The sequence below is a fragment of the Vicia villosa genome, unplaced genomic scaffold (genome assembly GCF_029867415.1).
Source record: "Vicia villosa cultivar HV-30 ecotype Madison, WI unplaced genomic scaffold, Vvil1.0 ctg.002868F_1_1, whole genome shotgun sequence".
Classification (NCBI taxonomy): domain Eukaryota; kingdom Viridiplantae; phylum Streptophyta; class Magnoliopsida; order Fabales; family Fabaceae; genus Vicia; species Vicia villosa.
In genome coordinates, this window is record NW_026706050.1 from 151,678 (window position 1) to 223,766 (window position 72,089).

Here is a 72,089-nt window from a genome sequence, read left to right on the forward strand (position 1 = left end):
ACCATTGTCTACCAGCACATGAGACAAAGTGGTGCCGTTACATTAGATAGAGATGTGCAGGGCTTTATTGTGATTTTTCCTATCAGGGGTTAAATCAGCATTAGAGAAACCGAGACCGTTATCCACTATTAGACTGGCAACACAATTTTCAAATTGGTCGACTGAAATCTCTTGTGGTACATGTGTAGCTTTCAAGAACTTCATCAGGGCCTTGGCATGAGCTTCTGAATACTTTAGCAGAGACAGCATTGAAATCTTTGAAATCTTTGAATACTTTTGCAGATGATTTTCAATATTTCCTCCATTTCTTGCCTCAAAGGATCTTCAACAGTGACTTCCACAGGTACTTGAACGGGTTCAACTAGTGGCTCTTTGCCTCGAGTGTTGATATTTTGATTAGGAACTGGAACCTGGACTGGATTAGCAACAACATTTGGAGAAATTTCTGGTGAAAAGATCCTTCCACTTCTTGTAATCTTACTAGTCCCCACAATATTATCAACAGCTGGATTAGTAAAATTCACGACCTCTTCAGTCAAGGTGTCTTGTTTAACTCCATGGATATAAACATTAGTGCCATAACTCCACGGGACAGCTTTATCTGAGGAATATGGAAATGGAGCCGGATTGGTAATGATTACAGATGCTACTCTGGGTGTAGCAGAAATCTTGAAGGGAGCCTTGGTAGGGATTTTCAATGGCATGTTAGAAACCACTGAGACGTCCTCTATCTTCATCCCATTTGAAAAAACTTCGCACAAATTGTCTATAGAAGGAAGTTTCTCAAACATAATGATACGACGATCCATCCACTTTTGAATTCCTCCTTTCAGATTTTCACAACCATTGGGTAAGTGTGCGCAATAAAAGCAATCAGGGTCACAACCTGGAAATAAACCAGCTTGTATTATCTTTCTTTTGACTTCAAGGAGCGGAGTTGACAGTTCTCTCACATCATAGATATAAACAGTGTCCATGATAGCATTAACAGTCTTGTCGTGTTTTGGCATAGGTGCAGTGATGACATTTGGAGTCTCTGGAGGATCGAATTCAATTTCCCCAGCATCTATCATGTCTTAGATTTTGTTTTTCAGGGCCCAATAGTGTGATCTGCGTCATGTCCAGGACAGTTGGAATGGTATGTACATGTTGCGTCGGGGCGATAGCTAGGAGAGGAAGTGTTGACATTCTTCGGAGGATCTTTCAATGTAAACAGATTTGCTTTTAACAAGTGTTGCAATGCTTGAGAGATTGGCATATTGATTCTGGTGAAGTTTCTTCTTGGTGCATCTGGTCGACGCGTATACTTTGGCGGTTGATCTTTTTGAGGTGTAGATGCAGAGATCAGAACAGCCCCTACAGATTGGTGATGCTCACTTTTGTGACTTTTCTGACCGTGTACTGTATTGACTTCATTTCTCCCACTGATGGGCCTCTTTTTAGTACCAGAGGAAGAGCCTACTTGAATTTTTCCACTTTGAATGCCGCTTTCGACACGCTCTCCAGTTAATATCAGGTCAGTGAAACCTGACGACGAGCTTCCCAGCAGATGACTGTAGAAAGGGCCAGTTAAAGTGCCCATGAACATGTCGACCAGCTCGCGATCAGATAAGGGTGGTTGAACCCTTCCAGCTAGATCTCTCCATTTTTGTGCGTACTCTTTGAAACTTTCTTTTGGTGCCATAGTCATGCCTCGTAGTTGAGTACGGGTTGGTGCAAGGTCAGCGTTGTATTGATACTGTTTGTAGAAAGCAGCAGCCAGATCTTCCCAGGTGTGAACTTTTGCACTCTCCAGTTGGTAGTACCACTCGAGTTGTGTACCCAACAGACTTTCCTGGAAGAAATGAATCCACAATTTGTTATCTGCCGTATGAGGTAGTATCTTTCTCACATAGGACCTTAGATGTAGTTTTGGGCAAGAGACTCCATCATACTTTGCAAAGACAGGAACTTTGAACTTTGGAGGGATAATAATATCTGAGACGAGTCCAAGATCATTGAAGTCTAAACCAGGTATTTTTTGTATCTCCATAGCTTTCATGCGTTCTTCCAACTGCTGGTATTTGCTATAACCCTGTTCGTCTTCGGAGTGATAATCTTCTTCATCAGGAGAGAGAGAGAGAGAGAGAGAGAGAGAGAGAGAGAGAGAGAGAGAGAGAGAGAGAGAGTTTGGCAGAACCCTAGTTGCTGTGGTTGTCTTCTTGATGACCTTCACCAACTACTTCAGGGATTGGCACTTTTCTGGGCATCCTGGTTGGGACTCTGACTTTCCTCACGAGGTGGCTTAAACCTAGAGATCCTTTGGGCTTCTTTTTCTTCTTGATCATCAGGGCTTTCAGTTCTTGTTGCCCCTTTGCTAGCTCCAGAATTGCTATCTGAACTTGGGCGTTCTGTGCCTCGAGATTCTTGATGCTTGTTTCAGAATCCATCCCTTCTAACTGAAATAAACAGCGAGGAGATGAAAAACCTGTTATGTGAACCTGTTATGCAATGTTTATGAATGAGATGTATATGCAATGTTTTCAAGGATCTTAGAATTTAAATTTGTTTAAACAAAAGAGAAACAAACATTTATTAGTCAAACAATTTATTTCTTTTTTCTTTTCTTTTGTCTCTCTTTTTTTTTTGCCTCTTTCGGGCTTACAAGATAAAGCAAAAATAAAGAAAATAAAGGATCCTTCAAGCCTCCCATGGACGCTTTCTCTTTGCACCCAGGAACGTGTTGACCTGCTGTTCTTCATGGAGTTGTCTGGTGAGCTCCAACACTTTCCTTTCATAGTCTTGACAGTGTGCTTTGAAGGTGTCCCTTTCTCCTTTTAGTTGAAGCCAAGATTTATGCAGCTCTTCCAGGTCAGTCGGCATGTCCGGATGTAAAATAACTCGAGGCTCCTCCCCTTCGACTTCTGGCTCAATGGTCACAGGTAGGATAGCGGGATATGGCATGATGAACTTCTGAGCACGAGCACGCACCCACTTGAGGTAAGGCTCCATGGGAATAGAATGCCATTGTCCTAAAGTCTTGCTTTCTACTTTGTAGACACTGCCCCAAGCATGTATAAACCTTCGTCGATATCTTTGGGAATCATCTTCGTAGTCGAACACAATGCCATGAATAATCATGTCATGAGGACCATTTCTTCGTGCATAGCCAAATTGGCGCAAAGCTAAAGAGGGGTTGTAAGTGATGCCTCCCCTAATGCAAAGGAGTGGCACATTAGGGTACTCCCCACAATGGTCAATGAGAGTGATATTTTTTTGAAAGAAGTTGTTCCACCGGATATCGAAATGAGACAAAGACATAATCCTGCGAGACCATTGCATCCTTTGCTCGTTTCTCAACACTGATCAGGGAAGGTGTAATGTAAACCATCTAGCCAGTAGTGGTACACAACACATAAGAGTTCCTCGCTTTTTCATGGTACAAGTGTGTAAAGAATGTAGAATGTCTCCCAGTAAAGTAGGTACCGAATTGCGAGTTAAGAAAATGTTGATAATGTGCACACTTATGAACTGGTCGGGATAAGGGAATAAAACCAACCCATAAATCATAAGAGCCACAACTTCCTCAAAAGCTTGGTAACTCCTATCTTTTAATAGTGATCGAGCCTTTCCCATTAAGAATTTAGCAAGCAAACCCTTGACTCCACTCTTTGTTTCCCAGTTGGACTCGATTTCTGACTTTCGTAAATGTAAGGCAGCAGCAATGATTTCAGGCTTTGGAATCTTTTCTAAACCAGTGAAAGGTAATTGATCTCGAACAGGTAACCCAATCAGTTCAGAGAACTCTTCCAAAGTGGGTACTAGCTGGTAATCAGGAAATGTAAAACAATGATGTTTGGTATCAAAGAATTGGAACAGGACTCGTATCATGTCTTCTTCAAATTTTGAGGTAACCAAATGGAGTAGGTGACCGTGCTTTTCGGTGAATTGAGCATTTCTGGGAAATTCTGATATTAAGTCCTTAAGTTCAGATGGTACTGTTGAGATGTTGATGCGGATATAATCTCTGGTAGCGGGAGCCATTACCTGCAACAACAGAACAAAAGTAAACTCTTCGATCCTTGAAATGATTAGTGAGAAAATGATATGTTTATGATGCTTATGATGTCATGATGTCAAACTTGTGGCAAACACAAACAAATCACACAATAGCATTAGGTTTAAAGGCTTGCATGAGGTTCATATGTGATACCCTCCCCACTGAAGTTGAGTTGGTTTAAACCTGTCTTAAAATGGTATTCGGGTTCTATGATCCTTGGAGACAACATCTCAATACGGCACTCGGACAGCCGATCAAAACATTCCTCGAGGATAACCAACTTTGATCAATTTCAAAGCCAGTCACTTAATAGGCCACAAGTCAAGTTCAACTAAAGGTTCTAAGACAAATTAGTGCTTAATGACATTTCGGAAGCCTAACATACTCCTTGATCGTTTTCAAGGGATATCAGTACAGACCAAAGTGTCGCACTAATGGTGACTACCAAATCAACTGTATCGGCACATGCCGTACAGTTTCCTTGGTCTATTGTCACATACTTAAGGTATCTCGAGATTCGGGTTAGAATCTTTCACACAAGTAAATCCAATACCCAAACAAACCTTTGAAAAATAGAGCAAACAAGACAAGCAATTGAAAACATTGAAGTGATCTAAACTCTAAGGTAACCCCTTTTGAAAACCTAATTATTTTCTCTTCTTCCCCAGCAGAGTCGTCAGTTCTGTCGTCCTCGGTTTTTTTCGTGGGATACGAACTGACTCTTCTTTTATTTTTGAGTTTGTGAAAATCAGAGAGTCGCCACTGACTTTTATTTTATCCAATTAAGGAAAGGTTTATAAAAGAAACAGAAAAAGACCTTAAAGAGATTTTGGGTTCGGGGGTAGGTTATACAAAGGGAAGGTGTTAGCACCCATTTGTATCCATGGTTATCCATGGGCTCTTAATTGCTTAGCTCACTTGTTCGAATCGTTTGTCTTGCTTTGAAATGCTTGTATGTGGTTTTAAATACGTTTGTAAAGAATTAACTTTGTAATGATCCTTGTATGGATGTATACAAAGTGTTTTATCTTTCGAAAGATATTTTGATGGTTTGAAAAAAAGATTTTTAACTTCGTAATGATCCTTGCTTGGATATATACAAAGTGTTATCTTTTTGAAAGTTTTTTGTTTTAGAAAAACAGTGCTATGTGAAACATTTGTTGTTTTGTTTGATTTGAGCAAGCAATTAGGAGATCTACCCTAAGTTCATAAGATCCTTTCCTATTTTCTTTTAGAAAACTTTCCTTGACTGGATACAGAAGAAGAATTTTGAATCGTATTTGAAACAGTAGAGTTGATTTTGAAAAGAGTAACAGAGGGATTACCCTAAGAGGTGCAAGTGTGATTGTGTTTTATTTTCAGATATTTTTGTCTTTGAAATTAGTGATCTAGCGCTTCAGTTATTATTCTTATCATACACGCAATTTTATATGTACAGGAATTAAAGTAAGGGAATGTAAAATGCGGAAAATAAATCTACGCTATTACATCGATTGTGCGAGAAATGTAAACTACGCTATTTACATAAATTTGACAACCTATAAACTTATCTATGAATTTAAATTACAATAAGATAAAAGGAAAATATTTTTGGATTTTTGGATGGTTGATTTTAATTAAAATTAATGTATAATTAATGTAATTAAAAGGTTAGGAATTAGAAATAAAATTTAAACCTAAAAAATTAAGTCTAAAATATGTCCAAATTGTGTGTCAATTAATTTTAAAATAAAAATTAATTTTTTGGGATTTTTTGAAATTGCTTTGGAGATTATTAAATTAATTATCATATAATTACACAAATAATTATACACATAAATTAAACTTAAAGAGAAAAACATTCTAAATATGTACAAAATTAGTTTATAATATATAAACTTAATTTAATAAAAAGAAATTTTTTTTTTGATTTTTTTTGATAGGTTAATGATTAATTAAAGCAATATTTAAAATAATTACTAATTAATTAAACCAAATAAATTATTTTTTGAAGAAAAATAAAATATTTTTGTGTCATAAAATAAATTAAAGTTTTATTAACCTAAAATTGAAATTAAAATAATTTTCTGATTTTTAAAACTATTTTCAAATAATTTTAGAAGTTATATTAAAAAAAGAATTAAAAATATTAAAGGAAAGATCCTGTGTGGTGACTTATGGTAGACCATGGTGGTCTGCGCATGCTGGTGCGTTGGATGAAAGTGCTGGAAAATCTGATGGTTCAGATGGAGGGTGCATGGTGCACGTGGATAGAGATACAACATTGGATCAGTCAGCTTTTCAAAAGTCCAAAGTGGGACCCACGCAGGCTGACCAACGAATGAGAGGAATGGGATATGCCACGCGTGCTGGTCAAATTTTCAACTCCACTATTCATCTTCTTCAAACTCTTACCTGCGGAATTAGCTGCAGTTTTACCTGCGGATTTTTCTTCAGATTTCCATGCTTTTGAAAACCTGCAAAAACAGCCATGAGCCAAAACAAGGGCCACCCAGGTTGACTTAAAATGATCTCCTGAACATGATGGTGGTGTTGGTTTTGGCTAAAAACGCATGGAACATGGCATACGAAAGTTCACATATTTGAAAACTCATTAATGGTATATGAGAATTCTTACGTGGAAACTTACATATAAGGGTTTAAACCTCTCCCAAACCATCTTGGTAACTTGTTAGAAGTATTAGTTTACATTAAAACATGTTAAATTATGAGATATGAAAATCAAAGAAAGTGAATGAAAATGATGAATATGGAACATGTGATCCAGGGGTTTTCAACCATAGTCATGCATGCTTACCTATCCTATTAGGTCCCAAGAGATGATTAGAATGATTAGTTTGTATTGATAATGGTTGGAAACTAGAAAACGAAAATTACAAAGTTTTGAGATTTGTTTGAGAATTTTGTGAATTTCTTAGCTATTCTTTTGATGGATTTTCGTGTGTGTCTCCTACTGAAGTGTGCTAAGCAATATATAAGTAATAGAGTGCTGCAAACTTAAGCTAACAAGCTCTTCTTCCATACTTGAGTGCCTTTGAATCTTTGAATATTTTATGAATAAAAAGTTTGAATTTCTTGGCCATGGCTCCAATTTTCTTCCCCCTCTTGCTATAGGCCTGCTATACACCTCTATGCTGCAGAGTTTGGATCAATTTTGATGGCTCATGCTAAGGACAAAAGCCTTTAATCATTATCTTGAACCATTTCTCTTTTAATTTAACTTTAAATGGAATAAAATTAAATTAAAAAAGAAATAAAAATTCCATGGGCCTTAAGTTGGTCTTGGGAGCCCTTTAATATCATTAGAAACATGTTCTGATCATGAATACTTGGCCTCTTTTGGAAAAAAACATTTTTGATCAATGTTGGTTTCATGCATTTTCCCAAAAAATAGCCAACTTCAACAAGGCATAACTCCCTCAATTTTGATCATATGAAGGAGTTCTTGTACTTTTTAGAAACCTCAAGATGTCCTCTACAAGCTACTTTGGAAACTTTTTTGCATTTGGAGAAGTTATCTTGATGTTATGGGCTTTGACAAAAAACCACTTTTTGTTGACTTTGAAAATGTCCTGTAATGTCCTGGCTCATATTTTCCAAATGGTAAATCCAATGACCATGGGATCAATTTCATTTGAAATATAATTGAATTTACTTCAAAGCAAGCTTTGGTTGGAATTTTTTGAATGAACGATGAGAGAGTTATGGCCGGTCAAAGTTCAGTTGACTTTTTAGGAGAAAACCCTAATTTTGAAACTTAGGGTTTTGGTGATTTCTGGACTTTTCTTGATGAATTATGATCAACCATTGATCAAATGATGAATCTTTTGACAAAATATGGATGTTGACAAAAAATTTCATTTTTGACTGTCTGTTGACTTTTCGGTCAAACTAGTTGTCTGTTGACTGTTTGAGCTCCTGACTGTGCGTCCGAGCGAACCGAAGTTTGAAAATTTGTCTGGTGGTACTTTGAGACATATGGAGATCCATGAAATCCATTTGAGGTCTCAAAAAACTTGTTCTCCTGAAAAAAACAAAAACCCTAATTAGGGACTGTTTGTGTAGGAGACAGTTAAGCGTACCTGATTTTTGTGCAGTGTTGAGTCTCTGCTGATCATGTGATTATCAGAAGACTTCTAGAACAAAAATCTTGGAATTTTGAAATGTGAAAGATTGATTTGCATGATGATACAAAACACGGAGAATCGTGCTGTCAGCGGGTTTGACTGTTAACTGGCTGTCCGGGCATTAACGTAACAGTTAAAGTGAAAACTCAATACTTAAAGTTAAAGTTAATTTTTCTTTTTGTTTTTGTTGTGTTAATGGTGAAAATTTATTTACATGAGTTGTTAGAAAAACACAAACATAATAAATAAATAAAATATATCGTACGCGAACGAAATTACCGATAATAATCTTGAAAAAGATTTAATGCACAGAAAAATAAATATTTAACTAGCAATAAACACACATAATACTATCTTGATAATTAAACGACGGTACGACAGACAATGCAATTTTTAATACTGACAGTACAAATATTACATAATAATATTGCGAACAGTACGACAAATATAATGAACGGTACATTATTTGAAAGTGAAAGATACGCAAACTTTAAGTATGACGATTAAAAACCCATGCTATAAATAACAATATATAGATGCACGGGAGTGTAAACATCCCAGGTCCGCATTTTTCAGGACTATGCGGACAGAAAAAAGACATGATCCCCACCAAAACAGTGATGACCATAAGAAAAAACGTGTCCATCCACTTTGCCATTTTTGCCGGGGAAGAAGAGAAAATAATTATGAGATAGAAATTTGGGAAATGAGTGAAATTTGATGTGAGAATTTATGAAAAAAATGAGGGGTATTTATAGAGTGAAAAGAAGGATGGAGACGTTGGGGAATGAAGTGATACCGTACAAAAAAGGAAAATTTGAATGATAGTAGGTTTTGAAAGAAAGTGTATGGTAGGGTTTGAAAAGAAAGATGTATGGAATAAAGTTAGGATTTGATTTGAAAGAAAGAGATTTGAAAAGAAAGGAAAAGATTTGAAAACAATAGTATAGTACAAAAAAAAATTAGTGGAAAACAAAAAACTAATAATAATTTAATTGTTACCAGTACAGTCTGAATCCCCGGACTTTGCGCCTGCAAAATTTAATTCAATACCAATTGCGTCAGTATTATTTATCTGAAAATAAATCTCAAATAAACAGCGTGTGTGAAGTGATAAACAGTATTTGGCGTTTGTGTAAGAAAAAATTCAACAGCGAACCAAAATACCGTATAAAAATATTCTAAAAAACTGAGTATTCATAAAAATCAGGATATTTATGAAATAAAATCCAAGATTATATGAAACTCCCAATTTTTAGACAGAAGTCTGTTGCCTTCTCTCTGAAAAAGATGTGGGCAAATTTTGGGGTATAACAGGAACCAAGGAAGATTGAAGAACGGAAACTGTGGGTTGATGTTCTTGCTGAAAATCGTAATCCAACAAAAGGTCTCTCGATGCAATATGTAGCACCAACTGTAACAAGCGAAGGAATTGAAATCGAGATTGAAGAAGATGAAATTGCTTCTGAAGTAAAATACTGGGAAACAACGTTAATCATGTATGCGATGGGTGAAGAATTAAGCATGAACATGGTGAAAAACTTTATGGAGAAGACTTGGAATTTTGTTAAGCTTCCAGATATGTTCTACCATGATGAAGGATACTTCATTCTTCGCTTCAAATCTCATGCGGATATGGATGCTGTGCTCATGAGAGGGCCATACACACTTAGAAAATCTCATTGATGCTGAAGGAATGGAAGGCAGACTTCAACCTAAAAAGAGATATGCTGAGAACTCTTCCACTTTGGGTAAAACTTCCAAAATTTCCTCTTCATCTATGGGGAGCGAAGAGTTTGAGTAAGATTGGAAGTGCAATTAGAGTTCCTCTTGTAACTGATGAATGCACCGCTAATAAATTGAGGGTATCTTATGCTCGAATCTTGATTGAAGTTGATGTTACCATGGAGGTGGTGAAAGAGATAGCAATCAAGGATTGTGAAGGGAGGAAATTGATGCAACCAGTTGAATACGAATGGAAACCTCTCTACTATGAGAGATGTCGATGCATAGGGCATAAGTGCAAAGATTATGTGAAGATACAGTGGAAGCCTAAAGCCAAACCCCCAGATACAATTGCAAGTAATTATGATCAAGTCAAAAATGTTGAAGTGGATCACAGGAAACAAGAGAAAGAGCTTGAGATTGCAAGTAAGCCTGAGGACAATGCTTGGATAACAGTTAGCTCCACTATCAACGATAAAGGTAAAAATGTTCTAACTGAAAATAAACCTGAGATTAGCTGTATGAATGGATTCGAGGCACTGGGGGTTTTGAATGACCTCACAGTGACCTTAGATAGGGGACCATGCTAGTTTCATGGAATGTTAGGGGACTTAACAAATCAGGCAAAATAAAAGAGATTAGTTCCCGTCTCAAATCTATAAAGCCTGATATTTTGATCTTGAATGAAACTAGAGTTAAGGCTACTAAAGCTAGTAAGATTAGAGATAGGCTCAATCTATATGATAATTACCTGGATAACTACCAAAATCATGAGAATGGTAGAATCTGGATCTCTTGAAATGATAGGAATATAGATATTAAATATGTTCATAGTTCTGACCAGTATATTTATTGTGGAGTCTTTGACTTGATGGGTGATTTCAAATTCTGGCTGACTGCTATATATGGTAAAAATCATATAGAGCAAAGGAAGAGATTATGGAAGGATGTCATAAAGATGATACCTAATGCTCCAGACCCTTGGTGCCTAGTAGGTGATTATAATAATGTTGCTAGTGCCCAGGATAGGATTGGAGGCAGAATGGTCATGGAATCTGAATATAGTGACTTGCAGGACATGATGTTAAAAGCTGGGCTCAGTGAGATGGATAGCTGTGGTGACTACTTCACCCGGTGTAATAGACATACTTTGGATCCTATTCATTCTATGATTGATAGACTCATTGGTAATGTGGATTAGTTCAACAAGTATAGTGACTTAACTCTGAAAATCTTACCCCCAAGTGTTTCTGACCATGCCCTGTTGCTGTTGATAGATAACAATCAGATCAAAAGAACTAGCAGATTTAAGTTTTATAATTGTATCACTGAGTTACCAGGGTATGGGGAGGTTGTTAGTAATAGCTGGAATAAACCTCTGGAAGAGAGTCCTATTGGAGCAGGCTAGGAAAGACTTAGAACAAGCCCAGATTAAACTCAGTCTGAACAATATGGATGGTAGTAGGATCAGTAAGGTGAAGAATTATACTGAGGAAGTGATTAAACTTCATGACCTTGAGGAACAAATGCTGATTCAGAGATCTAAAATAGACTGGCTTAGATTAAGTGATGAAAATAACACTTATTTTCATGCTTCTATAAAGGCCAAGCACAATAGTAAGAGTATGAATATGCTGAAGAAAGCAGATGGTAGTATGGTGTCTGAGCAGTCAAGTATTGTGAAAGAATTCATGCAATTCTATGAACATCTGATGGGTTCCAAGGAGGATAATTTGAAGCATGTGGATATAGAGGCCATGAGGAGAGGTAAGCAAGTAAGCCCTAGTCAAAGAGAGTACCTCACAAGTATTGTCACTGAGAAAGAGATTTGGGATGCTTTGGAGACCTTAAAGCTCCAGGTATTGATGGTTATGGCTCAAAATTTTTCAAGGCTAGCTGGAACACTGTCAAGAATGATGTGATAGCAGCAGTCCAAGAATTTTTTGTCAAAGGAAAATTGTACAAAGCATTCAATAGCACTGTTGTTACCCTGATTCCTAAGCATGATCATGCTAATGAAGTGAAAGATTTTAGACCTATTGCTGGATGTACAACATTCTTTAAGATCATCTCCAAAGTCCTGACTAACAGATTAGGTAATGTGCTGCCAGATATCATACATCAGAGCCAGGATGCATTTATGAAAGGGCAAGTGATACAGAACCATATCTTATTAGGTTTTGAGCTTATGAGAGGCTATAATAGAAAAGGTGGAACCCCTAGATGTATGCTTCAGATTGATCTTCAAAAAGCATATGACATGGTGGACTAGTCATCTTTAAAAACTATTCTGAATGAGATTGACTTGCCTAGTAAATTCATAAAATGGATCATGCTGGGCACTACTACAGTCAGCTATAGATTTAATGTAAATGGTGAATATTCTGAGATTTTGAAAGCAAGGAGAGGAATAAGACAGAGAGATCCAATCTCCCCTCTTTTATTTGTTATTATGATGGAGTATATGAATAGAGTGATGTCCAAGATGACCAATAATTCAGGATTTAACTTTCATAGCAAATGTGCAAAACTGAATTTAACCCATCTAACATTTGCTGATAATATACTGTTGTTTAGCAGTGGGGATAACAAATCTATTGAGGTGTTCCTTGAAGCTTTCACTTCCTTTTCTAACTCTATTGGTCTCATTGTAAATCCAAAGAAATGCAAGGCATTTTTGGAGGTATGGATAATGATACCAAGACAAAGGTGATGCAGGCTACTGGCTATGTGGAGGGTCACCTTCCAATCAGGTATTTAGGCATTCCATTATCTAGTAAAAGGCTGAATATGAGTCACTATCTGCCCTTGATTGGCAGAAAGTGTGTAGACCTATTAAGCATGGAGGTTTGAATATCCTGGATTTGAAAACTTGGAATAATGTTGCTCTCCTCAAATGCCTATGGAATATTTGTATGGAAGGTGATAGCTTATGGGTAAAATGGATACATACCTACTATTTAAAGAGTAGAGATGTTATGAATGATAACCAAAGTAAGAGCTACACTTGGATCCTTAAGAATATCATGGCCAAAAAAGAAGAGATAGGGAGTATTGTGAATGTCTGGAACAACATGATTGCCCAAGGAAAAATCAAAATGATGCAGGTTTATGAAGCCTTGAAGAAGAACAGCAGTACCGTTGACTGGTACCATATGATGACTCATAATTTTGCTAGACCTAGAGCTAAAGTAATTTTGTGGCTGGTTTGTCAAGACAGATTGCCTACAAAGACACGACTGAAACGATTTGGATTATTGTAGCACTCCTATTGCGAACTTTGTAAGGAGGCAGACGAAGATCATGACCATTTGATGTTTAATTGCAAGGAAATAAGCATTATATGGTCTTCTGTTCTTAACTGGTTGGATATACAGGAGGATAGTAAAGTGGATTTCAATTGGATAAAGAGGAAAACAAAAGGCAAAGGCTGGAAAATGGGAATATTAAAGGCAGTCATTACTGAAGTATGCTATGGCATATGGATATATAGAAATTCAAAGATTTTTGGAAATGTGGGGATAGCTAGAGATATTCATTTTGTAACTAGGAACATCATAGATTCTATTGTCTATAGAGGGTGGATAAAACCCAAATATAGAATCCATATAGTTAATAATCTCATGTAATTAGGCTCAATTTATATGGCTTATAGCTCTGCTTGTAATTGTTTCTTGAAATAAATAAAATCTTTTATTTCAAAAAAAAAAACTTTTGCCTTAAATATAAAACTGAGGAAAAGACATTTTGAGATGTTTTTCTCAACAACAGATGATCCCTATTTATACAATTTTGAATTTATTCTGAACCACACAAAATTGTCGGTGCAATCACAACCGTAAAAACTGTCGTTAAATCTTGATCGTTGAAAATTTTATATTACAAAACTATCGAAAATTTTACATTTGAACTAAATTTCCGATAAAATATTGCGAATTTGGAGTGCCAGGTATAATTAAGGGGGTGGCAAGTTAAATTTTCCAAGAAAATGTCAAGTTTCCTATTGGGCCTTAATTTTATTATTTGAGCCCAATGGATCTGTTTGTAAGACAAAAAACGCAAACACGAAATCGAATGTGATTCTGAGTCTCCACTGGTGTGAGTGAGTTGCGTGAGTCTTCATCGTTGATTGTGCTTCCTGGATTTCTAAAGTCTCCAATTTTTCTATTGATTTCTGCTCAAAGGTGAAAAAGCTTGTTTTTTTATGCATGTATATGTTCCAATTCTCCATTTTTTTTTCCTTTAACTGTGCTTTTTAGTCGATTCTGCTGCGTGATAGAACTGCGATTTCAATTTTTTGTTGGGGTTTTTCAGCTTTACTCTAATGTAGAATTTTACCAGTTTCTGAAACCCTACTTGAATTTCAATCTCTAGGTTCATATTATTGCCCTTTGTTTGATTGATTATTTGGCTTATACTTATGGGTTGGGATTACCTTTTTTTTTCTTTACTTTGAATAATGTTGATAGTTTTTTCTGACAGCTTCTTTGATAGCTAGATGGTAACTTCTTTGTCTTAAATGGTTATCCATTATGTTTGCTTCGATTTAGTAAAAAACGAACACTATAGCGACGTAGCATAACCTAGCAGCCCCAATACACTATATATGCCACACTTGGTTAAACACCTACACCGAAATTGAGTTGTGAAACTTAGTGTGTGTTTGGTTCTGTGGTGACGAGAATTGATTCTAAGTGAATTGGTTTTGTATAATTGATTCGGGTTAAAATAGAGTTGAATGTGTAGTGATTTATGTTTGAATACATTTATGTAACACTAAGTGACTTAAACAACAAATTTTAGTGTAAAAATCACGTTTAAACTCAAAAGTTACAAAGCCTAGCTTTAGTTAGAATCAACTCTAGAAGCAAAATCAATTCTACTTTTGAGAAAACAAACATCTCAAAATCAATTTTACCCCTCTAGAATTGCTTTTGTCTTCCAAAATGGAAACCAAACATGAATTTTCTTGAAGCTGATGAATCAATTTCTTAACGAGTCTATGAATTTGTTTTCTTGAGTTATTATCTCTGGATATCAGAAGGTCGATGTCAATTTCTTTTGCTAGGTGTGGAAATGGAACAAGGATAAGAGTAAAAACTAAAGAACATGTTTAACGCTAGGGATATTTTATGCTCTCAATTAAACTAACCAACTGACTCTATAATGAAAACTGATCCGCTAACAATCTCCCTTGTACCCTGATGTTTGATAGGCACCATCATAACCAACTTGTGATGGAAGAGTAGTCAATAGCAGCCAATAGTGTCGGTATCCCGCTATAGCTGAGCGGAGGCCGATCGCTATAGGAAGAGGTGCAGAACACTATAGTGGCCGCTATAGGGTAAATCAGTGTTGTTAATATCGGATCGCGGAATATATCGGATCACCAAAAACCCGATATGAGAAATATCGGATATCGTAACGGGCAAATAGCGGAAACCATAAAGGCGGTTAAAATAAATATTTATACATAAAATAAAACATGAAACACATATAAAAGCTACTAACATAAACAATTATTAAAAAAGTTTTGATGTTTCACCACCACTTTCCATACTATAACAAATGTATAAAAACAGAGGGTTTAAGGACTTGAAAACAGAGAACCCAATGGAATGGAATGAAAAGAAACTAGTTTGAGAAATCTAGAAGAAATGAAACCAAAAAACAAAATTGAGAAGAAAACAGAAAAGAAATAAGAATTACTTGGACGAGATGAATGACCAGGAAGAATGAATGTGAAGAAAGAAAATAGTGTAGAGAAATTTATGGTGATGGACTATGACTCCAATTAGTCCTATATATAATCACACCAATTAATATACCTCTTCACATTCACTTCTATTTTCGAGACTACCAAGATCATGTTAATATCCATACAAGTCTCCACTTTATTACTCCCTCCGTCTCACAATAGGTGTCCTCTTTGCAATTTTGAGACGGAGGGAGTATTACTTTACCTCTTCACATTTTCACTTGATTAGTCTGCATCTCTTCACCTCTTCACACTTCACAGCCTACTTACTAATTATTACTGGCCACGTCTCCACCTCTTCGTAGCCTACGTTTTCCTTCCACCTCTTCACATTCAATATTTCAATTATTTTTTAATATAACTTATTACAAAAATGATCAGAAAAATATAAATTCTGATATGAACTTCAAAACCGGTATACCGGTATACTAAAAAACGGCCGAAATGCGGAGCGTCGCGAAATTGAAGCGGAATATCGGATATCGTATCGGATAGGCAAATTCCGATATGAAAAACCGGTATATCGGCGATATAACCGATATTTAACAACACTGGGGTAAATAGTGGGATAGCAGAGCAGAGCAGTTCCTGGCCTGGAGTGGTTTTTCACTAGCTATCCTTTTCCCCTCTATAAAACCGAAACTACCCCCTTAAGTTTACAATGTTTTAAGGGTAAGTTTGGGTTTTACAATTAAATTTGAGTTGAGACTGAACCTTAACCTTCCTTCACAGTCGTTTATGCATTTCAAGAGTCATATGTGTTTTGATTTATGAATATTTTGAGTTGATTTATTTATTTAATTTTACATTAAAGATATGTTTATAATTATTACATGTAATTTGTCCAAAAAATGATCAAATAGAGCGGTCATCCTGCTATGCGCTATCCCGCTATCCCACTATTTGGGTCAGCCGCTCCGCGCCCTATCCGGGAGTGACTACTTTGGATGGAAACATAGAATAGTAAGTAGTATGAGTTGGCACAGAAGATGATAAAATTGTAGTGTGCAATTCTGTCGGAGCCTATTAGTTTCTATTTGCCACGACTTCTACACTGCAATCTTTGTAATATAATAATAGTTGACTTTTTTGGTTGAAATGATGAAGAGTTGTTGGAACAATGGGAAAAGACGCAAAGGCAGGAGGGAAGGGTAAGGGAAAGCAGGCAGCAAGTGGAAGTGATGAGAATGCTTCCAAGGGAAAAGGAAAAGGTGGGAAAGCTGCAGATGGGCTTGGTACTTGCACCTATGTCAAAGGTAGAAAATTTTCCTATTCTCAAGCGCCATTGTGACCTTATATGATCAGTTTCTTTCATTGTACTTGACTTGAAAATTGAAATGATATTTATATCTGGACTTTTCCTTAACATAGCAAGGCACGTCTTATGTGAGAAACAAGGTAAGATTAATGAAGCCTACAAGAAGCTGCAGGATGGTTGGCTTAGCAATGGAGATAAGGTTCCTCCGGCAGAGTTTGCAAAGGTATATACACAACCCTTACGGTAGGAAATCACGGTCTCCTTTTGGAGAGAAAAAATGCATGTCAGTTTGTTGGATGGAATGATAAATAAGAATCAAAGTTAATCTTGAGATAGAAATATTTTTGTCTTTTCAATTATTTATGACTGATAATAATTCATCGGCCTCACAGGTAGCCCAAGAATATTCTGAATGTCCATCAGGAAAGAAGGGTGGAGACCTTGGTTGGTTTCCACGAGGAAAGATGGCTGGCCCGTTTCAGGAAGTTGCCTTCAACACACCTGTTGGAGCTACTAGTGCTCCTTTCAAATCAACGTATTGCGTTTGCACCTATTCATTTGTTAATCATATTACTACTCGTGTCCTTTCTCTTCTCTCCTTAGCTAGGCCTTTTCAATTGATTTATTCAAGTTTATCTATTGACATAAGCACTTGCAAAACTGATAAGGAGAACTTATAGAAACGCTTATGAAGTTGTTTTTTTATATTCTCCAGGATAACTTATAAAAACAACTTACGACCTATTAAAATAGTTTAACCCCCTATTTTAACTTTTGCTGTAGAAAAAATAACTTATTTGTATGATCAACATTTATGTTAGAAGCGCTTAATTAAGTGGGATGATCTAAATAGAATTCTAATAACATTTGGTTGGACGATAATGCAGGCATGGCTATCATATTATCTTATCTGAAGGAAGAAAGAACTGATTACCAAATAAGAATGAAGCTGAGTTTCAACGGCATTGGAGCACTTAATGTTGTTTGGTTTAAATGATCGGATGTTGCTTGCTTTCCTTCTGTGATTGTGGTTGGTAATGTAAACCAATAATGTAAACCAACACCTTACCATATGTATACTGATATTGCTCTCCTATGTGAATGTGGATGGTTTAATTGCATCTCTCGTATCTCGTTATTATTGCTTTAGTTCTGTTCAATATTCCATGCAGGCAAAGAAAATTTCTTCCACCTAAAGTGGGTGCATTTTAATTCTGGTCCCTCTAAAACTTTTTCTTTGGATTTTCCTTAAGAACTTGAAATGTTGGTCTCTATTGCGTTGATACATAGTCATCTCAAATGGCACGCAAGATATATATGATGTATCATTTTGAGACCTAATACGAATTCTATTGAGCTGCATTACAATGTGTGTATTGAATCAAAGACTAATTTCAAGTTTTAGAGGGTCGAAAACAATTATTTTATAGAAGCCAAAACCCAACAATTTTAAATTGTGAAAAAACAAAGGGGATTTCTCATCCCAGTTAAATGGGGCGCACCCTTAATAATCCGAAAATGTCTCTGGGTGAATTTTGAGATGCATCTCTGAACGCATCAAATTTTAATTTTTGAGAAAAAAAAGTAGTTTGCAGATGCATCTTCGAATTTCCCTAGGGTAAATTTGGAGATGCCTGTCCATAATCATATTTGTTAAAGTTAAAATCATTTCTATCACCCATTAGACATTTCGGAGATGTTTATTCTAGGGGATTTAGAGATGCCTCTCCTGCACTTTCCAGAAAATCGCAGAGTTGTCAAGCTCGAGTATCGTTGACTCTCATTTGACAGCGAAGGAAATGTCCATTTCAGCAACATTGAAATGAAGGCGGATGAAAATATAAAGGTTATGTGGATTATAATGGTATAATAGTGGGAAGAGGATTTCCCAAAACAAAAGACAGATTTTTTAGACCAAAAGAAATGTTTGAATTGCAGTTTGTTTTTTAATTAAATATGATGAGAGGAGTGTGAATGAGTGCATAAATTTGTCCTAACAACCAACCGTTTTTTATTAAGTTAGTCTTTTATGTTTGTATCAACCTATTAACCACACTATTACCAACAAAAAAAACCTAATGTGTAGGTTGACATGGACGTGTTTTGAATTTAATAGTGTATAACGTTGGTTTTTTAAAGACGGATTTCGAAATTAGGGTTCTCATGTGTGTGAGAGAGATTGGAAAGAAATTTGGGGGAATTCGAAGAGAAAACGCTTTAGAATTTGTAATTGTTGACTCTATTCATGGGGTGGGGGTTTCTCAATCTAGGATTAACTTTTACATTTCGTAGTCGCAAATTCGAATCCATGCTCACAAATCAATGGGCCAACATTTTGTAACAGTCAGCATGGAAAAAAACCGCCACCAGAATCTCCACCACCAGAAGTTTCGAAACTGCTGAGAATTTGTGTTTGGGAAGTTGTTATTGCTTTTCTGTTTATCGTTGTCTGGTTTTTTGTTTTATGTGTGTGTTGTTCTTTTGTTTAGCCTATTGTAAGTGTGTCTTCAAGGTGTTTGATGAAAGGCTCCAAAGAGGTTTCTCTTCCTTTCAACAAATGTTTCTTTCAAAGATGGTGAATTTTATCAATCTTGTGAACCCATCTATATATATATATATATATATATATATATATATATATATATATATATATATATATATATATATATAAACAGGTATGATTTCGGGTTTCGGGTGCGGATTTCACACTACCCAAACCCGAATCCGAAATATCGGGTGGCACCCGAACCCAAATCCAGTCAGTTTGGGTTTTCAACTGTTGACTCGGGTTCGGGTACGGGTGGGCCCGGCGGATTTAGGTCTACTTGCCATCTGTACTCCCACATCGGAAGTTGGTAAACAATAGAGAGAGAGTTTTATTATAAATACCAATCTAAACCAATCTATATAAGTGTAATACAACCGAGTGCAGGGGGCACGTTTTCCTATTATCAATGGCCAGTATAAAATATTTTGATCAGTAGAGTACATTATATTACTAGTTGAATTTTTAGAGGCCCTAATAAACTTGAGGCTCTGTGCTGTGGTTCACGTTCCACAGGGTCCTGGTCATGACACTCAATATTATACAATATTATAGACTAAATATTGTTAAAATAATATATTTAATATAAAAGAATAATTTCGAAATTTCTTGTGGTTAGTTTTTGAAGCTTTTATTGTTAATTTAGTTTAATATAATAAACAAATAAATCATATTTACGATCTCTGCTTGAATCTTGAAGATCCGCAGGGACGGGGATGGGAGACAAAATCCCCCATAGTAGAGATCTGAAGCGGGGATGAAAAATAGATTCGAGAGCGGAGATTGTGATGAGAATATATCGCCCCCACCCAATTGACATTCCTAAACTCAACCACATTTCATAATTATACTTGGTAGTATGCTATGAAAAATATATTATAATTAGTAGTACTATACATTTGGTCTTTAGTATACATTTGGTCTTTAGTCTAAAGTGAATGCATAACAATGTGAATGAGAGATCATTATTGCTTACACTTTTAAAATAAGCGCACAAAAGCTTATATGGTATTTAGTGTATTGAGCCTCTCTCTTTTCAAAGTGTACTTTATATGATATAATTAATATCAAATAAGGCAGCCCACACAACATTAATGCTTAGCAAATGAAAAATGAAAAAAATTAGTGGTTTTCAATATAAGGTGTATGCATGAATCTGACATGCCATACATTAGGCATATACAAAAACATACTAATGAACATATTAATAGCAAAATTAAGTTAAAAATTTACAATCTAGTGACCAATATACAAAAGAATGTCAACTTATTTGTTTCCTTGAAGATCATTTCTTGACAGAGTTGGTTCAAAGAAACCATAGTGTTCTTCTTTGTATAAGGAATTTCCCTATGACATATTGTCCTTGAGACAAATTACTGCATCTTAATTAGATTTTCTGACCTCTATTCCTAAGAACTATTGGAATTTGCTAAAACCCTCTACAAACTTGAAATATAGAACATTTATAATAGAAAATCTGATATAGATAAGTTTTTAAGAAGTTGCATCATGAGTCTAGGTGCAAAAAACAAGTCCGGCAAGAAACTATCAACTGTCAGTATGCAAAATATTAATCGTGCATTGCATTTTAGTACAATTCTACCATACAAAACTATTTTAAGACAGTCTTCTGCACTTCATGCTACTGCTGACTGTGTTAGATGAAGTATTCCTAACATTTAGAGGAGAGTATGCCACTATGTAACTGCAACCAGCAATATCAAAATGAAAGAAAGCTAACTATGTATACCATATGTAACTGCGACCAGCAATAACAAAATGAAACAAAGCTAACTCTGCATACCATTGCACTCAATAAACAGAAAATTTGTGATGGCAATTATGTCTTATGATTTCTATAGAGAACTATAAAAAATTTGAAATCAACTACCAAAACTTATCATACAACTAAATAACTAAGGGTATTCAATTCATAAATTCAATAACTAGCTAACCTTAATTGTCTACAATTTTAAGACCCCAACTCATATCCTCACAATGTCTTACATGTGGAACAATTGCACCTGTATCAGTTCCTCTCTTAGCCTTACAATCATAGAAAGGAGGAGCATGAAAACACGGCTCCATCGACATTGCACGTCGACAAGGAGGATCAGGAGCTGTTTCATTCTCAGGTTTGTATAGTATCCAAGGTTTCAAACCTCCAAGCCCCTGCGCCACATAGCCGAAAGTAGACCAGGAGCTAGTCACCAACACATCGGTTAAACTCAATAAATACATTTCCGCCCAAGCTTTTTGGTTGTGTATTTGCTTCTCAGTTTGCTGATATCCCTCATGGCTTGGTTGGTATACGCTGATAACTTCTCCAGTCAGCGTTGGATATTCCCAATACATGTCTCTTATTTTTTCGAAATAGCCAGAGCTTAAGGATGTCATTAGTATTGCTTTCGACTTCGATCTTCCTAATGAACCAGTAATATCATGCTTCTTGTCAACATCAGGCAAGAGATTTTCCTTCATAGTACAAGCTAGGATTTGATCCAATACATATTGAAATGGACCGGGTCTAGTGTCGAAAACCCTGATCTGGATGCCGACTCTTTCATCAACATTAGCTAAATAAGATTCATAGTATCTAGTAACAAAACCCCAAACTTTGTTTGTAGGGTGGAACAAATACCTGCCTAAGAAATGAAAAACTTTCTCCTTGTTTGGAAAGAGATCACTGAGCTCCCGATCAAAAGACGACATCAAGAATAGCGACGGAATAAAGTAATTATCCGTTTTCATTATCAACCAAGGTACTTTCTGTAGAAACTTTTGTTCTTCATCGCAGAAGAAAAGCTTATCCTCCTCACTGTAATCATGTACCAGATGAAGGTAGACAGAAGAAGGAACTTTTGAATTTGTGACTGATTTATCTTTCAGCATTTTTCCATGACATTGATCAGATTTCTGATTTAAATCGTGAAACTGACTGTTGAGAGGGAAATCAGGAGGGAGAAACCATGAAACATCTGGAATCGGTTCGCAAAAGAGATCAGTCATATCAACTCCAGGATCAACCAAAAGAACACGGTTTGTGAGGAGAGCATAAAGAAATGCAGAAGCCAAGGTCAATATCCGGTTCCCTAAACCACTAAATGAAATCCATACCACGTATTTACAATCCGGGGACTCGCTTAAATGACCTGAACTGAGATCTTTCACCGTTTTATTGTAGGATTCAGTATAAGGTCCACATTTTTTGTGGAGAGCTTCATACTTTCTTAACCTGGAGATGAGGTAAGAGGAGGGATTCCCTGATAGTCCTTTAATTGAATGATATCTGCTGAGACATGATCCATCATCAAATCCATCTGCTAGAAGTCCACCTAGTAGTTTATCTTTTATAAACTTAACAGAATCAGAGGCATCACTGTTCAAACCTAAGAACCAAAGAATATGAAATTCCATCACATATTAGACCAAAAAATATACAAATTAACAAAATCAGTTGTTCACAAACAGAAAGTAAAAATTAAAAGCAAAATGTAAAGAGGTTACTAAAGCTTATTTGGACTTTCTATGACATAAACACTTGAGTAAGAGTTTGGAGGAGTTTAAAAACTATCTTATTACATATCCATAAGCTATTTTTCCGCTTATTTCAACAATTTATTCAGGATAACTTACGAAAACAACTTACAACTTATATGAAAATTGTTAAATCACATTCCAACTTTGACGATAAAATAGCTAGCATATAAGCGGTTATACAACAAAGTACTAACTATTACCCAAGTGTACTAAAAATGCTAGCAAGGACGAGAACCAAATGCCAAAATTGAAAACCTCATGGAAAACCTAAACTAGCAATTTGTTCTAAGTTTCCCCTTTTATATAGCTTGTTGTTATAATCAATAGAATACCTAATGTCCAGTCTTGTCTGTAATGTCCATCAGCTTATGCAATGCAAATATATTATGCGAAAGAAAACTAATATATAACCGATAATCAACATCTTAATTAATTAGAAATACTAACCTAACATGTAAACCAATAGTAACCGAAAATCAACATCTTAATTAAACTAAATCACAAAATAAGATCTAATAGAAAGGTGCATTACGTGAAGTAAGAGTAAATCAGAGGAAAAGAAAATAAGAACCTTGATGTTGAAAAGCACTAGTAGATGTTGTGGATGGAGAATGTGGAAGAATGAAGGAGAGAGAGAAGAGGGAGAGAGTAATGAGAGCGAGAGAAGCGAATAAGGGGATGGAAGTGGCAACGGAGCATTTTCTGTTGGAGATTGAAGGAGAACGAGTGTGCGAATCCGGTACAAGTTCTTCGCCGTCGTGATTCCTACTAAGGATTCTCTTCATGTTGATTGTGGGATGATGAATTGCTTCTTGCATTTGATTATTGAACCAAACAGAGTCTTACTGCGGCAGTATCGTCATCACTGCATCTGATGATGATGATGATGATGATGGATTCCTTGAATTTAGATCCGTGGATTGATGGGGAAGACGCATATCACGGCACACACTTGTAAAATAATAGGAAAATTTTAGTGAATAGTAAATACTACATGTTCTTTTAATTAGGAAATTTTAATGTTGGTTAATTAATTTTTACCTTTATTAAAAGATTCAAATCATCACCTTCTATCCAATTAAATCATTCTTTTATTTGAAGAAAAAATAATAACATGATAAATTTATGACTTTTTATTTGATGACAGTGTAAACTATTTTACATTGTCAATGCACTACTTTTTGACTTATATATATATATATATATATATATATATATATATATATATATATATATATATATATATATATATATATATATATATATATATATATATATTATGTGTGAATTTTTAATATACCAATAAAAAATTATATAATTTTGTTCAGTGTGAAAACATTTCAAGTAAAATAGAATAAAAATATTGTTCAATATATCAATCATTAAACACTTTGAAGTACTAAAATTTGTTTAGTAGTATTATTTTGTCCAGTAATTCCTATTTTACAAATTAAATTTAATATAATGCTGAAAATTTTCAAACATACATTTCGAATTTTTCAAATAATAAAATACACATCAAAATATCAGTCCACTAATCAAAAAATTAATACTTTAAATGATCGAAAATCCAATATTTCAACAGGATGTGTTGATGTGCATAAGATATATCCTTATATGCACGGTGCATAAATACTCAAATATTGTTTATATTACTCAAAATAATATACAGAATACACAAAATAGTATAAATATTACTTAGAACAATGAATATATTACTCAAAATAGTTAAAATTCGATATTATTCATAATGGTATAAATATTACTCAGAATAGTGTACTCATTACTCACAATTAATAATTACTCATAATTAATAGATGTGTACAAATAATGCATATATTATTAATTAATAGATGTGTACAAATAATGCATATATTATTCATGGATTATGATATTATTACTCGTTTTTAATTAAAATGTTACTCGAAACAATTTAAATATTACTCGTACGAGACTTATGCACATCAATCTGACCCCAATATTTCATCTTTTGAAATCAGAAAAAACTCAAATTCAAACCGTATTAAATGAGGTTTTACCCATTAAACTTGGGCGAGTTTGGGTAAGTACCCGCATGTTCAAATTTTGTTGCTAATGCCTTTAGAGATCTTAAGTTATTATTCATGATTGACGCTGCCTCATGCAAAAATGTATGAGTTGTTTTGGCAATCCTAGAAGTGTGGTGTAGCTGGAAATGTGTTCGTTTATGATTCAAGGAAAGTATGGGTTTATTTTACAAGAAAATTCAATGGAGTGACAAAGCTAAGTATAGTAAAAATAAATATGCTATTCTGCATTTTTTTAATATTGACAACTAGAACAACACTTGAATATAAACCATTGATAAATTTTTTTTTAAAATAAAGCCATTACAATTTAGATAACTATATTTGTCAGGTTAAAACTTGATCTTTTCTTATCCTTATCATGGAAGAATAGTTTGCAGCTTACTTCTCTTTACAATATCAGTTTAGCAGTTTAGGGGAGGGCATAATTTGGTTTGGCATGCGAAACAAATCTTCCAAATCGAACTGGTTTAATTTTCTGTGAAATAGTTTAATTTTCAGAGATGAACTTGTTTAATACAAGTTCAGTATTGATTCTTAACTGGTGTAATACAAGTTCAATATTGATCAAATGCTCAAGAACATCAAATATTATCATTTGAAGTTATAAATTGACCAACAACCTTTCCCGCTTCGATTGAGCTGTAGCCAGGAGTTCTTGACTGTTTAACCTGATTCCTAACAGTAATCTTTTCGTTCCACATATCTCTGTCCGCATAAATATTTGACATAGCAACACTATCACCAACATAGCCAGGATCCAACTTAAGTAGCTTATGCCGAACTTCTGTGGCTAGTTCCAAATCACCATGGAGGCCACATGCCCCAAGCAAGGTTCGCCAAGTAACCGCATTCGGATCTACCGGCATCTTCATAATGAAGTCGTAAGCATCTCTCAGGTGCCCGCCACGGCATAAGAGATCCACCATGCAGCCAAAGTGAGGCTCTCTTGGTTGTATACCATACTCTTCTGTCATACTTCTGAAATGTCGTTTTCCTTCCTCAACCAATCCTGCATGGCTGCAAGCCATTAAAACTCCAATGAACGTTACATCGTTCGGAGATACAATAAAATTAGATGAACTCGATTTTGTCATGTCCCTCTTTGTGTTCATTTGGGAGAAAAGCTCAAGAGCTTTATGTGCTTGGCCATGTAGTGCATGCCCTACTATCATAGAAGTCCAAGTTGTGACATCTTTGTTTTGTGTGCTATCAAACAACTTCCTTGCATTTACAATGTCACCACATTTAGCATACATGTTTATGAGAGCATTACTCAAACATAAATCTGTCTTCAGCCCTTGTTTACGTCGAACGAAATCATGAATCCATTCACCCATTTCAAGTCCCCCAGTATCAGCACAAGCCGAGAGAGCAACTGTCACAACTACTTGATCCGGTTCCACGTTGTTCGACAACATCAGTCTAAACAGTTCCAAACCTTTGTTGGGTTGGTGATTTCCAACATAAGCAGAAATCAATGATGTCCAACAAATAATATTCTTTGAGGGTATTCCCTCAAACACTTGGTGTGCATCAAATAAGTTTCCTCCTTCAGCATACACTTTCAAAAGGGATGTTTGGAGTTGAATTATGGATTCATATCCAAATTTTATGATGAGGGCATGCAATTGTTTTCCTTGGATAGAGGAATGTTTCTTATTGATAGACGCTTTAAGGGCATATAGGCAAGAAAAACTATCAATGGAGTTGAAAGTGGATGATTTTTTTCTTAAGAAGGTTCTGAAGAGTAGAAGCACCTTAGTATGGTTGTTGCATTCCAAGGTATTTCTTAAGGGTTTGGTTTGGTTTTGGTTGTTTAAGGTTATTATTGTGAGGCTGAGCTTTGCTATGATACATGAAAATGGGAGCATAAACCAATTTGCTCTCACTTCTTTGAAGCAAATAGTTAAAACGTTTCAAGTGTGTCATGAATGTCACAAATTCAAGTTCAACAACGTTACTATGTGGTTATTGGTTAATTAGCACCTCAATACATTGACATGGGTTAGGATTGGGGACAATCTATACCAAAGCATTCCATTGACTCTAAGTGGAACTGGAACCCACTACAATTGAAAAAGTGCAATCTTTTTTCCTTCTAAGAATAAATCAATAAATTGAAGTTAAATTAATCATATGCAGTGTAACTTCTAAACATGAGTCTAAAAATAAAAATAAAAAAGGTTTTGAGAGGGGCCATGAATTTACTTTACTTTCATGAAACTATTTCGTTGTGAAAAATGATAGCTAGGAGAGGCACTCGAAGTGCTATGGGACACAACACAAAAGCCATATTTGAGTTATTAGTAGAACCTAACCCAAGTGTGTGGTTTTTACACAGCATTGACTCCTGCCACATTTTGTAGATTCAATGCGTTGGGACACAAGAAAGTGAACTTAGTGGTAGTTCCGAACAAACACACAGTCGATATCTTAGGATGTTGGGGATCTGGGAAGGAATTAAATTTTCACATACATGAAAGGTGAGAGTTAATCTTCAAATCATTAATTGATTGTTTTGAGTCATGTCTGCATTTTCATGAACCATGCCACTTTGGGTATTCATTGCACAAAGGTTCATATTTTGGAGCTTCTAAATAACATGTCTTAAAACTGTGCATATTGAAAGTCAATACTTATTTATAAATTGTTTACAGAAAAATAAAGCCAATAAGCTGGTTGTTTATACAAATCAATCATAAAGGATTCACATGAGAGATCACTTTGAGTTTACTTAAGTATGGGTTTAGTTCAAAGAAGAATGTGATTTTGTGGAGGTGTTCTCAATAATATTAATAACTCTTCTGCATATGTAAGCTCTTTTGTGTCTTCGCTTCTCAAGTTTTTGACAAGATAGCCTCAACAATCCAATGGCAGTATAATTTTCCCACGTCTCAAGCTGAAAAGTAGAACACCACATCCCCTTTAATCATTAATATGCTATGTATGATTGTTTTGTAGTGATGCTATGTGCATGACCATGGATTTATAAAACAAACTGTCCATGACTGCAATTGTGGCCCAAGTAATGAATCATCTAAGTTTTTTTATGTCTCTGCAATTGCAAACGTGGGCCATCAGTCGTGTTGGACTGCAACCTTCTTCAATATATCCAAAATCGCGATGTAGACATATAAAATCTTGGGCATGATCAAAATAGCTTTTTTATGTGCTACTAAATGCCTGATTTCCAAATATGCAAGACACAAGCCAAGGAATAACTGGAGTGAAAATTCACTAGTGAACTAAGAAATTCAGTGATATATCAAGCACCAGCAGCATTCGTGATTTTACCAACTTGATCAGATTCATTTGTCATTGTATTATAACTCAAGCAGCCTCCTTAGTTACCTTGATGTTAAAGGGGTCCAACTTGCATCCACTCAAAGGAATCAAAATATACACTGAAAGCCTTATTCCATTAATTGCTCAGAACACATTAGAGCTGGTTTTAAATCTCAATTCTCTATATCCTGTAGACAACGCACGACATATGGAAGTATTTCTCAGAACACCCATCTTCAACATGTCTGCATGCAACATCATTGCATCAACCATGTGCTTGAATCGAAAATGTGCCTCCAACATGATAACATAAAGAACCATGTCTGGTTTGAAACCACTGCATCTCATTTCTTTGAAAAACTTGGTGGCTTTAAAAATATGCCCATCTTTGCATAAACCTTTAATTAAAACAGCATACATAACATCATTCGGAGAACACACTCCGCTACGATCCACTTTACGTCCAGGACAACCAACTCCAGTTTTCTCCAAGAAAAATCTGATTGCAGCGTAAGTCCTTCCATCATTCAAAAGGCCGTTAATCAAAGAAGTAATTGTGACCACATTTGGCGTTAGTCCTGCGTTCAGCATCTCCTTATGCAATTCGAAAGCTACCTTGTTGTTCCCATCCTTGCAATGTCCATCAATCAAAGTCGTATAAGTCACCACATCAGGCACAAGACCTTTGATAACCATTTCAGTATATAACCCCATAGCAGCTTTTATGTTACCATTCTTGCAAAACCCGTCAATCATTGTAGAAAATGTGATCTCATTAGGTTCTACCTTCCTCTCAGTCATTTGTGAACAAACCTCAATAGCTTTCTCCATATCCCCCATTTTGCAATATCCATCAATCAACACATTGTAAGTAACAGCATTAGCAAAAACCCCTGCTTTTCCCATCTCCTCTATCAAATCCTTAGATTCTTCAAACTTACCCGAGTCACATAAACCCTTAACAAGTATACTGCACGTAAAAACATCCCAGAAAATTCCATTCCGTTTCATTTCATCTCGCAATCGCATCGCTCCAACCAAATCCCCTGCCTTACAATAACCACCAATCAAACAATTATAAACATGCGAATTAGGAAAAACACCAAACTTATCCATATAAAAAAAGCAGCTTCGTGCCGCCTTCAAATCACCTGCCTTGCACAGAACATCCACTAAATTAGCAAAAGTCACAACATCAGGATGCAAACCATTATACAGCATATCACTATACAATTCAAAAACACGTTTAACATTACCCATTTTGCAATACCCATCAATGAGAGTAACATAAGTATACAAATTCGGATCCACCCCAGTTTCTTTCATCAACTTAAAAACCCTCTCCGCTTCTCCCATTTCACCCTCATTACATAAAACACGAATGAGAATAGTGTAAACCACCACATTTAGTTCAATTCTTCTTTCAACCATTTCATCAAACACCTTCCGGGCATTGCTCAAATCACCCTGGTTGCAGCAACATTTCAATAGAATCCCATACGTGATGACAGTTGGTGAAAACCCGCAGGACACCATGTTATTATAGACCTCCCAGACGGAATCAAACTTGTCCGTCTTGACTAACGAATGAAGAAGCGCGTTGCAGGCGCGTAAGGGAGGTAAATTAGGGGTAAGGGAGTTGAAAACCCAAAGGGCTTCTTGGATGAGAGATAGTTGGCAGAGTGAGAGTATGAGAACTTCGAATGAGCGGGGCGTGGTGGTGGGGTTGGAATTGAGCGCGTGGAAAAGAGAGAAACATGTGTTTGTGGGGTTGTTTGAGTTTTTAAGGTGTTGTTTGGCGAGGGATGTGGCTTTTGTGATGTTGGTGTTGTTTTTGGGGTTTGTTAGGATTTGGAGGATGGTGTTTGTGTTTGTGTTTTTGATGGAGTTTGAAGAGAAATAGAGTGAAGAGAAAGTGGAAGTGATGGGAATGTTTTTGCGACGGAGGAGGTTTAACATTGTCGATGAAAGAGTATTGTGGATTTGAATGCGTTGTGTTGTTTTCTTCGTTAATGACTTTGGGTGGAACATTCATATCATATGTTAGGGAAGAAAGCTGAGTGAAAAAAATAATTTTATTTAATGTATTTTTAGTTCATTGATTATTTGTTAAATCCTCAATTATTCAACAAGAAAGTTATGAAAAACTTAGGTTATTGAAATATTGAAGAAGTATTTGAAGTGGTAGTGACGAACGAAGAAGACAAGCATGTGTATCAACGAAGTTTTTTAAAATAAAATAAGGAAAACAAGAGAAATGTGCTTTAACTTTTTGACTTTTCGTTCCTTTAAAATTTAGGGTTTTCGAGTTTTTTCATCTCTTTCTGTTTGTGTAAGATTTCAATAATGTTGAATTATGTGTTTTAAGTTTTAATTTGAATATACTAGTGTTTTAGAATTTTCTCTGAAATAGGTGTGTTAATCTCAATTGATATTTGTTAATATGTGTTAGCTTGAGAATTTTGACTTAGCATTTTCGACATAAAGGTTTAGATAACCTAGAAACCTATTAAGTTTGGTATAGAGGAATCTCGGGAATATATATTAAGATCAATCTCGTTTCAAAATATTTCTAACATCTTGAAAAGGTTTACACGAATCAACACTTCGACGTGGAGATATGGTGTAGAAGTGCCTAGTTCAACGCGTCCATCAGATGTTAGGGACTTCGTGTATTTTTTAATCCAAAAGTCAGTTGAACAAGGGACGTTTTGACAACACTATATGATTCGACTAGATATTCTCGACGGAGGCAGTTGGGAAATCTAAAGGATGCGTGAGTAGTGGTTTGTAGTAATTTAAACGTTGAAGACGCGTGGAAGCAACTAGAAGACTGAAGTCCATGTAAGGGAGTACGTGTTGATTCTTGCAGAGTTAGTGTTGTGACAAGATATAAGTCGAGCTCATTCTATGTATTAGGGGTCGCAATTTTCATTTATTCTCTATAGAACTAAAGTATCCAAGTCATATAGAGAAACCGTTTGTGAGAAGATGTATGAACTTGCGTTTTTTCTTTAAGTTGTTTAAACTCAAACATTTATTTAGATATTTATCATACTTTTCGTTTTCCTTCTTCTTCCAAAACAGTTATGCATTATTTTGATCATAATTTTCATCTAAACATTTAAATTGCCCAAACACGTTTTGTTATACTATTCTGCACAAATTGTCCTTGGAATTTTTTCAAGTTTAACCCCCTTAAGTGAACTAAAACGTGTGATTTAATTTGCTAAAAATAACAGTAAAAAAATTGACACACCTTGTGGGACCCCTTTTGTGCAAAAAATTTTAATTTCTGTAGAAAAGTGTTGTGTCCTTTGTTGTTTACTTTTGTTATTCATACCTAAAATTCTTCAACTGTAAAGTGTCTACACATCTGAGGAGTGGTAAAAATCTTCTAGAAATGACTCGTTCGATGTTAAAAAATACCCCCTCCCCAGAACAATGATAGTATTAGAAACGAAACATTAAAATCAGACAAAAATAATGTGAAAGCTGCAAATCTTTGAGAATTGAAGTAACCAACTTGCATGAAATTCTAGAAAAATTTGCTAAAAATAAATTTAAGCTAGATTTAATTTTATTTCATATATAACTCTTCGAGTGTAATTTGATCCCTCCTTATATATATATATATATATATATATATATATATATATATATATATATATATATATATATATATATATATATATATATATATATATATATATATATATATATATATATATATATATATATATATCATACAATATAATAAAGCAAAATGAGATTTTTGGCAATTTTGACAAGTGTCACAATTATAGAGAGCTTACTATTTTTAAATTTGCTATTAATAGAAAACTTTCTATATATATCTTTAATTTATTTTTTAATTATTTAATTTGTTAATTCCTAACAACTCTATTTTTTATTTTGTTTTATTATTAAACAGAATAATTAATAATAATTAATAGTAGTAATTAGTAACTTGGAAGTAGCAATAACAAAAGCTGTTCAATTTTCTCCATTTAATTTTTTTGTTGATAAAATTATTTTTTATTATTAGATAGGATAAAAATTATGTACATTTTTATTGGTGTTGAAACTGTTTTCCTATTAAAATATGACACATGGATTATTTTTTAAAATTTGTTATCTTTATTTATTAATTAAAAACTATAATTATAAGTTGTATTTTTATACAACGGTTTTGTTGCTAATAAACAGGAGCACACGTGTTATTTAGCCATTGGAAAACAATACAAACCATTTTAGGCTACTGTAGATAAGTTTTGTACATTAGGTTTAACTAAATTTTAATTGTAATGTAAATTTTATATATTAATTTAATATAATAAAAAATTTATATTTTTAAATTTATTTTAGAAAGATTTAATTGTAATTATTTAGATTTAAATATATAAATCGTAACTTCTATTTATAATATTTGTAATATCTTTATACTTTTTAGCTAATTGTAATTATTTAAATTTAAATATATAAATCGTAATTTCTATTTATAATAAATTTTATACTTATTATTAAATTGTAATATTTGTAATTATTTATTTGTAATAAATTTTATATTTATAAAATTATTTGGGCATTGAAAATCGATAAAACCCAGCCATATCTTGGACTCATGCAATGAATTCCTTTCACCTCAAAACGATGCCCTACCTCTATTAATTCAAGTTGTTCTTCTCAATGCAACTTTTCCAATTCCCATACATCTAATCACCAATATCATTTATTAAATTCAGTTTTCGATGTACTTTTAATGTTTGTAAAAAATATCCAAAACTCAAAAGTTCAAAATCTCTCCACTCTCTGTGGCCATGTCTTTCATTAACTATGGCAAGGAGTGGTTCTCGCTAGAATACTCTTATGGCTTCTTTCTTCTTCATACCTCAATCTTACTCTCAATCTTTAATCTTTCTTTCAACCTTTGGTTACTCACTATGTTCAAATCGGAACCCCAATTCTCCTTCAGATCCAGGTAATAAACAGGAACAATTCCAGAAATTTATTACCCTTTTCTATCTTTTTGTTATGAATGTTGATTTTTATTTGAATTTTCGGTGATGCAGAGTTACGAAGCTGGATTCTTTGACGCTCTTTTTTCTGGGTTATTTCTGTACCGTTTTACACAACTTTTCTCCATTTTTTATTCTGGGAATGTTTCTTCTTTTTTTGTTATGGTACGGTAGAAATTTTTTTGTTTGAAAAATGTAAATTTATTAGAATTGGGTTTCTTTGTAGGGTGCTCATGGGGTTATTGGAATTGAGTTTATTTGATGGCGTTTTGTGATTATATAGGGAACTGCATAAAAGGTATGTAATTGTGTGTTTGTTTTTATGTTCATTGGAATCTAAATTTGTTTCAGTTTAATCCTTTGTTTAGTTATATGTTGTGTTTGATGTTTGTGTACTCAAGGTGTTTGTTATTTTGTCAAACAGTGTGTAGGATGTGGTTTCCGCACCCAGACCTGCTAACTTCTACAAAAGCTTGAATTCTATTCTTGGTCTAATTGAATTTTATTCAGTCTTCATTTTATTATCGTAAATTTGTATCTCTGATTTGCTTGATCACTGAAATAAATCTGCAGGCAAGAGATAGTTCTATTGGATAATGAAATATCCTTCAACGAGGCCATGATTGAAGAAAGAGATCAGGGTCTTAGAGAGATAGAATAGAAAATTGGAGAAACAAATGAAATATTCAAGGATCTTGCCGTTTTGGTTCATGATCAGGGGATTGTTATTGGTAAATAAAGTTACCATTCTACATAGTAGAAATATATAACTTGCTTTTTGTTGCTGCAAAATTTAGCTATTCATTTTATTTATATTTTGTTTGTGGGAATTCTGGTAGATGACATTCAATCAAATATAGATACTTCTGCTGGTGCAACGGCTCAAGGTAATGTCCAACTAGCCAAAGCTTCCAAAAGTGTGAAATCCAAAAATAAATGGATGAGTCATAAATACTCTAATATAATGCTGGACACATTTTTTACTTCCTCATTATTACATTTTCAAGATTGATTTAAATTTTGATGAATCTCCTCATATTTTATTGTTGTCTAAATATGTTGCAAACTTGGAGTGTGAAGTGTGTTTGTTTGGACCCAAAAAAATGGGTTTAAAGAGTGTATTGCTGCCTTTTCAAGTCCAGTAGCCAACAATTTGGTGTGTTAAGTGAACATTAGGAAGTGGAAGTTGAAAGAAATGACTTTATGTGAATCAATTTTAGGAAAAACTGTCATGTATTCTTATAGATTTGTAATATAGATTTTGTATAACTTTCACATATTGCTATTATTTAGATGTATTTGTACTACTACTATGTTGCTAGGACAATAGGTTTTAAGAGTATTCCTGTAAGAAAGTAAAAAAAAAAACTATTGATAACTAAGATACTAATCTTTTTATCTGTTGAATGATTTTAGTCTAATGATTTATTAGTTTCCTCTTGTGAATAGAATTGTGAAGAATTGACAATTTATTTTTAAATTCAAGCTGGTACAATATAGCAGAGGAGTACCAATTATTGGTAGTGTCCAACTCAATTAAATGGTAATTTTTTAAGTTTACATATTTTTAAGGATAAATTTGCTTTTACACTAATAGATAAATATAAGTACACTTTAACTAAAGAAAGATAAATATGGCATATTTCACTATATACTTTATCATACTAATCAACTCATATTATTCTTAAATATAAAAATGTATTAAGATAACTTTGGTTTTGGTTTCGAATTCAAAAATTGATCAAATTAGCTCAATTAAAATAAAATTTAATTGTATATAAATTTTAAGTAAATGTTAGTATTTGAAATGTAATAATGAATGATGCCACAGTTAAATTTTGTTCAAAAATATTAGTCACTTCAGAATTTTTTGTTTATGAGAAAAAATTATAAAAAAAAATAGATTGAGCAATGTTTCAATTTAGCGTGTTATATGTAATATGATATTGAAGGACATAGGAACATATTGAAATGAAAGAGAAGGTGATAGGTACATTGAAACAAATTGAAACAATTGCTATAGTTTAACCCAAATAATTTTGAGGTCCCGTGCGATAGTCTGTCTTGCACACCCTTAAATACGGGTCTATCCACTACGTTACTTAGTGTGGTCTTTTTTTTCTACTCTCACTTATCCTATACTTAGTGGTCATTTTTATTATTTCTTTTTAAAATAATGTTTATAAGTCCCTTCTCTCCCCTTCTTTAGTTCCAGTCTAATTTAGAGGTTTGCTCTCTACCCTTTTTAAAACAAATATTTAAATTCTTTATTATGATTTTATAAATCCAAAACCAATATTCTTATTACTAATAAGAAAGGCTTATAGAAATATTTTAATTTTTTTATTGTTTACTAATCTTTTGTTATATATGTTTTTGTAGATGTTGATTGAAGCATCACAATAAAGGTTTTAGAAGTATGAATTTAGGAGACTACAAGTTAAAAGAAACATTTCTATCGAGTTTCAAAAAAAAAAATCTTCCTCTTCAAATCTATAATTTTTATTTTCTTTTCATATGTTTTAATTTTATTTTCTTTTTATATGTTTTAATTTTATTATTCTTTACTAAGAAAGTCTTTTTTTTTATGTGTAGTGGTAAATTATTTCCTTCATTTTATGGTTTTTATTTCTCATACAAATATTTAAAGAAACAATAATTTTAAATTTATAGTTTTAATTCTCTCACTCAATTTTAGTTATATTTTCTTCTATAGGTGCCTATTTTAAATAGTTAAATAATTTTATAAAAGATCAAAATAATAAAATTATACTTAAAATTACAAATACAACTTATATCAAAATTATTTATATCAATATATTTCTAATTATTTTTTTAATTATAATATGATTTATCTTGGGTAATTTTTATATGATTAAATTATTAATAAACTAAATAATTTTATATGTCTTTGTGGTATTTTTTATTTAACGAATTAATTTTTTTAAAACTTACACAAATTATTAATAAATTAGAAATGCCCAAATTGTTTTCTAATTTACAAATTATTTTTTAGTTAAATTAATTTTTTTATGTATACTATTAATAACAATGATATTTTATTTATACAATAATAATCTTGCTATAAGTAAAATTTTTAAATTATAAATATTTTTAAAATATTTTTTTTACTTAGAAAATATTTAACCCGTGCCTCGCACGGGTCTAAGCACTAGTGTATATATATATATATATATATATATATATATATATATATATATATATATATATATATATATATATATATGAAAAGAAAAATAATCATCTATTTAATAAAATTGATAAAATATAGAAAAGAAATATAATCTTAAAAGATTATAAAATATGTGAAAGATCATATATAATTTTTCAATTTTAAACATAAATATGTAAAAGATAACAAAATTATAAATTTGATTTTAATATAGTTAGCTTAAATTTGATATAAATAGGCCTACATCACAAGATGATTAAAAAAATAAGAGATGCTCTATTATAAAAAAAGAAAATGTTAAGATAAATAATCATTTGACTTATACATAAAAAAAAAAATTGAAAAAACAAAGAAAAAGAAAAGAAAGTATCTTTTTATTGAAAATTAATGTATATTTATAAAAAAAAACAAATGATTTAATAAAAATGTAAGATTCATTAAGATTCATTAAGATTAATTAAGGTACCCATCAAATGTAAAAAGTATATAAGAATTTATCTTTCTTATTTTATTTAACTAATACAATAATTTTTAGATATGAAAAGTTCATCTTTTACTTGACTAATTATTAGAGACCAATGTTAAAAGATCCATACATTAAATTAAAAAAAGTATGCGTATGTATGATTTAGTAGTGAAATGTTTGGATTTTGAGAGTGTACTTTTCTCAAGGTCTCAGATTCAAAAGCCGCTAGATTTAAATTATTTATTAAATGAAAACCAAATGTTGAAACCAATCTTTGTTGCTTGTAAAAAAATTGTAGCAAATAAAAGTGTAAGATTCATTAAGATTTAATAAATCTGATTAAAAAAATTCAGTTCGTGTAAATAAAAATTAAAAACTAACATAAGGAAAACTCTGTAATCATTAAAATCAAATAAAAATCTAACATTCATTAATTAAGAAGGGTTTATCAGTTCATCTATTGTATAACTAACGTGGGGGTCTTTAATAAAAAAAAATCATTTAAATTAATAAAATTAAGAAAGCCTAATTTTAATAGCCAATCGGTGTAAATAAAAAAATGCAAAACTAAAAAAATCTTAAGGCATTAATATGCAATAAAAATGTAAGATTCATTAAGATTTAATAAAATGTAATCTTTCACTAGAAATAAAATCTAATCTATAGCCGGCGTATGAGAGAAGATTAAGTAGCCGTTAACCCTAATTAGCTATAAATAAGTACTTGTATTAACACTTCCACCATAACACTTTCTTTCAATTTCAGAGCGAAACTCTCTTTCTTTCTTGTTGCTGCGCGCTGTTTCCTCCGATTTTGATAATGGCTACCTCGTTTCATTCATTCATGCCTACCTCTTCCCATTCATCTTCATCTTCATTTTCATCTTGTGTTTCTTCATCTTCTTCTTCTTCTGTTATCTTTGTCTGTACTCATCTTGCACTTGGTTCTTGTTCATGTTCCACACAACAAGTCAGCAAAAAGAGGAAACGTGGACACAAAGAAACCAACAAGACCAACAATGTTTCTTCATTCCTGTTGGATATCTCCTCATATCCCAAAACAATGTGTCTCCACCTATCTCTTAATGTTGTTTGTACTTGTCTCCATGAGACACAAATTGTCGAGAAACAGAAACGTGTCCAACAAGAAACCAACGTTTCAACAACAAACAGCACATGCGGTACTGTTGGGACAAGTTCTGATTGTTCAACCAATGTTGGTGATCCATGGATGATCAAGAAGGTGTTGACAAAGAGTGATCTTGATGATAATTGCAGACTTTTGTTGAATAAAGATTTGGCAAAGAAATGGGTGGTTCCTGTGGTGGATAAAGCTAAAGCTACAAAGGAAGGAGTGGAGGTTGAAGTGTTTGATGTTGACACTGGCTTTCCTCTTTCTCTTACTTTCAAGATACGACCTTCCAATGACAGTCATGTCTTCAACAACACTTGGATCCCAGATTTTGTGGACAGAAGAAGCTTAAAGAAAGGAGATGAAATTGGTCTCAAATGGAATGAAGAGAAGAAAAGATTTGATTTTTCTGTTCTTCATCGGTGTTGATGATAATTAGTACTAGTTTATGATTCTTGAAATTTAAGAGATTATGATTATTTGTAAACATGGATGGAGGATATGTGTATTGATGTTATTAATTAGAATGAGAATGTTTACAATTCATTTAATGATAAATTGGTGTGTTTCCCTTTTCTTTACTTTGCTATCTCTGAATCTTTGCAATTTCTGTCTTATTTTTATATAATGTCTTAAGAAAAGTGTCTAGTGAATGGAATGAAATGGTTGTTTATTGATTTATATACATTGAGTATCAAGTTAATATACATAATCAGAACATGATCGAGAATAGAATGTGCAAGCTAATAACAGAAGAGACTAACTATTTCAACTGCTAACTTCCTCTTATTTCGATCTTTGAAACATTAACATATTTGTATAGTTGGTGCCAGATTTGTGTGTTTGAAAGTAAGGTTAAGATGACATTAAACCAAAACATACTTGAAATTTAAGTTACTTGCATTCCACTGTTTCATTGTAACCCCCCATTGACATCTTATGCAAGTCTTCTTGCTTATGTAACTCGATCCACAATAACCATAATGACGGTGAAACCATTAGAGCTAGGTAAACTCGTTATGAAGTCCATAGCAATGTCTTCCCAAATTTGGTTAGGGATTGGAAGAGGCTTTAGAAACCCTGCAGGTAGTGTAGTAGGTATTTTGGCCAAAGTGTTTTACATCATGAAGCATCCTGTCCCAATGAAACTAGGCTGCAAGTCGAGTCAAAGTTCATGCAATACCCGAGTAACCCCCTGCTGGAGATGCATGATACTCCACCAGGAGTTGGTGAATTAAGGGACTGTTTTGAGGGACTGCCAGACGATCCTTCTAAAATAGTAAGCCATCTCTGAATCTAAATTGATGTTCGGAGCAAGTTTATTCTTGGCACTGCTGAGCAAGTAAATTGAATGACCTGGCGTAAATATGCTAAGAAGGTTGAAGAAGAAACAATCAAATCCAAGCCATTATAAATATTCTCGACAATGCATCCGCTGCTAAATTCACCTTTTCTGGCTTATATTCGATGGTCAAATCAAATCCAATGAACTTATGGAGCCAAGCTTGCCGCTCCGGGGTTTGCAGCCTCCGGTCTAATATAGACTTGAGGCTTTTTTTTAGCATGGGAGATGGAATTTCGTGCCAACAAATACAACAAAATTTCAATGCGAGAGAGGGACGACGTTGTATCTGAAATTGAGATGCTGTTTGCTGTCACGGTCTTGATAAGTTGATGCAGCTGATGACTAATCTGAGCAGAGACCGTTTCAGCTAACTGAGTCAGTTGCTCTTCGATCTTTTCATTCGTCGACCATAGTTGCAATATAACTCCTATGTTATTTCAAGAACCCAGAGACAAAAGATGAAAATCAATAGAGTGATATAAGGATCACTGTGTTATTGATATGATTGGTAATAATTGTCTCACTCCTAGTGATGATGAAAACAACAATTTAAGTACAAATAGAGTTTCTCACTTGTGAGAAACACCCCCAAGAGCATGAGTCACCAATTTTCTCTCACTTAATTATATAGCCTTCCAAATTGTCATCTGTAATTAAAAAATAACAACCACTTTTCAATTTCTGAAGCACAGTACTAGTAAGTCAATTGAACACTGATCCTGAGCAATGTCTAGGCACCTTCAGTGGCAATCTGTCCTGGTGGGATATGAAGCCTCAGTTTAGCAAACCCCCTTGCATTCTTGAACTTTCCTGTACTCCTTATTATCGACGATAACCACGAAATGATGCTCCCTGTCTTATATAAAACAAAAAAGTTCAAGCTACCATCATTTGTCTACTCCCATCTGCTAAACTTGCTACATAAAACACCTTGAGCTTTTCCAATTATTTGGGAACCCAATTCTGGTTGAGATGTAAATTTCACCTTATTATCTCTTAATTGATCGCCTGCCACTAAAGTCCTCTGTCTTGACTGAGCTGTCCTAAAGTTGTGTAAAGTAGACATTGACAAAGTTGTATAATTTAGTTGTTTTCTCTCAAAGTTACCTGTGTAATTTCTATACTTGATTTGAATGATTTTGTTTTTCTGTTACATTGGATTGGATGGTATAATGTGGTATCTGTCACAACTTGATAGTATAAAAAGTTAGTTAGTTGACTTTCTAACTATATACACTCTCTAATTTCATTCTTACCCTCTCTAATTTCATATATTATTCTTTATGTCAATTACCTTTGTATGACAAGTTATCCCTACAAATTGGTATCAAGAGCATCAATTCAATCCAAGCTTCTATCAATGGAAAATGGAAGTACAACCTCTTATCAATTTCTTGCAAACCTACCATTGCTCAAAAGAATATTATGATAGATGGTGTGCGCAAATGAAGGTCATATTTTGATTTCAAGATTTGCTTAAAATCGTGAATGGAGGTTTTCCTGCATTGGAAGCTAATGCAACAGAGGTACGGAAGGAGGTTAATCGTGAATTGAGAAAGAAAGATGGCAAAGGTCTATTCTTGATCCATCAATATGTGGAACCAAAAGCTACTAAGGGTGCATGGGATACACTTAAGAAGTGTATGGAGATGATGAGAAATTGAAATTGAAACATTTGAGGAAGCAATATGGTAACACGTAGATGAATGATGATGTGCCAGTTACAAAGAAGGAGCACAATCGCAAATGCATACAATAGTGATTCTGGTGAGCTCATACTAATGGCCAAAACATATATGGTACAAGATAAAACCAATGTTCGGTACCTTGATAGAGGTTGCGGTAATCACATGACAAGCAACAACGACTAATTTATCAAACTTGATAAATCAGTGAGAATGGCAATTAGATTTACTAATAATAACATAGTTAGATTTGAGGGTATGAGAAACATTCTTGTGAAGAAGAGAGATGGAAAAGAAACAATCATAAGTGATGTTCTATATGTTTCTTCATTGGAAAGTGGCCTGATAAGTTTGGGCCAATTACTTGACAATAACTATACCATGAGTTTATACGCCAGGGAGGTGAAGGTGTTTGATAAAGTTTCAAACTAGTTTTGAAGGCACCTTTGTTACACAACTAAACTTTAAAAATCATGATCAACAAGCTTTACCATAAATTCCTTGCATAAAAACCGTAGAGAATCTAATTTCACGCTTTGGATCACAATGAAGGAAGCAAACCTCTTCTACTGATATTGATAGTTTTCACAATATATCAAGAAGTGTTACAATGAGGTCTTTATATAGAGACCAAGAGATAAGAGATAAAGGTTACAGCATTTAATGAACTGTTATTTCCTAGGAGAAACAAACTTTTAACTACCCAAGAGAATCCAACTTTTCTGCTGCCTAATGCAGCATTTAAGTTTATCCAACAAAACTCCCTCATAGACTTAAATGCTTCTTCAATCCTTCATTCCTAGTATCTTCTTCCCTCTGTCGAATAGCTCCTTCGACAATGGTTTTGTAAGGATGTCCGCAGCTTGATCCTGAAGGATAGAAAAACACTTAGCTCCTTCAACAATTGCACAATGATTTTTATCCTGGTTCGTTGTTAACGAAACTACTCCAGTCCACCCCCTTGGAGTGATTTACCTCACCTGAGGATTTAATTCACTAATCAACCTTGATTACAATGGTTTTCCACTTAGATACCTTCTAAGTCTTCTAGAGTATTCTGATCACACCTTGATCACTCTAGGAACCTTTTACAAACCAATGTAAAACAAATTCTTACAAGAGTATAGAAATGCTTCTTAATAAGCTATAATCACAACTGTGATATTTCTCTTAAGTTCTAAGCTTAAATCTCACTAAGATATTACAAATGAAGTGAGGTTGAAGATGAAGTTTGAGAACTTTTCAAATTGACAGCGTTTCTGTATTTTTGCGTAAGAGTTATGTGTTTAGCTTCTCATTAGAACTTCTATTTATAGGCGTTTTGAGAAGATGGCCGTTGGGAGCATTTAATGCGTTGCGTGATCCGTACAGCATTCCATTTAATGTTTCACTCTTTTGTCAACTACCTCGAGCATTGCTTTTCCTGCTTTAACTGACTTTGCCTTTAATAGCTTCTAACGTTCCTTTTGTCAGTCAGCGTAGCCTGCCATCTTGTACTTGCTTCTGACCTGATCTTTGTAGATACAACGTTTGAATATCAGAGTCATTCAGCTTGGTGCAGAGCATCTTCTTGTCTTCTGACTTTGAAGTGCTTCTAGCGTGATACCATAAGAACTTCAGTGCTTCTGCTTCTGAACTCTAGTTCTTCTGATGCTTCAATAGACCATGTTCTGATTCTGCTTGACCATCTTCTGATGTCTTGCGAGAGCATGTTCTGATGTTGCATACTTGAACCTTCTGAGTCAGTGCTTCTTGCGCTGAATTGTGCATACTCATCATATATTTCCTGAAATGGAAAATACTTAGGATTAGAGTACCACATTGTCTTATACAAAATTCATATACATTGTTATCATCAAAACTGAGAATATTGATCAGAACAATTCTTGTTCTAACAATCTCCCCCTTTTTGATGATGACAAAAATATATATAATTGATATGAATTTGCTATCAGAATATCAGATGACTAAAGACAATTACACAGTTATAACATAATGTAGCAACCTGCCTAAAAATTGAAGGTTTAGAGTCGCCACCTATTCTGAAGGGCGAATAGGAAACCCCATGCAGTATAAAGATCTGGGTAAGTTATTATAATCAGGTTGAGGGAAGGTGTTAGGCACCCTCAACCCTTTCCTAAAGGCTAACATTTAAAGATTCAGGTTTATAGCTAATGAAGTGAAAAGAGGCAAAAATTAAAATTAAACTGAATTGAGATTTTTAGGGGGGAGACTCGCCTTGTTACCAAATGCCTACGTACCTCCTTATGGAGGATCAGAGTCCACGTAGTTCGGGGACAAGGTTGTACGCCTTATGGTTGTATTTGTATTTGAAATTGTTTTTTAGAGGCTTTTTGAGTAGCCTATCGTAACTGAATTTGATTTGAAGGGTGAAAGTATTTTGAGGTTGGCGTACAACCTTGATTTAATTTGTTACTGTTAGATGCGGTGATCGATAGGTTCAATCAGTATGGCTAACAGATTTATGGGCATTGCTGGTTACTCAGATCGATGGATTCGATCATCGCGGGCAGCAAATTAATTGTGTTTTAGTGTATGTATTTTTATCTCTCGTCTAAAGCGACTGATAGTTTCAATCGGGTTGAGGAGAGAATTATTGAGAGCAAGTAAGTTATGAATTGATCAGAACGGTTTTATTTCTCGTCTAATACGACTAATAGATTTAGTCGGTTTGAGGAGAAATTAAGCTGAGTTGTTAAGAATAATCAAACATATTTCAGAAATTTATTTGATTAGTTAATTATCATTAACCAAAGTTAGTAGAATTAATTAATGGATTATTAGAAGAACGATTAACAAATTTTGATTGATTAGCTATTTATAAACAATTAAGCAAAATTAAATTTTATTTACTTAAGTTTTTTTATTTTTGTTTATTACCAGGGGGTGTATTTCATAAAAGGGAAGTAATTCTGGGTGTGTGATTAGCAAGGGCCTAGGCCCATTAATGTTTTAGATCCGTTCGATTCAGTGTGGGGAGTATGCGGGGGTTGATGGTAGACTCTCAGGTTTGTGTAAGGCCAGGATTTATTCATAGTACCATCAACGGCCTGCATGTGTTTAAGATGAAGGATCACAGTAAGGATGGTGCACTGAATCATGGTCAGTAGCACAGACAAGTGGCCATGGAAAGGCCACTTGTCTTCATCCTGTGGGCTACGCATGCCTATAGAAAAGGCTCTCTCTCCGACCACCCCTTCTTTTCTTTCTTTTTTTTTCTCTCTCTTCATTCTTATTCTCTCCGTCTCTCTCTCTAAACCTTATGAACACCAAGAACACCCACCGTCTAAACCCAGAATGCCATGAAACTCGCCGTAAACCACCCCTATCAACACCGTCAAACCCAGTTTCCGGTTGAATGTTCAACCGGTAAACTCGAACGCTCAAACATTTCAACCCAGATTTTCCCATATCGATGAAGATCTCTATGATCTTCATCGCCTCCGCCCCCCTTGTTCATACCAAAACCCAGCAAATAACATGAAACAAACCCTAAGCCCCAAATTCGTACCCAGATTCAAAGACAAACACACATAATCATGCAATCGCGAGAACCTTAAGCTAAGTTTCGTTTTAGAGTTACCTTATGTCTTGAGTTTCTGGATCGTGTTAGCTCCCCCTCGCTCTAATCCTTTCGTCTTTTGCTTTTCAGGTTCGAAGATTAAGGAAAAGTAATCTCGTGGCGGCGCTTAGGGTTTTCTGAAGAAATTCTTCCGATCCTTCTCTAATTCTTCTTCTTTCTCTTTTATAGTATTAGGGTTTTGATTTGGTTTAGGAAAGATTAGATCAAATTAGATTTGATTTGCGTTTTTTTCAGATTTGTAAATTGATTGTAATATTATATTGAATCAATGAAATTATTATGATTTGATTTTGATTCGCGTTTTTAGAAAGACTTGATGCGTTTTTGTTTGAGATTCGATTTGATTTTCGTTTGATTCAAGCATGGGCCTGGGCGGAATCGTTTTAGGGTTGGCGGAACGGCGGCTGTGCGTGAGGTGGTGGCTAGGGTTTCGTCTGAGGGAGAGAGTGAACAGGAGTGGATTGGGTTTTCGGGTTGACCCGCTCCAGTGCCCAATCCGCGCGTGGCCCATTGGTTCTCCTTTTTTTGTTCTTTTTTTTGTGGCCCAAAACAACAACTAAAAAAAACCCAATTAACTTGTTTAACTAACTAATCTAATTAATCAATTAATCCTAAAACTAATTAACTAATTACGCTAAACTAACTAATTGTAATTTTGATAATTGTAATTCTGATAATAATAATACAAAAAAAATGCTAATATCAACTAATATTCTAATAACAATAATAATCCTATATTTAGTAATAATATCCAAAAAAATAAAAGGATGATAGAATGGTTAAATAAAAATGGGCCTATTGGGCCACAATTATTTTTATGAGACACAAAAAGAAAAAGAACCCCAAATTGAATTTAGAGATCTTGCCATTCACACCATTTTATTTTAAGTCAATTTATACAGGAATTTTATAGGAGAGCGCGTTTGATAATAGATATATCCAACCCTATGGCTCCTAATTTTTAACTCCATTAATAATTTGAAAAGTGAGAATTAAACCGGGTAAATTTTGGGGTATGACAGCTGCCCCTATTTAATTATCTTGGATCGAATGACAAGAGTGTATGGACCTCGCGTCGTTCAGATCGAAGAGTTATTAAATACTGGAAGACCCTTAAATTTACCTTGAGTTTGAGTATGAGTGAAGTGAAATGTCCTGCTAAGGCCTGAGTCTTACATAGCGAGGACTTTTGTTGGTTGTGTAATTGGCTTGCTATGGTCAGCAAGCCTCCGCAGTTTGTGAACCCCCACTTACTATAGTTCTAGTAAGTTTCCGTAGTTTGTGGATCCCTCACTTACCATAGTGCTGGTAAGCTACTCGCATTTTGTGAACCTCTCACTTACCACAGTGCTGGTAAGCTACGTCGCAGTTTGTATCTCTCACTTGCCATAGTTCTGGCAAGCTACGCGCAGTTTATATCTATCACTTACCATAGTGCTGGTAAGCTACACGCAGTTTGTATCTCTCACTTACCATAGTTCTGACAAGCTACTCGCAGTTTATATCTCTCACTTACCATAGTGCTGGTAAGCTACACGCAGTTTGTATCTCTCACTTACCATAGTTCTGGCAAGCTACTCGCAGTTTATATCTCTCACTTACCATAGTGCTGGTAAGCTACTCGCGGTTTGTATCTCTCACTTACCATAGTGCTGGTAAGCTACTCGCAGTTTATATCTCTCACTTACCATAGTTCTGGCAAGCTACTCGCAGTTTGTATCTCTCACTTACCATAGTTCTGGCAAGCTACTCGCAGTTTGTATCTCTCACTTACCATAGTGCTGGTAAACTACTCGCGATTCGTATCTCTCACTTACCATAGTGCTGGTAAGCTACTCGCAGTTTGTATCTCTCACTTACCATAGTGCTGGTAAGCTACGCAGTTTGTATCTCTCACTTACCATAGTGCTGGTAAGCTACTCGCAGTTTATATCTCAATAGGATTACTTGCTATAGTTCTAGCAAGTTCACCTGTACCAACAGGGTTATCTGCAAGTGTTGTTGCAGAATTTACCTGTGTGGAATTTTATATCCTGTAAATGCGTATGCATTATGTTTATATGTCGCGCATATGCCCCTGTTGTTTGTATAATGCGTATGTATGAATGCTTACACATGTGTATGTTGCATGTATATTGATGAATGTATGTATTAATGTATATATGATACCCCTACATTTATCATTCATCTCCTTATCACCCATTGCTTTTGTTTAACCCCTTTTTCTTTTGAATTGTTTGTGACTTTCTGGCTCAGTCTGATTAATCCATTGATACCATCCTTTGAAATGTTATTCGGCTAGGTTTTTTTAAGTGATCGCATCACGGGGCGTTTGTAGCCTTCCGGAGATTTCACAGTTTTATTCTATTGCTTTTGCGTTGAAAGTTTGCAAGTTTCTCATGTTAAATCCATGTTAGGGTTTATAAAAATAAATTATCCTTTGCAGATGGTACTGAAATTAGAAATGAAGCATAGTATGCAAAAAGGAAATTTTATTGATATTGCCTTGAATTGGCGAGTGTACAGAAATGCGAAGAAAGAAAATGACAAATAGAAATGATATTAATACTGCCGTTGCTCTTTTTTTGTTATCGAGGGCCCCAATAATCCTTCGACTTCAGAAGTAGATGATTGCACGACCCCTTATCCTTCGTAGTTTGCCTTCAGCTTATGTCCGGTAATCCTGCTTTTGCTAGGCATAGTACTTCTTGACCGCGTCTGAGTTGATTGGGTGCGGTAGCTCATCTCCATCCATTGTAGTGAGTACTAATGCCCCTCCTGAGAACACCGTTTTTACAATGTATGGACCTTCGTAGTTAGGTGTCCATTTTCCGCGAGCGTCGAGTCGAGGTAACAATATCTTCTTTAGGACAATGTCACCTTCTTTGTAGGTTCGAGGTCGGACCTTCTTATCGAACGCTTTTTTCATCCTCTTCTGATAGAGTTGTCCATGACACAAAGCTGTCAGTCGCTTTTCTTCAATGAGATTAAGCTGATCAAAACGAGTTTTTACCCATTCCGATTCTTCTAACTTTGTGTCAGCTATGACTCTTAGTGACGGGATCTCCACTTCAATTGGGAGGACAGCTTCCATACCATAGACTAGGGAGAAGGGGGTTGCCCCTGTAGACGTACGCACCGAGGTTCTGTAACCGTGTAGGGCGAAGGGAAGCATTTCGTGCCAATCCTTGTATGTTTTCACCATCTTTTGTATTATCTTTTTGATATTTTTGTTTGCAGCTTCGACAGCGCCGTTCATTTTAGGCCTGTATGGTGAAGAATTGTGGTGTTCAATCTTGAACTCCTCGCACAGCTCCCTCATCATATTATTGTTCAGATTCGACCCATTATCTGTGATAATCCTGCTTGGAACCCCATACCGACATATGATATTATGCTTGATGAACCGAGTGACTACTTGTCTCGTTACGTTGGTGTAAGAGGCAGCTTCGACCCATTTGGTGAAGTAGTCTATGGCAACCAATATAAATCGGTGTCCATTCGAAGCTTTAGGTTCTATCATCCCTATCATGTCGATTCCCCACATTGCAAATGGCCATGGTGAACTCAGAACGTTCAACGGGTTTGGTGGTACGTGCACCTTGTCAGCGTAGATCTGGCACTTGTGGCATGTCCTTGCATATTGGAAACAGTCGGCCTCCATTGTTAACCTGTAATACCCTGCTCGCAGTATTTTTCTAGCCATTGAATGTCCGTTTGCATGAGTTCCGAAGGTTCCCTCATGTACCTCCCTGATAATCTCCTTGGCCTCGTTTTTATCTACACACCTCAACAACACTGAATCATAGTTCCTTTTGTACAGGATGCTTCCACTTAAGAAGAACTTGGATGCAAGTCTCCTCAATGTCTTTTTATCAATTGTCGAGGCATTCTCCGGGTATTCTTGTTTTTCCAAGTACTTTTTAATGTCGTGGTACCATGGTTTGTTGTCAGACTGCTCCTCAATCGTGAGACAATAGGCAGGTTCGTTAATGTGTCTAACAGTTATCCGTGGTTCATGGTTTGGCCAGGTCACCTTGAACATAGAGGAGAGCGTTGCTAGTGCGTCGGCTATTTGATTTTCTTCCCTCGGGATATGAGTAAAAGTGATAGTATCAAATTCAGCCGCCAACTCCAGTATAAGGTCTCGGTATGGGATTAGTTTTGCATCTCGAGTGTCCCATTCTTTGTTGACTTGATGGATTACCAATGCTGAGTCTCCGTATACGTCAAGGAGTTTGATCCTTAGGTCGATTGCAGCTTCTAACCCCAATATGCATGCTTCGTATTCTGCAATGTTGTTGGTGCAGTCGAAACATAGTCTTGCAGTAAAGGGTAAGTGCCGGTCATCGGGAGATGTCAATACTGCCCCTATGCCATGCCCTAGTGCATTTGATGCACCGTCGAACATGAGTTTCCATACCAAACCCGGTTCAGGTCCCTCGTCGGGTCCTGGTATTTCATAGTCTCTTACTAGCATAATATCCTCATCGGGGAAGTCGAACTTCATGGATTGGTATTCCTCGAGGGGTTGGTGAGCAAGGTGTTCCGCCAATACACTCCCTTTTATTGCTTTTTGAGTTACATATTGTATGTCGTATTCGGACAGCAACATTTGCCACCTTGCAATTCTACCCGTGAGCGCCTGCTTTTCGAACACGTATTTTAAAGGATCCATTCTCGATATTAGCCACGTGGAATGATTCAGCATATATTGCCTTAGACGTTTGGAGGCCCATGCTAGGGCACAACATGTCTTTTCCAATGGTGAATACCGAGATTCGCAATCTGTGAATTTCTTACTGAGGTAGTAGATAGCGTGTTCTTTCCTGCCTGTTTCGTCTTGTTGCCCCAGTACACACCCCATAGACCTTTCGAGTACTGTGAGGTACATGATTAGTGGCCTTCCGGGTACAGGAGGTAAGAGTATAGGTGGTTCTTGCAAGTAGTTCTTTATGGTTTCGAAGGCTACTTGACAATCATCATTCCACTTGATAGGTTGATCCTTCCTGAGTAGTTTGAATATAGGCTCGCATGTAGCTGTTAGGTGTGAAATGAACCTTGAGATGTAATTCAATCGACCCAGGAAACCTCGTACCTCTTTTTCTGTTTTTGGAACGGGCATCGCTTGTATGGCTTTTACTTTATCAGGATCAACCTCTATACCTCGTTGGCTTACAATGAATCCCAACAGCTTTCCCGATCTTACACCAAATGTGCACTTATTCGGGTTCAACCTCAACTTGTACTTCTTCAGGCGTTCAAACAGCTTATGTAGATTTGTAATATGCTCTTCTTCTGTGCCGGATTTGGCGATCATATCATCTACATATACTTCGACCTCTTTATGGATCATATCATGGAATAATGTGACCATGGCCCTTTGATATGTTGCCCCTGCATTTCTCAACCCGAATGGCATTACTTTGTAGCAAAAAGTGCCCCAAGATGTCATGAAGGTAGTCTTTTCCATATCCTCGGGAGCCATCTTGATCTGATTATACCCGGAGAAACCATCCATAAAAGAGAACACTGAAGCTTGTGCTGTATTATCCACCAAGATATCTATATGTGGTAGTGGGAAATCATCTTTTGGACTTGCTTTATTTAGATCCCTGTAATCTACACACATGCGCACTTTCCCGTCTTTCTTAGGAACTGGCACTATGTTTGCAATCCATGGTGGGTAATCAACTACAGCAAGAAACCCGGCATCGAACTGTTTGAGCACCTCTTCCCTAATCTTACTATCCATATCTGGTCGAACCCTTCTGCGCTTTTGCCTGACCGGCGCACATCCTTCTTTGAGAGGTAACCTGTGTACCACGATGTCTGTATCCAACCCCGGCATGTCACGGTATGACCAAGCAAAAATCTCTGCATACTCGTGGAGGAGCTTGATTAGCGTTGCTTTTACGTCCTTACCTAGCGTTGCCCCAATCTTAATGTTCTTGGGTTCTTCATCCGTTCCCAAGTTTATGATTTCGATGGCCTCTTGTGGAGGGAGCATGCTCTTGGATTCCTTATCCATTAACCTTGACAACTCTTCCGGAAGTTCATCGTCTTCCTCATCCCCTTCTTCAGCCTGATTAGCGAGAGCCTCGAGTTTGTATGGAGTCTCAGCAGTATTATTATCGGTGGTGTCAGAAGGTGATCTGCACATGTTTTATGTTTTGTTTTCTTTTAGTATGCAGATGTGAACGTGCTTTGTTTGTGCAAGAAATTTATTTGTCATTTTCAGAAAGGAAAAAGGAATAAATGCGAGAAAAGACAATGTTTTCAATACCAAAATGCAAAGACAATTTTATTAATAAACTTCGAACTTGAAAGTAAATGGGGCCCTTACAAACTAGCTCTATGCTTCGGGCGAGGCATGAGCGTTATTGTTTTTCTTTATTTGAAAAGGGAAATAAAACACACAAAAGCAAATTACTTTGAAATGAAAACTATCTCCGGTATCTCCCTGCTTGTCCAATTCTGTAGCTGTTCTCCTGGTCTGATTTCTCGGATGAAGTTGGATGTTCCTTCTCGAGAATCCTTGTTGGACACCATAGCTACATTTTCATACCCACCATTCACAAAAGTTTGCATTATTGGGGGAAATTGTTGTTCCTCCTTTTTGATGCTTTTGAACTTGGTGGGTTGATATCCTAACCCTGAGCGATCCTTTTTCTCTGACACCTCTGGTAGCTTGCCCCATCCTTTAGCATCTGTGTCTTGTAGATCCTTCCATGATGTCACCGCCCTTCTTACCTTCTTCACTGGTAGTGTGATAGCGGTTGCAATTTCTAGAGCTTGAAATGCGGTACCTAATGCTTCGTCTCCAGTCTCAATATATCTGTATGAGTTTATATTGCTGACAAATATATCCTCTTCTCCATTGATAGTCACTATGGAGTTCCCGTTCACAAACTTTAATTTCTGATGGAGGGTGGAGGTGACTGCCCCGGCTGCGTGGATCCAAGGGCGTCCTAGTAGGCAGGTATAAGCTGGCTCAATTTCCATCACTTGGAAATTAATGCAGAAGGTATGCGGACCAATCACAACCGGTAAATCCACTTCTCCTAATACTGGGCTCTGTGATCCATCAAATGCTTTTACCACCAGACGACTTGGTCTAACTACCAGTCCTTCTAAGGCTATCTTGTCAAGTGTCGCTTTTGGCATCACATTTAAAGATGATCCTGTGTCAATCAAAACTCTAGCCAGATGAGCCTTCCCACATTGCATGGAGATATGCAAGGCTTTGTTGTGTGACCTTCCTTGTAGGGGTAGCTCATTGTCACTGAAGCCCAGGCATGCCTCAGCAGTTAGATTTGCCACCATTCCGTCAAACTGGTTGACTGTAATGTCTTTGGTAACATGGGCAGCGTTTAAGATCTTCATCAGAGCATCTCGATGTTTCTCAGAATGTATTAATAGTGATAGGAGCGATATCTTAGATGGTGTCTGTTGCAATTGATCCACCACTCTATAATCACTCTTCTTAATCAGAGCGAGAAACTCCTCCGCATCCTTGTTAGAAGTTTCTTTATCCTTAGGTTCAGACTCGGCACTTGGTCTCATGACTACTTGTTCTCCAGATTGTGTCGAGTTTTCACCAGACATTTGTGGTGCCTGCGTAGTTTTGAATATGCGCCCAATACGGGTCATGCCCCCAGGTCCAATAATGCTTGACACTGCAGTGTTGGTATTGGTCTCGTACTCCCATGGTACTGCTTTCATCTTGTCCAAAGGGTATGGTCCTCTGATTGGGATGATCCTGGTGTGTTCTTGTACAGGTATTACCAGTGGCGACCTTAAACACGGGATGATTAATGGTTTCCTTGCCCCTTGTGCGGGTATCATTAAAGGTTCGTTTCTTTCAACCATTGCCACATATTCCTCTTCAGGGTGTTCCTCTAATCGGATCAATCCTTGATCCATGAGCCTTTGCAAAGTGTCTTTGAAAGCTTCGTTATGTTCTAGGATAAACCCCTTTATAAGAAGATACCTCTTAAGTGCATCTATGGGGGAATTCCGTTGTTGAACCAACTCTTGCTCATTGACAACTTCTATTGCATTGACTGTGCCTTCATGGTGTGGCATCGGATTTGTTTTCACATTGGGTTTGTCAAAGGCGATTGCCCCTGACTCAATTAGATTCTGAACGATGTGGCTGAAGGCCCAACATTTCTCCAGGGTGTGTCCGGGAGAATTGGCGTGAAATTCACACCTTTCATTCGGTTTGTAATTGGGCATGAGCTTGCCTGGAGGAGGAGGTGGCAATGGTCTAACTTCCACCAAGGATTCATTTATTAAATATTTCAGAATTTCTTTCTTGGAAGTAGGTAGCGGATCGAATCTCCTTTGTCCCCCCTGAAACCGGTTTTGTTGTGGTGGATATGACATGGGAGGTCTGTTCTCCTGATGCCCTATAGCATTAGTCTCTCCTTCCTTCTTTTTAGCAAAGGTTGAGGTGGGCCTCTTTGAGTGATAAGAGTTAGACGATGCTCCTTGTATTTTCCCAGTCTTAATTCCGTCTTCTATTCTTTCACCAATAACCACTAGATCTGAAAACCCTGAGGACACACTCCCTACCATCTTATCATAGTATGGCCCTTGTAATGTAGCCATAAACATTTTTACGAGTTCTTTCTCCAACAGGGGAGGTTGGACTCGGGAAGCCATTTCCCTCCACCTCTGTGCGTATTCCTTGAACGATTCCTCTTTCTTTTGTGACAAATTTTGGAGTTGCATCCGATCGGGTGCCATGTCCAAATTGTATTTATATTGCTTTAGGAACGTATTAGCAAGGTCGGTCCAGCTTCGGATGTGAGACTTCTCTAATTGCATATACCAGTCAACCGATGCTCCACTCAAGCTATCTTGGAAAAAATGCATCATCAACTTTTGATCTTGAGCATAAGCAGCCATCTTTCGCACATACATGCGCAAGTGACTCTTCGGACAAGAGAGTCCCTTGTACTTTTCAAAGTCGGGTATCTTGAATTTATGAGGAATAGTCAAATCCGGCACCAAGCTCATTTCATAGGTATCCACATCGAAGACATCATATCCTTCCATTGCTTTCATCCTTTCTTCCAGCGCCTTGATTTGTTCACTCTCCTTGGAATTCTCCCCAGAATCAGCAGAGGTCAGCTTTGGTTGAGGGACTTGATCTGTGTCATTAGTGTCCCCATACTGTAGATCCAAGTAGTCCTCATCCCTAAGCGGATTGTTGATTGGAATGCGAACTGTGCGAGACGTCCCTTCTTTCTGAGTAGTAGGGATAAATCTGTTAGAACAAGATTTGTTCTTATCAATTATCTTAGTTTTGATGATAACAATAATATGAATTTTGCTTAAGATAATATGGTACTCTAATCCAATGCAATTTCCCTTTCAGGAAATATATAAAGAGTACGCATAATTCAGCGCTCAGAAGATGTGTCTCAAATGGTTCAGCATGCAACATCAGAACATGGTCTGGCAAGACATCAGAAGATGGTCGAAGCAGAATCAGAACATGGGTCTATGAAGCATCAGAAGAACAAGAGATCAGAAGCACTGAAGATCAGAAGATGGTATCACGCAACAGAAGCACTTCAAGGTCAGAAGATCAGAAGATGCTATGCACAAAGCTGTTTGACTCTGATGATATTCAAACGTCGTATTCACAAACATCAGATCAGAAGGAAGTACACGTGGCAGACTACGCTGACTGACAAAAGGAACGTTAAAGCTACTAAAGGCAACGTCAGTAGACACAGCGTGAACAAGGCTCGAGGTAGTTGACAAAAGCGTATAACATTAAATGCAATGCTGTACGGAACACGCAAAGCATTAAATGCACTCAACGGTCATCTTCTCAACGCCTATAAATATGAAGTTCTGATGAGAAGCAAGGTTAACGATCCTGAACAAAGACAATTCAAATTAACTTACTGAAACGCTGTTCAATCAAAAGCTCAGAATCTTCATCAACTCACTACATTGCTGTTGTAATATCTTAGTGAGATTAAGCTTAAACTGTAAGAGAAATATCACAGTTGTGATTATCGCTTTTAAGAAGCATTTGTAAACTCTTGAATAGATTACATTAAGTTGTAAGGAACTAGAGTGATCGTGTTGATCAGTATACTCTAGGAAGTCTTGGCTGTTGGCTGAGCAGTTTGTAACTAGAGTGATCAGGTTGATCAGAATACTCTAGAGGAAGTCTTAGGAGTGAACTAAGCCTAGAGTGATCGTGTTGATCAGTAGACTCTAGAAAAGTCTTAGGAGTGAACTAAGCAGTTGTTCCTGGAGTGATCAGTGTGTGATCAGAAGACTCTGGAAGACTTAGTTGCGGACTAAGTGGAAAACCATTGTAATCCGTGCGATTAGTGGATTAAATCCTCAGTTGAGGTAAATCATCTCTGCGGGGGTGGACTGGAGTAGCTTCGTTAACAGCGAACCAGGATAAAAATAATTGTGCAATTTATTTTTATTGCCTAAGATTTAAAGTCACACTTATTCAATCCCCCCCTTTCTAAGTGTTTTTCTATCCTTCAAAATCCTTCTTGAGAGGCCTCTCCCTCTTCATGGGTCGTGGTGACCCTTTTAGATGCGTGAGCATTCGTTTTGTGAGGGTCATGGCCTCGAACATATCCTAACAATGGGTTGCCATCTTTAGGTATCTCTTCATACTGATCATGAACTTCCTTAGCTTTGTCTTGCTTATCTTTGAGGTCTTTCATGAAGCTCAGCACTTGGGCCATTCCTCCCTGGAGGTCTTCAACAGTACCCTTTAGCTGGGTCATTTCCTCACGAAGGGCGGCTTGGTTCTGTTCCAATTGTTCCATTGCTTTCTTCTTCTGAGCTCTGGTCTTGATTTGTGGTTGAGTTGCAATGGCGTGACTGGAGATGAAGACAGTTTTCCTTTTAATGTTTTGAAAAGAAATGCCATGCTATGCGTGCTATGAATGATATGCAAATGCCATGCTCATGTCTTATCCACATTGTTATTATAATATATTTATATATTAACATATATGTCTGTATATATATATATATATTATTTCTTTTTTTCTTGTTTTTTTTTTTTTGTAGTAGGAACCTTTTCTTTCTCTTTTTTTGAATAATTCTTTTTGGTGAATAATTGCGAAGAAATTGAATAATGCGGAAATAAACACATTAATAATTTGAAAAAACTTGAAAGAAAGTACAATTTAAATTGTTCAACATTGCGAAAGGAAATAAACACCCATAGAAACAAAACTTCTAAATAATAAAAAAACAAAACTATAAATGACTAAGAACGCCTATGAATGTCCTCCTTGAAGTTGTCCACCATGCTCCTACAAAGCTCCAAGAACTCCTTCACTTCTTTGGGAAGGATGATGGGAGAAGACTCCGCTTTTTCTAAACCCCTCGGAATGTCTAGAATTAAATCATTGCACAAGTAGACTAGCTTGTCATAATTCTCACGACACTTCTCATATTCTTCAAGCATCTTGGGAACCATGCTCACATGCTCATTTGCCGTAGAAACAATTGTGTATTGTCTTTTCCAATGGTCTCTTTCGTTCAGGGTTGCCTCGTGTACCTCTCTTTGTCTTATGAATATTTCCCTAAGTGATACCATGGCTTGGAATGCTCTATTGTACTCATCGGTGCGCTGTAAAAGTGCTTCTTCCGTGGTTAATCTCCTCGCGCGCTCTTGTTGTCCAGAATTGCGAGCTTCTTGAAGATCATATTTGAGGTTCCTTATTTCCTCCTCTTGATCTTTAGTCCTATCAGTTAATTCAAAGACCACAGCTTCTAGATTTTTCTCAGATTCAGCTTTGTCATGGGAAGCTTTCTCATAGCGCCTTTTCCACCTTGCAATTTCTATATCCGCTTGTGCCAACCTCTCATTATGTGCTTCTAGATTAAAATTAGCACTTAGAACTCCTTCGGTTGCTCGCTTTCTTTTATTCCTTTGTCTATCATTCTCTTCCTTAGCAGCTTGAAGCTCCTGGTTCTTTTCCTTAAGATCGAAGCGTAGTTGGCTTTTTTCGTTGGAAAGTCGATGTAAGTCAAGCTCTAATTTTTCCTTTTCCTTACGGGATGCCTCTAGGGCAGCCTTGATTCCTTCTATCTCTTCGATGGATAGAGAAATAGGACTAGGAGAATCGGGCTTGTACGTGGGATCCAGAACAAAAGGTAGTAAAATCTTTCCAACTCTCTCTTGAACCCATCTAGTGTAAGGTTCCTTAGCAACAATATTCTTCGGTCCATAATTCTTTGTTTGAACATGCTTCCAAGCTTGAATTATTTTCTTTAATGTCCTTGGTTCTCCTTTCCCATTATCATGCAAAATTAGTCCTTCCACTTGTTGATCGGAAGGCTCACAATCCATAGAATGACCCAATTGGCGCAATGCAAGCACGGGATTATAATTAATACAACCCAAAGTTCCCATTAAAGGCACATTATTAAATTCTCCACATTTATAAATAATTCTTTCAGAATTTAATTTCCTTGCAAACCAGAAGATAGAATCCGCATTGAGAGCTCTTAGCTTTTGAGACCATTCATGCCTAGTCAAATCTTTGATTAAATAACTAGCCTTGTAAAGGTGAGAAGTCAACCAAGAGTACAGTAGATGAAGACAACAAGATATCGCTCCCCTTTTCTTTTCATACCGATCATGGATAGTATAGTAAATATTAGCAATAATAGTAGGAGTTGGATCCTCATTTAAATTTCTGAAGGAGGTGAAGACATGAATAGCAGCATCATCAACATATTCTGCCTTATTAGGCAGTAGAACAATACCAAAAATTAAAAGAGCCAAAAAATGTCCACAAATGTCCCATTGTTTCTTTTGAGCATAAGACATAGCTTGAGCTTCCAAATAAGTTCTTTTAATTCCTTGTATTCCTCCATCGGTTTTGTGATTAGCTTCTAAATCCGCAACGGGCACTTCCAAAGCTTTGGCTAGATCAGACATTTCAGCCCTTTTTCCAGCACCTGTATAAAATACTTTTTTAATTCTTGAAAACCCAAGCATAGCATCCATCTCTTCCAAAGTAGGAGTCAACTGAAAATCCTGAAAAGTGAAACATCTGAGCGGCGGATCATAAAACTGTATCAAAGCGGTGATTGCTTCTTCTTGAACCTTAACCTTGAGCAAGTCCAAAATATCTCCATAACGGCCTTCAAACCTGTTCAAAGCAGTTGATGACATCTTATCCCTTATATTTCTCAATTTCTTGATGTCAGGCACTGAGACGGTGAGGTGGACAATAGGCTTCTTAGCATTCATTTTTCCTGAATTTTCACCAAAAAGAATTATTATTATTTTTTTATTCTTCTTTTTTTCCTCTTTTTTTCACCTGTGGATAAGACATGATAAAAATATGCATATGATGTATGATGCATGCAAATAATTATAAAAACATAATATTATAATAATAAGCATATATTCAACATATAATCACATAGGCCCTAAGTTCATAGGTTCGACATAACGGCTCGGGAGCCTACCCTTCCCATGGGAAAGTTCTAGAAGGTCTCATGGGATCATTCGTAGCCGCCGAGACTTTTTGTCTCTTTGGATTTTAGAACAACTCATTGGTCCATGAGGTTCGAATTTTAGGGGTTGGTTCCCAGAGAGATCAGCTAACTACCCAGTCCACCCCTCAACAAGGTCGAGCCTCGTATCAGAACTTTCCGAATATTTAACCCACTCTGAGTGGAATTATAATAAGACTCGTAGGCGATGTAATTCCCCTCTGGTCATTATTATAATCCCCACGCTTAGGCTTAACAGCAGTAAAATATACCCAATAATGCAAATTATATAACAATTAACATTTAATGTAAATATGGCAAATAAATATTTAATAAAAAACAATAAATAAATAAATAATTAAAAAATCATTACTAAAAAATAAACCTTCCCCCAAACCCCAAACGTGGCAAGTTTGCCAAACCCTAAAATGCACCACAAACCCTAAACCACAAACCTAAACCTAAACCCTCTCAAGCCTTATTCACCATATGTGTATTTCCCCAGCAGAGTCGCCAGCTGTAGCAACCTGCCTAAAAATTGAAGGTTTAGAGTCGCCACCTATTCTGAAGGGCGAATAGGAAACCCCATGCAGTATAAAGATCTGGGTAAGTTATTATAATCAGGTTGAGGGAAGGTGTTAGGCACCCTCAACCCTTTCCTAAAGGCTAACATTTAAAGATTCAGGTTTATAGCTAATGAAGTGAAAAGAGGCAAAAATTAAAATTAAACTGAATTGAGATTTTTAGGGGGGAGACTCGCCTTGTTACCAAATGCCTACGTACCTCCTTATGGAGGATCAGAGTCCACGTAGTTCGGGGACAAGGTTGTACGCCTTATGGTTGTATTTGTATTTGAAATTGTTTTTTAGAGGCTTTTTGAGTAGCCTATCGTAACTGAATTTGATTTGAAGGGTGAAAGTATTTTGAGGTTGGCGTACAACCTTGATTTAATTTGTTACTGTTAGATGCGGTGATCGATAGGTTCAATCAGTATGGCTAACAGATTTATGGGCATTGCTGGTTACTCAGATCGATGGATTCGATCATCGCGGGCAGCAAATTAATTGTGTTTTAGTGTATGTATTTTTATCTCTCGTCTAAAGCGACTGATAGTTTCAATCGGGTTGAGGAGAGAATTATTGAGAGCAAGTAAGTTATGAATTGATCAGAACGGTTTTATTTCTCGTCTAATACGACTAATAGATTTAGTCGGTTTGAGGAGAAATTAAGCTGAGTTGTTAAGAATAATCAAACATATTTCAGAAATTTATTTGATTAGTTAATTATCATTAACCAAAGTTAGTAGAATTAATTAATGGATTATTAGAAGAACGATTAACAAATTTTGATTGATTAGCTATTTATAAACAATTAAGCAAAATTAAATTTTATTTACTTAAGTTTTTTTATTTTTGTTTATTACCAGGGGGTGTATTTCATAAAAGGGAAGTAATTCTGGGTGTGTGATTAGCAAGGGCCTAGGCCCATTAATGTTTTAGATCCGTTCGATTCAGTGTGGGGAGTATGCGGGGGTTGATGGTAGACTCTCAGGTTTGTGTAAGGCCAGGATTTATTCATAGTACCATCAACGGCCTGCATGTGTTTAAGATGAAGGATCACAGTAAGGATGGTGCACTGAATCATGGTCAGTAGCACAGACAAGTGGCCATGGAAAGGCCACTTGTCTTCATCCTGTGGGCTACGCATGCCTATAGAAAAGGCTCTCTCTCTGACCACCCCTTCTTTTCTTTCTTTTTTTTTCTCTCTCTTCGTTCTTATTCTCTCCGTCTCTCTCTCTAAACCTTATGAACACCAAGAACACCCACCGTCTAAACCCAGAATGCCATGAAACTCGCCGTAAACCACCCCTATCAACACCGTCAAACCCAGTTTCCGGTTGAATGTTCAACCGGTAAACTCGAACGCTCAAACATTTCAACCCAGATTTTCCCAGATCGATGAAGATCTCTATGATCTTCATCGCCTCTGCCCCCCTTGTTCATACCAAAACCCAGCAAATAACATGAAACAAACCCTAAGCCCCAAATTCGTACCCAGATTCAAAGACAAACACACATAATCATGCAATCGCGAGAACCTTAAGCTAAGTTTCGTTTTAGAGTTACCTTATGTCTTGAGTTTCTGGATCGTGTTAGCTCCCCCTCGCTCTAATCCTTTCGTCTTTTGCTTTTCAGGTTCGAAGATTAAGGAAAAGTAATCTCGTGGCGGCGCTTAGGGTTTTCTGAAGAAATTCTTCCGATCCTTCTCTAATTCTTCTTCTTTCTCTTTTATAGTATTAGGGTTTTGATTTGGTTTAGGAAAGATTAGATCAAATTAGATTTGATTTGCGTTTTTTTCAGATTTGTAAATTGATTGTAATATTATATTGAATCAATGAAATTATTATGATTTGATTTTGATTCGCGTTTTTAGAAAGATTTGATGCGTTTTTGTTTGAGATTCGATTTGATTTTCGTTTGATTCAAGCATGGGCCTGGGCGGAATCGTTTTAGGGTTGGCGGAACGGCGGTTGTGCGTGAGGTGGTGGCTAGGGTTTCGTCTGAGGGAGAGAGTGAACAGGAGTGGATTGGGTTTTCGGGTTGACCCGCTCCAGTGCCCAATCCGCGCGTGGCTCATTGGTTCTCCTTTTTTTGTTCTTTTTTTTGTGGCCCAAAACAACAACTAAAAAAAACCCAATTAACTTGTTTAACTAACTAATCTAATTAATCAATTAATCCTAAAACTAATTAACTAATTACGCTAAACTAACTAATTGTAATTTTGATAATTGTAATTCTGATAATAATAATAATACAAAAAAATGCTAATATCAACTGATATTCTAATAACAATAATAATCCTATATTTAGTAATAATATCCAAAAAAATAAAAGGATGATAGAATGGTTAAATAAAAATGGGCCTATTGGGCCACAATTATTTTTATGAGACACAAAAAGAAAAAGAACCCCAAATTGAATTTAGAGATCTTGCCATTCACACCATTTTATTTTAAGTCAATTTATACAGGAATTTTATAGGAGAGCGCGTTTGATAATAGATATATCCAACCCTATGGCTCCTAATTTTTAACTCCATTAATAATTTGAAAAGTGAGAATTAAACCGGGTAAATTTTGGGGTATGACACATAAGCATATAAACATAGTGTGTGGATATGTCTCCCCCTGAGATTAACAATCTCCCCCTGAAATAAATACTGGAAGAATTTATAAATAAAAGACTTCCCTGAGTATTTTCCATTTCAGTCGAGACGTTCACATTTGCCTAGAACTTCAGAACATTCAGAGCTTCTACTTCTTGCTTCCATAGGACAGCTTCAGAGCTTTGAATTTCTTCTTGAATCATAGCATGCTTGACTGTATCAAAAAATTCTTGAATGTATTAGAGCATCATCAGAGCATCTTTACATCATGAAATGTTTCAAAACAAACTAGACGACAAAAGTCAGAGCATGAATGAATCAGAACATTCTTTTAAGAAAGAACATGTATCAGAGCAATGCTAGAAAAAACCATCAGAGCAAACTTTGATAAGTTCTTAAAAAAGAATATGTATCAGAACTTATGAGGGATAAGAATGTGTTAGAGCAAATTCTGCCACGAGAATATCAAAACATTCTTCCTTCTTGCTTCTGATCTTGAAGCTTCACAGCAGTAAGCTTGCTTCAAATTCCAAGAACATGTTTCTTTATAGAATTGCTTTTCCTCATGTATTTGCTTCTCATGTTGAGCTTTTTCAGAATATCTTCAATCCTGCAAAAAAATCTCACAGACATAGAACTTGCAAATAATGTTAGGAATGTTAAGACTTAATCCCAGCAACTGATATAGTAAACCAAATCAATTATCACGTTTCTCCCCCTTTTTGTCATAACATCAAAAAGCATATAAAAGATTCAGATGAAAAACAAACAATATGAGAGAAGAAGATAAGATTTCATTGATTCAGCAAAAAATCAGAAGATACAAAGATAGAAGCAGATGCAAGAAACAGATGCAAGAAACAAGAAAACAACTAAGACCAACAGACTACGACTAGCCTAGCTTGGCCAGAAGGTTTTGAATCTCAGAAGTGCTTTCCGTTTGCTTCTTCATAAAGGATCTGAATTCCTTGTGACTTTCCTCATGCTTTTCCAGACGAGAAGCAAGATCAGCTTGGTTCTGTTGAAGAGCCTTCATAGTGTTCACCAGAACAGAAGGTCCAGCAGAAGAAGCTTTACAGCTATCGCTCAAAGGAACAACATGCTAAACAGCAGCATCTATCATGAGAACATCATCTTGATTTTCCTGAACAGGAAGTTTCTCAGCAGGATGATTCTCAGCATCTTGAGTCTCAGCATCAGCTTCTGACATAGAAGCATCTTCAGCATATTCTGGAGCAGGGATATCTGAATCAGAATTTTCCAGAGCCAGAAGGATCTCAGCCAGATTCCTTGGAGGTGTAGGACCAGCAACTTCTAATGGGTATTCAACTTCTGGATATACCATATCTAGTGCTTTCTCAGAGGGATTCTCCCTTAGCCAGTTGAATAGAAACTGAAAGTCTCCAGTCAGAACATGAAACTGAGGCTTCCATACCACCATAGCAAGAGGATGTACTTCCTCAAGCTCATCAACAAACTCTCTCTCTTCAAGAGATCTCCAATTTCTGATTGGATGATAGTACCTACCATCATCAACTTCTAAGAAACAACCAGGAGAACCAGGTGCTTCAGCCAAGCATCTCTTATGGATGTTCAGAGCATCAATCTGAAAGTCCTTCTTGAAGATATTCCATAAGCTTCGAATAGCAACATGATCCAACTTGGAGTCATGAGCAACTTTCAAAGTTTCCATCCTTGTTCTGAACTTAAGCTTGAGCAGATCAAAGCAGATATCAATAGAGGGTTCAGAAGGGTTAAAGGTGAAACGATAATCAGGGTACAGAAGGCAATAGGGTTTGGATTTTCTTGAAGGTAAAGAATGGGTTAAAGAAGGCGGAGAATTTATGGTGAAGGTGGATGAAGATGAATTTTCAGAAGGTGTTGGGGGAATGGCATTTAGTGGTTGAGGGTTCAGAATTTGTGTAGAAGGAGGTGGTTGGAAACTGTTTGGAATGGTGAAAGAATTATGGGGTTCAGAAGGAGGAGGCTTTTTCTGAGAGGAACAGGTGGGATAATCTGCACGAAAAGCTTTATGAATACGCTTTTCAAGGTATTCATCAGATTGTACCTTGAGAGAATCAAAAGGATTCTTCTGCTTCTTAGCTGGCTTAGCATTAGGTCCTGCTTCTGAGGCCTTTCTCTTCAATTTCTTTTCTTTCTTCTTCTTTTCTTTCTTTCTCAACTCATCCAGAGATGGAAGAGTTCTTCCACGAATCCACGCAGGATCAACAGAAGTTTGAGCCTTGACACATGACTTCAAATAGCGCTTAACAGACTTGTCTAGCTCTTCTTTGAACATGTGATAGAAACTCACGACAGGAGTTCTTCTAGTCAGAATATCTGGAAATATTCTTGGAATAGAAGTTACCTTTTCAATCAACTGCATCCTTTGTAAATCAAGAGCATTCAGAATACGTCCTTGGATGACAGTTAAGAACTTGGGTGAACCAACAGCTCTCAGAACATCCATCAAGTCACTTTCTATCAGAATATCTGAAATCATTCTGGCAAGAGGGATAGTATTCTTCTTGAAATTTGGATTCTTCTTACGTTCTTCATCTCTTGATTCTTCAATATTTGTCTTCAAATGTTGAAAGAGAATTTTTGAGAGATTAACTTTTATACCTTTTCCAATGCAGAAAAGTACATACTTCTGATCCTGATTGACATACGTAGCAGCAAGAGATGGCTTTCTATGATAGAGAGATCCCAAAATAATCTCAGCCCAAACTCTATAAGAAGGCTTCAAAGAAGTAGTGAGATGAGATGCAGATCCAGAGGAAAACAATTCTCTATCAACTTTCACCCAATCAACTCTTCCAGGAAGAGCACCTGAGATTCCATCTGTGTCATCAAGAACATACAGCTTCCTTATCATCTTCTCAGTCACAATAACTTCATGCCATAATACGAAGGAGGTGATAGTAGTTGGAGTAACTGTTGCATGAGTCCAGAAGTCCATAACCAAAAGAGGATAAACTGGTCCAATCAATCTTTCAAAGTAGTTTGACCAACCTTGCACCAGCATTGCAGCCTTGGTTTTGAAATCATGCTCCAACAGATTTTCAACAGATTTGACTTCAAATAGCGCTTAACAGACTTGTCTAGCTCTTCTTTGAACATGTGATAGAAACTCACAACAGGAGTTCTTCTAGTCAGAATATCTGGAAATATTCTTGGAATAGAAGTTACCTTTTCAATCAACTGCATCCTTTGTAAATCAAGAGCATTCATAATACGTCCTTGGATGACAGTTAAGAACTTGGGTGAACCAACAGCTCTCAGAACATCCATCAAGTCATTTTCTATCAGAATATCTGAAATCATTCTGGCAAGAGGGATAGTATTCTTCTTGAAATTTGGATTCTTCTTACGTTCTTCATCTCTTGATTCTTCAATATTTGTCTTCAAATGTTGAAAGAGAATGTTTGAGAGATTAACTTTTATACCTTTTCCAATGCAGAAAAGTACATACTTCTGATCCTGATTGACATACGTAGCAGCAAGAGATGGCTTTCTATGATAGAGAGATCCCAAAATAATCTCAGCCCAAACTCTATAAGAAGGCTTCAAAGAAGTAGTGAGATGAGATGCAGATCCAGAGGAAAATAATTCTCTATCAACTTTCACCCAATCAACTCTTCCAGGAAGAGCACCTGAGATTCCATCTGTGTCATCAAGACCATACAGCTTCCTTATCATCTTCTCAGTCACAACAACTTATTGCCATAATATGAAGGAGGTGATAGTAGTTGGAGTAACTGTTGCATGAGTCCAGAAGTCCATAACCAAAAGAGGATAAACTGGTCCAATCAATCTTTCAAAGTAGTTTGACCAACCTTGCACCAGCATTGCAGCCTTGGTTTTGAAATCATGCTCCAACAGATTTTCAAAATCCACCATTGTTTCACATAGAACTTCCAGTTCTTCATGTGAAATAGAACAAGTATTCAAGGGATGATATCCATATTTGTGTTGAACAAGATGTGCAGAAGACATTTTGTGTTGAGTACTTGAGGATGAAAGCATGAATTCACTATGAGATTCAGTTTAGAAACTAGGGTTTATGCAAAAACGAGAAAGATATAGATGAATGAAAGAGACAATGAATGAGGAGAGAGAATGTAAAGAGATGAAATGTTATGAAGATGTGTTTATATAGAGACGGATTTGAAATAATATGCAATATGTGTTTGAATGAACAAGGTTACAGAATGAGAAAGAAATGCATTTAATGAAAAGTGACATTAGGAGAGATAACGTGAAATTTGAAATGATTTGCACAGTTACCTAGGGCGGCGTCTCATCAGTTGCACGCATGCTTGTCCAAATAGAGTGAGCACGTGTTCAACTTCTAGAAAAGTTGGTGACAGCTGTTTTGCTTTAACTTTGATTCTGACAGAGTTAGAACTTCTCATCTTCTCATTCTGATCATAAGTCCGTACTAATTTTCTTTAGAAAAGATCTTGTTCTGATAGGATCATCCTTCTTTCCAAGAATGACATCTTCTGAGTGAGCAGAGTTAAGTCTAGAAGATCTTCTGACAGCTGGCTCTTCAGAAATTCTGAGATTCTCTAAAGAAGCAGCAACTTGATCTTCTGATCCTTTGCTTCTAGGTTCTTCAGCTTCTGAGTCACATACTTCAATATCTGCAAAATTCTCAATCTGCTTTGGCTTTTCAAGACCAAGCTTATCATCAAATCTGATATTGATTGATTCTTCAACAATCAATGTTTCAGTATTGTATACTCTGTAGCCTTTAGAGCATTCAAAATATCCAAGAAGGAAACACTTGTGTGCCTTAGAATCAAACTTACTCAGATGATCTTTAGTATTCGGAATAAAACACACACATCCAAAAGGATGAAAATATGAAATGTTGGGCTTTCTGTTCTTCCACAATTCATAAGGAGTCTTATTAAGAATAAGTCTTATAGAGATTCTATTCTGAATATAACATGCAGTGTTTATTGCTTCTGCCCAGAAATGCTTAGCCATATTGGTTTCGTTGATCATGGTTCTGGCCATTTCTTGTAGAGTCCTATTCTTTCGCTCTACAACTCCATTTTGCTGTGGAGTTCTAGGGCAAGAGAAATCATGGGCAATACCATTTTCTTTGAAATAAAACTCAAAGAATCTGTTCTCAAATTCGCCACCATGATCACTTCTAACCTTTATGATTTTACACTCTTTCTCAGATTGAATCTGAGTGCAGAAGTCAAAGAACACTGAATGAGACTCATCCTTGTATTTCAAGAACTTTACCCATGTCCAGCGATTATAATCATCTACGATGACTAATCCATATTTCTTCCCTCTGACAGATGCGGTTTTGACTGGGCCAAACAGATCATTGTGCAGAAGTGAAGGATAGAAAAACACTTAGAAAGGGGGGTTTGAATAAGTGTAGCTTTTAAAACTTGTAAGATAAAAACTATTTGCACAATGATTTTTATCCTGGTTCGTTGTTAACTAAACTACGCCAGTCCCCCCCCTTGGAGTGATTTACCTCACCTGAGGATTTAATCCACTAATCACACAAGATTACAATGGTTTTCCACTTAGACAACTTCTAAGTCTTCTAGAGTATACTGATCACAACCTGATCACTCTAGGAACAAACTGCTTAGATACCCTCTAAGACTTTCTAGAGTATTCTGATCAACAACCTGATCACCCTAGGAACAAACTTCTTAGATACCCTCTAAGACTTTCTAGAGTATTCTGATCAACAACCTGATCACTCTAGTTCTTACAACTTAATGTAAACAAATTCGTTTAAGAGTTACAATGCTTCTTATAAAGCTATTATCACAACTGTGATTTTCTCTTAAGTTTAAGCCTAATCTCACTAATATATTACAACAGCAATGTAGTGAGGTTGAAGATGAAGTTTGAGAGCTTTTTGAATTTGACAGCGTTTGTGTATATTTGCGCAAGTGTTGTATTCAAAGTTCGTAACCTTGCTTCTCATCAGAACTTCAATATATAAGCGTTTGAGAAGATGACCGTTGGGAGCATTTAATGCTTTGCGTGATCCGTACAGCATTGCGTTTAATGTTTTACTCTTTTGTCGACTACCTCGAGTCTTGTTTTCGCTGTGTCTACTGACGTTGCCTTTAATAGCTTCTAACGGTCCTTTTGTCAGTCAGCGTAGCCTGCCAGCTTGTACTTGCTTCTGATCTGATGTTTGTGTAAACAATGTTTGAAAATCATCAGAGTCAAACAGCTTGGTGCAGAGCATCTTCTTGTCTTCTGACCTTGAAGTGCTTCTTAGCGTGATACCATGAGAACTTCAGTGCTTCTGCTTCTGATCTCAAGTTCTTCTGATGCTTCCATAGACCATGTTCTGATTCTGCTTGACCATCTTCTGATGTCTTGCCAGACCATGTTCTGATGTTGCATGCTGAACCTTCTGAGTCAGTGCTTCTTGCGCTGATTTTGTGCATACTCTTTATATAATTCCTGAAATGGAAATTGCATAGAATTAGAGTACCACATTATCTCATACAAAATTCATATACATTGTTATCATCAAAACTAAGAATATTGATCAGAACAAATCTTGTTCTAACAATCTCCCCCTTTTTGATGATGAGAAAAACATATATAAATGATATGAATTTGCAATCAGAATATCAGACGGCTAAAGACAATTACACAGCTATAGCATAAGCATATAAACATAGTGTGTGAATATGTCTCCCCCTAAGATTAACAATCTCCCCCTGAGATAAATAATCTCCCCCTGAAATAAATACTGGAAGAAATTTATAAATAAAGGACTTCCCTGAGTATTTTCCATTTCAGTTGAGACGATCACATATGCTTAGATCTTCAGAACATTCATAGCTTCTGATTCTTGCTTCCACAGGACAGCTTCAGAGCTTGAATTTCTTCTTGAATCATTGCATGCTAGATTGTATTAGAATATTGTTGAATGTTCCAGAGCATCATCAGAGCATCTCTACATCCTGAAATGTTACAGAACAAACTACACGACAAAAGTCAGAGCATGAATGAATCAGAACATAAAATATGTATCAGAGCAAAAACAATAATTTTTTAGAGCATATTTAGAACAAAAACATGCATCAGAACATTTAAGGGATAAGAATGAGTTAGAGCATATTCTATCATCAGAATATCATAACATTCTTCCTTCTTGCTTCTGATCTTGAAGCTTCATAGCACTCAGCTTGCTTCAATTTCCATGAGCTTGATTCCATACAGAATTGCTTTTCCTCATGTCTTTGCTTCTCATGTTGAGCTTTTAAGAATATCTTCACTTCCTGCAAAACACTCAAAGACATAGAACTAGCACATTCTGTTTGAAATGTGGAGACTTTCTCCCAGCAACTAATAATATAAATCAGATCATTTATCACATTTTCTCCCCCTTTTTGTCATAACATCAAAAACACAAAAGATTCAGATGAAAAACAAAACAATATGAGAGAAAAGAAGGATAATTTTCATTGATTGCAAAAGAGAATTATCAGAAGGTATAAGGAAGATGCATATAAGACAGATGCAAGAAACAAAGAAAAACAACTAAGACACAAAGGACTAAGACGACCCTAGCTTAGACATAATCTTGGCCAGCATGTCATGAATCCCAACATTGCTCTCAGTCTGCCTTTCCATGAATGAGCGGAACTCAACATTGGTAGTATCTTGCGCGTCCATGCGAGAAGCTAGCTCAGCTTGATTCTTTTGAATAACCTCTAGAGTATTTACTAGAAGAGAGGGTTCACCAGAAGAAGCTTCACAACTTCTGTTCAGAGGGACAGCAATCTCAGCAGCAGCTTCCATTGTCAGATCATCATCATGATTTTCCTCAACAGGAATAGTCTCAGCAGGATGATCTTCAGCATCAGCTTCTCCCATATCAGCATCTTCTTCATACTCAGGAGCAGGAAGATCAGAATCTCCATTCTCAAGAGCTTGAAGAATGGCAGCAAGATTCCTTGGAGCAGAAGGACCTTCAACTTCTGGCGGGTCAACAACTTCTGGAATGACCAAATTGGGGTCTTCCTCAGAAGGATTTTCCCTCAGAAAGTCAAACAATGACTTGAAGTCTCCAGTCAGAACTGGATACTTAGGTCTCCAGACCACAATATCCCTGCAAGGATTGTCCAGCAACTTATCAACAAATACCTTCTCCTCAAGAACTCTCCTGTTTCTGATAGGATGAAAATATCTTCCATCATCAACTTCAAGAAGATATCCAGCATAACCAGCTGCAGCAGCCACTAGTCTCTTTTGAACAGCCATGGCTCCAACCTGAAAATCTTGGCGAAAACTTCTCCAAAGATTTCTAGTAGAAACATCGTCAAGGTCATTGAAGAAGGCATCTTTCAAGAGATCCAGCCTACTGACAACTTCATGTCTGAACAACTCCAGGTAGATATGAGGTTCAGGTTCAGGAGGATTGAAGGTGAATTTGTAGTCAGGGTAGAGAAGGCAATATGGGTTGGATTTTCTGGTAGGAAAGGGATGGGATAGAGAAGGTGGAACTACTGTGGTTGAAGAGGATGGAATATCTGTGGAGATGGTTGATGAGGATGGTATATCAGTGGGTGTGGGAGGATAGACATTTAGTGGAGTGGGGTTCAAAACAGGTGTAGAAAGAGATGGTTGAGGAGGATTTGGAATGGTGAAGGTGTTGTGAGGTTCAGAAGGAGGAGGTTGGATACAAGATTGAGGTTCAGAAGGAGGTGGTTGGTATACTTGCTTGGGAAAAATTGTAGTTCTTTCAGCACGGAAAGACTCCCTGATGCGTTGGTCTTGAAATTCCTTGGAATTTACTTTGACAGGATCAAAGGTGACCCTTTGCTTCTTGGCTTTCTTGGCTTCTTCTTCTTGAGCCTTTCTTTTTAGCCTTGCTTCTTGCTTCTTCTGATCCTTCTTCTGATCCTTCTTCTGAAGGTCAGCAATAGAAGGAAGCATTCTTCCATGAATCCACGCAGGATCAACAGAAGATTGATTTCTTATAGAAGCTTCCAAGTAATGCTTAACAACCTTGTGAAGTTCTGCTTGGAACAAGGTAGAAAAGCCTTCAACCGGAATTCTTCTGGTCAGAATATCTGGGAAGATTACAGGAACAGAAGTTAGTTCCCTGATAAGTTCCATTCTTAGAAGATCAAGACCATTGAAGACATGACCTTGAATGACTCCAAATAATTTGGACGTTCAAATAGTCCTTAGAGAGTCCATCAAATCACTTTCTATCAGAATGTCTGAAATCATTCTGGCGAAAGGAATAGCAGTTCTTGGAAGATGAGGATACTTCTCACGTTCTTCATCTCTTGACTCTTCAATAGCCATCTTCAGATTCTGAAAAAGAATGTTGGAGATGTTGAGTTCAATTCTTCTTCCAATGCCGAAAAGAGTATATTTGTGATCTGGACTAATGTAAGAGGAGGAGAACGATCTTCTTCTGTGATGGAGAGAACCCAAAATAATCTCAGCCCAAACTTGATAGAACGCCCTCAAAGTACCAGTTTTATGAGATTCAATACCAGTAGCATACGATATTTGTCTTTCAACCTGTAGCCAACTAACTCTGGCATGAAGAGGACCAGTGCATCCTTCTTCATCATCCAAGTTGTACAGCTTCCTGATCAACTTCTCGGTTATCACAACTTCATGCCCTAACACGAAGGAGATGATTGCAGTTGGAGTAACCGTTGCATGAGCCCAGAAATCTTTCACAAGAGCCGGATAAATTGGTCCAACCAATCTATCATGATAGTTTGACCACCCTTGTGCCAATATCTTTGCATCAGGTTTGAAACCATGTGCTTTCAGATTCTCAAAATCCACCGAAGACTCACAAAGAACTTCCATTTCTAATGTAGGAATGGAACAGATCTTCAATGGAGCAAAACCACGCTTGCTCAAAACCAGTTGAGTGGAAGACATTTCTGCTTGGTTTGAAGAGTTTGATGAATGATTCATGATGAGATGCTAAGTTGCAGACACAAGCTAGGGTTTATGCGATGAATGCAAAAAGAGAGGGAAGAATGAAGAGAGAGTGAAAAGAATGAAATGAAGATGAAGAGAGGTATTTAAAAGATTGAATAAAAGAAAATAATAAATTCAATATGGTTTAAATGAAATGATAACAGAAAAACATGACATCAATTTGCATTTAATGAGATATGACGTTAGGAGAGATAAAGTGACAAACTAAAATGATTTGCACAGTTACCTAGGGCGGCGTCTCCTCAACTGCATGCATGCTTGTCCAAAAATAGTGAACACGTGTTCATTTTCTGGAAAGACTAGTGACAGCTGTTTTGCTTTAAAAGAGATTCTGAATCAACTTAGATAATGAAACGTTAGAAATAACAGAATCAGAACTTCTAATTGATCATTATCAGAACTTCTTATAAAAACATAATCTCAACACATTTCAGAATTTAACCATACATAAGATCTTCTCATCTTCTCATTCTGGGCATAAATCCATACTAATATTCTTCAGAATGAACTTAAACCTATCTTCAGCAAGGGGTTTTGTAAAGATATCAGCCCATTGATGGTCTGTATCCACAAAGTTGAAAGAGAGAACTCCCTTCTGAACATAGTCCCTAATAAAATGATGCTTAAT

The 72,089-nt window shown here is 36.1% G+C and overlaps 3 protein-coding genes, 1 long non-coding RNA gene and 2 pseudogenes across 5 annotated transcripts; 3 read left to right on the forward strand and 3 right to left on the reverse strand.

Annotated features, from left to right (window-relative positions):
• The first annotated feature begins 13,948 nt into the window (after positions 1-13,948).
• LOC131639927 (uncharacterized) lies at positions 13,949-18,028 on the forward strand. The gene is made up of 5 exons (XM_058910364.1): positions 13,949-14,075; positions 16,757-16,905; positions 17,021-17,130; positions 17,300-17,442; positions 17,795-18,028. The coding sequence occupies exons 2-5, from the start codon at positions 16,770-16,772 to the stop codon at positions 17,835-17,837; spliced, it is 432 nt and encodes a 143-aa protein (XP_058766347.1). The 5' UTR covers positions 13,949-14,075; positions 16,757-16,769; the 3' UTR covers positions 17,838-18,028.
• A 3,204-nt stretch (positions 18,029-21,232) lies between these two features.
• On the reverse strand, positions 21,233-23,965 carry LOC131639926 (galactoside 2-alpha-L-fucosyltransferase-like). Its single transcript, XM_058910363.1, has 2 exons — positions 23,564-23,965; positions 21,233-22,841 (listed from the first exon to the last, which is right to left on the reverse strand). The coding sequence occupies exons 1-2, from the start codon at positions 23,808-23,810 to the stop codon at positions 21,409-21,411; spliced, it is 1,680 nt and encodes a 559-aa protein (XP_058766346.1). The 5' UTR covers positions 23,811-23,965; the 3' UTR covers positions 21,233-21,408.
• A 1,371-nt stretch (positions 23,966-25,336) lies between these two features.
• Positions 25,337-27,391, reverse strand: LOC131639917 (putative pentatricopeptide repeat-containing protein At1g74400; annotated as a pseudogene).
• A 262-nt stretch (positions 27,392-27,653) lies between these two features.
• Positions 27,654-30,495, reverse strand: LOC131639916 (pentatricopeptide repeat-containing protein At5g61400-like; annotated as a pseudogene).
• A 2,518-nt stretch (positions 30,496-33,013) lies between these two features.
• Positions 33,014-34,578, forward strand: LOC131639918 (uncharacterized). Of its 2 annotated transcripts, XR_009295084.1 has the most exons (5): positions 33,014-33,327; positions 33,419-33,465; positions 33,591-33,662; positions 33,789-34,095; positions 34,204-34,578. It is a non-coding gene; the product is annotated as an uncharacterized LOC131639918 (long non-coding RNA). The 2 variants fall into 2 exon arrangements; XR_009295083.1 differs by having other exon boundaries at positions 33,591-34,095.
• Positions 34,579-38,085: 3,507 nt separating this feature from the next.
• On the forward strand, positions 38,086-38,583 carry LOC131639922 (putative B3 domain-containing protein At1g78640). The gene has a single exon (XM_058910361.1). The coding sequence runs from the start codon at positions 38,086-38,088 to the stop codon at positions 38,581-38,583; it is 498 nt and encodes a 165-aa protein (XP_058766344.1).
• The last annotated feature ends 33,506 nt before the right edge of the window (positions 38,584-72,089 follow it).

What these genes read in the sequence shown, in the direction of transcription:
- LOC131639922 (XM_058910361.1), top strand. Translation starts at nt 38,086, where the DNA reads ATGTGTCTCCACCTATCTCTTAATGTTGTTTGTACTTGTCTCCATGAG.
- LOC131639926 (XM_058910363.1), bottom strand. Translation starts at nt 23,810, where the DNA reads ATGCAAGAAGCAATTCATCATCCCACAATCAACATGAAGAGAATCCTT. An exon ending in TAGTGCTTTTCAACATCAAG is followed by an intron (nt 22,842 to 23,563) that starts GTTCTTATTTTC and finishes TTTGGTTCTTAG; the next exon opens with GTTTGAACAGTGATGCCTCT.
- LOC131639927 (XM_058910364.1), top strand. Translation starts at nt 16,770, where the DNA reads ATGGGAAAAGACGCAAAGGCAGGAGGGAAGGGTAAGGGAAAGCAGGCA. An exon ending in CTCCGGCAGAGTTTGCAAAG is followed by an intron (nt 17,131 to 17,299) that starts GTATATACACAA and finishes TCGGCCTCACAG; the next exon opens with GTAGCCCAAGAATATTCTGA. An exon ending in AGTGCTCCTTTCAAATCAAC is followed by an intron (nt 17,443 to 17,794) that starts GTATTGCGTTTG and finishes ACGATAATGCAG; the next exon opens with GCATGGCTATCATATTATCT.